Here is a 72089-nt window from a genome sequence, read left to right on the forward strand (position 1 = left end):
ACTATGGACCAAGGACCACCACCTGCTACGACTGAGCGAGAGAAACACTCTCAGAGTATATCAATTTGGATAATTGACTGCTTCATCACGTGTGCTGCCCAAGACATGGGAGGAAAATACAAAGGTGACCTTGGGACCAAACAGTCCCTCCCCAGAGCTCCTTAGGGCGCCTGTCTCTGTATTCTGCAGTGGAGACAGGAGAAGAAGGAGAAACACAGGGGTAAAAGGCAGGCCCAGCGGTTGGCAACATTGTAAGCCTGTCATTGACTCCTGGGGGCCCCCAGAAGGCTCCGTCAGCAAAAGCCATCACCGTGGGAAGCCAGGACGCTGGAAGACAGACCGGCTGGAGACACAGAAGCCCCATAAGCCATGGCCCCAAACAACAAGTTCAGCCCTTGGAAGAGAGACTGCCCCTTAGTCTGAAGGGACCTTGGGTCAGCCACTGACTGAACCCTGGCCTTGAGCTGAAGTGCCCCGGCCAGCTTCCTAATCAAGGACCATCATCATGAGGACAGAGCCCGGAGCAACTTTGGATGTGGTAGGCAGTAAGACTTCAGATGGTCCTCAGTCGAGGGTACTGGCCCCCAAGAGACAACATCTTTCTATGTGCAACCTTGGATCAGCCCCTAGAACTAGTGGGCAGGGACCCAGCAGCCAACGGAGGGGGGACCCTAAATCCCTCTACAATCCTGTCCAGCAGGAAGTAGCCAGATAGAGACAACATTCACCTTCCCAAAGATATTAGGGTCCCAGCTCCCGAGGGGAGATTACTAAGCAGTTAGTCAGACATAAGCGGTCCGCCCTTTCTTGGATGGGGTCATCTTTCCCCCCCCACATGGACACTGGTGATCAGAACACACCCAGAGGCCCCCCTCTTGTGGCCGAGGACCATCACTAAGTCTGCAGCCATAACAGGACCAAGCAAGACAAATTCACCAGGACAGGCTGGTTCAGGTGCATCAAGACCAAGAAGGTGACTCAAACCTGGGGTTCACTCGCCATATTTGTGACAAGTTAGCCTTATGGTTTTTGCCCCCCATCCAACCAGTGGTTTCACTTGGGTGCTTATGGGTAACCACGTGTGTACTAGGAGAAAAGTTATACAGTATAACCTAAAGTCATCAATCAAGTTGTCAGTCAAATGAAACAGGACACAGGAAGGGACTACCACTCTAAAATCCCAGTCCTGCCCCATTGCAAGGCTGCTTCTCATTTCCATACAGCCCGCTCCCATCCTTTCTCGGGAGCATACCTTTGCTTTGCTTAAAACTCTTGCTGTCTAAATTCTTCTATGTCTCTCATCTGAATTCTTTCCCTCAAGAGGAAAAGAACTGAGGAAATCACCATTCTACTGATGACATTGAGTGAACTCCGGGAGTTGGTGATGGACAGGGAGGCCTGGCGTGCTGCGATCCATGGGGTCACAAAGAGTCGGACACGACTGAGCGGCTGACCTGAACTGACATTAGTACAGCTAAATTTAAGCTTATAATGTAAAAAAGAAATACTCGTACTTTCGAATGTAAATATTCAAACCATCATCAAGAATATTTGTATCCAGTAATTTGAGGAGTAAATTGCATTGCAGGGTGATAAAGAAATCACCCCTTCAAGGGCTTAGTTCTACCCCCCAGGGTTTCACTGGTGGCCCAGAGAGGAAAGAATCTGCCTGCAATGCAGGAGACCTGGGTTCAATCCCTGGTTCAGGAAGATCCCCTGGAGAAGGAAATAGAAACCCACTCCAGTATTCTTGCTTGGAGAATTCCCTGGACAGAGGAGCCTCACAAAGAGTTGGACATGACTAAGTGGCTAACACACACACCATGTAATAGCTCCCGCTGTGCTATTATTTCTCTCTCTTTCTTGTATTTGTTTGTGGTTTACACACACAGAGGGGAAAAAAATACTTGAGAATGAGTCAGCTGTTAACAATTTATCAGAATGAATGAACTCTGGTTTATATTCAGCCAGTTGTCCCTATCAAAAAGTGAGAAATTTTATCCTGGCATTAGTGGAGATGGTGAATCAGCCAGTTAACCGGAGCACTGATTAAACAGTGATCTAAAACTTAATGTGTGCATAAACAAACTCTTTAGACTTGAGAACAAGCTTTGTTAAGAAAAACTTTTTATTTTCATTTTCAAAGAAAAGCTGTATTTTTTAAAATTGTAAGAGAAATACATTTAAATCCACAGGTAGTATGAATCATTCAGGCTTTATTTAAAAAATAAGTAAAGTCAATCACCAAAGTTACAGAAATGTTGGTCTTTTTCCTCCTCACAAGAAATCCTTGCTTCAGATATTTTCCAGAACTCAACTCTTGGAGGGAGTTTCAGAGATAAGTGATGAGAGGGTACTAAAAAGAAGAAAATCCTTCCATTGTTTTGAGTCAAAATTCTTTAGTTGGGGAGAGAAACCATTATTTCAGTGAAAAACTGAAATAATATGGGATTCTCCAGGCAAGAATACTGGAGTGGGTTGCCATTTCCTCCTCCAGGGGATCTTCCCGACCCAGGAATCAAACTGTGTCTCTGCATTACAGGTAGATTCTTTACTGCCTGAACCACAAACCATGTAATAATATTACTAGTTATATTTAATGAAATACAGTAAAAGGTAGAGTGGGTAAATTAGCATTCTAATCCTTCTTACAAAATCTATTTGTTACCAACTCTGTTGGTTTGTAATCATGCACTTCCTTCAAATGGAGACCAATTGCTTTTATCTAAGTTTCAGGAGGAAGCTGCAAAGAGAAAAACAAGAATTAGTTAGAATCATGAAATTAAAAGACACTTGTTCCTTGGAAGAAAAGCTATGACAAACCTAGACAGCATATTAAAAAGCAGAGACATCATTTTGCTGACAAAGGTCCATATGGTTAAAGCTATGGTTTCTCTAGTAGACATGTACAGATGTGAGAGTTGGACCACAAACAAGATTGAATGTGAAGGAATTGATGCTTTTGAACTGTGGTGCTGGAGAAGACTCTTGAGAGTCCCTTGGACTGCAAGGAGATCTAACCAGTCCATCCTAAAGGAGATCAGTCCTGAATATTCATTGGAAGGACTGATGCTCGAGGTGAAACTCCAATACTTTGGCCACCTGATGCAAAGAACCTACTCATTTGAAAAGAGCCTGATGCTGAGAGATTGAGGGCAGAAGAAGGGGGAGACAGAGGACGAGATGTTTGGATGGCATCATCGACTCACTGGAGATGAATTTGGAAAAGCTCTGGGAGACAGTGAAGGACAGGAAAGCCTGGAATGTCAGACATGAATGAGCGACTGAACAACAAGAAGTTAGAACCAACTAGGCCCAACGTGGCAGAAGATCTGCCTTCCGTTTGATTGCATCCTCATTACACTCTCATCGTAATAATGTGAACATGCTGAGTGAGGCACCACCAGCGCTGCGGTGCTTGGCAACTGAAGCCACGGCAACCGGAGACTGATGAGCGGCGCTGCTGCAGCTCCAGCCAGACTGCACTTCTGTCCTCAGACAGGCCGTGCATGCCCCCCACTCTTCCCAGTCCCCTCTGCGTTACCTTGACCCTCACATTCCTGCAGCACCTCTATCCCAACTGAACTGAGAAGTTAATTTGCAAACTAAGTTTCTGCTTCAGCATTCTTTCAGCATTGAATAAAACTTGTGCTGTTTCAGTCCCAGCGTTCATTTCGTTACTGGCTGTGTGAATCTGAGCAGAAAAAGAACCTCCGTGGCTGAAACGAGGGGTCTCATCCCTGGTTAGACCCCCAGCACCCCCAGGCAACCAACTCAGTAACATTTCTCGTGTGTTTTTGTTTCTCACTGGGAGGTAAACACGTTTGTTAAATGCTGTCTCTGCAAGATTTTATAATTTTAATTATTAGACTGTAATTACCAATGGAAACAATAACTTGTCTACTCAATGAGAAACTGAACATCTCTTATTCCAAAACTTATACTGTTTGACATTTCTCCCAGGAAGACATACAGATGCCTAACAAACAAATGAAAAGATGCTCAACATCACTCATTATCAGAGAAATGCAAATCAAAGCCAAAATGAGGCACCATCTCACCCCAGTCAGAATGGCTGCTATCCAAAAGTCTACAAGCAATAAATGCTGGAGAGGGTGTGGAGAAAGGGAACCCTCTTACACTGTTGGTGGGAATGCAAAGTAGCACAGCCACTATGGAGAACAGTGTGGAGATTCCTTAAAAAACTGGAAACAGAATTGCCATACGACCCAGCAATCCCACTCCTGGGCATACACACCGAGGAAACCAGAATTGAAAGAGACACGTGTACCCCAGTGTTCATCACAGCACTGTTTATGATAGCCAGGACATGGAAGCAACCTAGATGGCCATAAGCAGACGAATGGATAAGAAAGCCGTGGTACATATACACAATGGAGTATTACTCAGCCATTAAAAAGAACATATTTGAGTCAGTTCTATTGAGGTAGATGAAACTGGAGCCTATTATACAAACTGAAGTAAGTCAGTAAGAAAAACACCAATACAATATATTAACACATACATATGGAATTTAGAAAGATGGTAATGATGACCCTGTATGCAAGACAGCAAAAGAGACACAGATATAAAGAACAGACTTTTGGACTCTGTAGGGTGTCCAAGGTGAGGGTGGGGTAATTTGAGAGAATAGCATTGAAACATGTTTATTACCATATGTGAAATAGACCACCAGCCCAAGCCTGATGCATGAAGCAGGACACTCAAAGCCGGTGCACTGGGACAACCTGACGGATGAGATGGGGAGGGAGGTGGGAGGAGGTTCAGACTGGGGGACACGTGTACACCCACGGCTGATTCATGTCAATGTATGGCAAAACCCACAATGTTGTAAAGCTATTAGCCTCCAATTAAAATAAATTAATTAAAAAGTAAAAAAGAAATGTACTGTTTGTCATCTTGTTTTATGAACTTAATAATGTTGTCCCTCAAAATTCCTTAAATAGAATCACCTATATCAGTTAATTGAAATTACATAGTCATTCCAGCTATAAACTCTGTGCCTTTTTAAAATCATTTCATCTTTATTATATACTACACTTCCAAAGTCCATTAGTTATTCTCTTATCCATATACCCAGTTCCAGGCCCCTTAAAAGTGCTCAAGTGCATCATTAAAATTATCTCATAACTACTCACTCTTGCCAAATTACCCCTATTCAAAAACCTCATGCTGCTTCTAAATTGTCTGACTGTGATGTTCTTGATTAGGACACTCTGACGTGAATTAAAAGGAAAATGAACAAACAACAGCAACAGAAAACAGATGGTTCCTGATGTTACCTACAGAGTAAGAACCAAAAGCTCCTCACTGAGTGGCTGAAAGAAAGAACATTGGTTTTCTATCATCGTTCTAGTATTTATTCTTAACTGATTATTCTTAGAGAAGTTAAACTTTCTGAGACTCAATTTCTTCAAAAAGGCTAGTAACACCTAAAAAAGCTGCTGTGCTGGTAAAGTGAGACTGTTCACACGAGAGACTGTTCAGTAGAGCAGAAAATCCAGAGATCAGGCTTTCTTCTTTCTTTGTCCCAGACTGCTTTTTAGGTTACTTCCTGCCACGCCCACTCCCTTGCAATCTGAACTCGAACATTCCAGTTTCTCACAAACATGGGCACACCTATGTCTCATTTCTTCTTCTTGGTGTTCATCCCACTCGGCCTGCTTCTCGTCTTTCGAGATGCAGTTCAGTGCCACCTCTCCCGCGACAGTTGCCCGAAGACCCCCGAGCTGCGTCCGCAGAAGAGAGAGTCCTGAGTCCTCTGAGCTGACAGCAGCGCAGTTCAGAGTTCGCACATGCGCTGCGTCAAGAACTGTGAATTTTTATCTCCGCTCAAGCTCATAAGCTGGCCTGTCAATTTCATGCTGGCAGAAGCCAAGAGAATCCTGGGTTAGGGACAATGGCTTCATTAGTCACAGCACGGCAAGCAACACAAGATTCACATTCAGCTTCGCTCTCCCTGCGCCTCAGTCCCCTAGAGAGCCCAGGCGGATACGGAGCAGGCAGTGGGATCCTGAGTACAGAGAGTCTCAGTCTACTGACGGCCTCAGAGCAAACCCATCAACCTTAGTCCCCAAGGGAAGCACTGTCTTTATTACACTGGACAGCAGGCAAGCCCGTGCTCCGCTCCGCGTGCAGACGCCTGCACTAGCTTAAGGCTTTCCCTCTGCACAGTCTGGGAGACGACAAATGAGAACGAAAGGGCAGTTAGTTCTGCTGTGAATTTTGCAGAAACCCAAGAGCTCCATGGGGAACTGTCTCCCGACACTTGCGTGGGAGTTTTCCCTCTGTTTCCAAGTTGAGGGGGAAGGACAGACGTTGGGCAGTGTCCCATCGCAGTAGGACCTTAGTGCCAATAAAAGGCACATCTGTTGAAGAGAGGCCGATCCAATCTCGCTTTCAAGATAGAAAGTCTCCAAAGAAGAGCAAATGAAGGTGACAATACAAAGTAGGCAAGGTGAGCCCGGGCTAAGAGAGAGTTCCAAATGTACATATCTTTCATTTTAAACCGGGTTGGCTATAAATTATCTAAGGATATGCTTTTGGCTCTAGTAACATCATAAATCCCTAAATTTCTTTCTTTTGTTTTTTTGTTGGAAAAGTATTGGTTTCATTTTGTGGTTGTTGTTCAGTCACCAAGTCACGTCCAACTCTGAAACCCCAAGCACACCAGGCTTCCTTGTCCCTCACCATCTCCCGGAGTTTGCCCAAGCTCATGGCCGTAGCGTCAGTGATGCCTTCCAGCCGTCTCATCCTCTGGCGTCCCCTTCTCCTTCTGCCTTTAGCCTTCCCCAGCCTCAGGGTCTTTTCCAGTGAGTCAGCTTTCCAAGTCAGGTGGCCAAAGAATCGGAGCTGCAGCTTCAGCATCAGTCCTTCCAAAGAGTATTTAGGGTTGATGTCCTTTAAGATGGACTAATTTGATCTCCTTGCTTTTCAAGGAACTCTCAAGAGTCTTCTCCAGCACCACAGTTTGAAAGCATCAGTTCTTCAGCACTCTCCCTTCTTTACGGTCCAGCTCTCCTATTTGTACATGACTACTGGAAAGACCGTAGCTTTGACTATATGGACCTTTGTCTGCAAAGTGATTTCTTGGACTTTTAACACACTGTCTAGGTTTGTCATCACTTTCCTGCCAAGAAGCAATCGTCTTCTAATCCCATGGCTGCAGTCACCATCCGCAGTGATCTTAGAGCCCAAGAAGAGGACGTCTGTCACTGCTTCCACGTTTTCCGCTTCTATTTGCCATGAACGGATGGGACTGGGTGCCACGATCATAGTTTTTTAAATATTGAGTTTTAAGCCTACTTTTTCACTCTTCTCCTTCACCCTTATCAAGAGGTTTTTTAGTTCCTCTTTGCTTTCTGCCATTAGAGTGGTATCATCCACGTATCTGAGGTTGTTAATATTTCTCCCAGCAATCTTGATTCCAGCTTGTAACTCATCCAGCCCAGCGTTTTGCACGGTGAGGTCTGCCTATAAATTGAATAAACAGTATGATAATAAACAGCCTTGTCCTACTCATTTTCAATCCTGAACCAGTCAGTTGTTCCATACAGAGTTCTAACTGTTGATTCCAGACCTGTATTCAGCTCTCTCGGGAGACAGGTACGGTGGTCTTGTATTCCCATCTCTTTAAGAGTTTTCCACAGTTTGTTGCAATCCACACAGTCAAAGGCTTTAGTGTAGTCAATTAAACAGAGGTAGATGTTTTTCTGGAATTCCCTTGCTTTCTTTATGATCCAGCAAATGTTGGTAATTTGATCTCTGGCTCCTCTGCCTTTTATAAACCCAGCTTGAACATCTGGTAGTTCTTGGTTCACATAATGCTGAAACCTAGCTTGGAGAATTTTGAGCATAACCTTACTAGCAGAGGAGATGAGTGCAATTGTCCAGTGGTTTGAACATTCCTTAGTACCACCTTGCTTGGGAACTGGGTTGAGGATTGACCTTTTCCAGTCCTATGGCCACTGCTGAGTTTTCCAAATTTGCTGACAAATTGAGTGCAGCACTTCGATAGCATCATCTTTGGGGATTTTAAATAGCTCTGCTGGAATTCCATCACCTCCACTAGCTTTGTTGGCAGCAGTGCTTCCTAAGGTCCACCTGACTTCACACTCCAGGATGTCTGGCTCTGGGTGAGAGACTACACCATCCTCGCATCCAGGTCATTAAGATCTTTTTTGTCCAGTTATTCTGTGCATTCTTTTCAAGTCTTCTTAATCTCTTTTGCTTCTATAGGTCTTTACCATTTCTGCCCTTTACTGTGTGCATCTTTGGATGAAATGTTCCTTGATATTTCCATTTTTCTTGAAGAGGTCTCTGTTGTTTTCCTCTGTGTCTTCTCACTGTCCATAGAGGAAGGCCTTCCTGCGTCTGCTCGCTGCTCTCTGGAACTCTGCATTCCGTTTGGTGCACTTCTCCCTCTCTCCCTTTCTTTTCCCTCCTCTTCTTTCCTTGGTTTCATATCTACCCCAAAATTCTGCTCTCAACTGTGAGTAGCAGCTATATCTTAGTGGTACCTACTGTGAGCCTCATCATACATCTGCATCATCTCTAATGCTTATACAACCGCGTGAGGAACTTTCCATGTTCCAAATTTTTGGAATGAGCTCTTGTATTATCCAAAGTGACAGAACTAATAAGGGGAGGACTTGTTTTTCGAACCCAGTCTCTTTCCAAATTCTATGAACTAAACTTCCTCAAGACAATGCTCTTCTGCGATTACCTTCCCTCCATGACCAACAGCTAAGACCAAGGGAAGTGGAGTTAAATCTGGAAGCGGGCCCAGACTCCAGTCCCGGGTGACCACATGGATGGTGCTAAGCAGGGGCTGCCAAGTGTAGAGATGGAGAAGGCCCTGAGTCTCACTTTGCCTTTTGGTTTAACTAAAGCCCGTCTAACTGCAGAAACAGCGACGCGCAGTCTTTCTCTTTTCACTTCATAGGGAGGTTGGGGCAGCCTCTCTTTGGCACAAGAGTGCTTCACAATGCACACCAATTCTATAAAGCTCCCTGTTATCACTTCTAGCTCTCAGATCAGCGTTGTCCATGAAGTCTCGGGTGCTTCCTGCTTCTGCTGCTTAGAAGATAAACTATCTAACCTCTCCAGGCCTCTGTTTCATTGTATGTAAAGTGAAAAAGTAGTCCCCATCTCTATTTATGTGCAAGAATAAGAGCAAAGAAGTCTCTCAGTTGTCTAACAGAGTGCCTGAATTGTGAATGGTGGCTCCTGTCTCTCTCAGACATTACAAGGCTAAGATGATTATGTGCTACTTCTAGAAGACTAACAGATATCATAAAGAACACACTGGCCTCAGAGAACTTAAATATTTACTCTTACATGAAGCTGTCTGCATGCTGGTTATGGATTCCGGACCAGAAATAAAAATCTGATTTCCTGCCCAGCAATTGAATGAACATCAAACCCTTATGTTCAGTGCAGTTTCCCCAGAGGAAATTCAAAGCTTAGCTGAGGGGTTTTAGAAGTTAAACTATCTGTTTGTGGCTGTTGGATAAGCAAGTGGAGCAGGAGGCCATTCTCCCAGCTGGCTAGAACTCAAAATAAGGAAAGCCTGCTGGAATCCTGTAAAGCACAGGTGATTAAAAAACAAAAACAACTGAATTGGTGATTTCAAAAAGTTTGAAGAATATTCTACCAAATCTCCTGAAATCTTATTCTTCTGACTAGTACATGTAACACACAAATGAAAATAACCATGATTTGCTTAAAAAAAATAAAATAAAAAACAAAAACAAACTATGGCTTTTGTTGAGATTGAGAAGAAGGAAGATTTTACTATAACTTTTCTTTGCCAGGAAAAAGCAGCAACCATACATATTCGTGGTGATCTGGAACAGAGAGAGAGCAAACTTGGGGATTTCCATTGCGGAAAGTGCCCAGTTCTTGCAGCTACTACAGCAGCTGCCAAAGGGCTGGATACTGAAAGCGTCTGATCTGTCATCCGTTGTGGTGTCTGTCGCTATGGACGAATGTGTGCGTTGAATGGTGTACTGTCAGCATGGGAACCCTGGCAGAGCTATTTCCTTTTTTGATGCTCAGATAACCACGTGGCACAGCCTCCAAAGAAAGTACTTTCAGAAGCTCATCAGGGTGCTCTGAATGGCTGGAAGAACATGCCTTGAGCACATGTCTTCCTGGCTTCAGTGACATTCCAAGAGGAAATGTGTTTGCTTCCGATGATATGGAAAAGAATTATCAGGGCATGAGCACCCTGAATGCAGCAAGATTTTCTTTTTCACAAAGTCCCAATCCAATCCACGATGAATCATGGGATTAAAGCTAAAACACACAAGTCTGTAGTATAGTTTTGCTGCAAAGAAGGAAACAATCTTAAGTTTCGATCCAAGTGTGAAGTCTGACATGCTGTATTTCCTGTCTTCCTGTTCTTAGTCAGACCCTCAAAAAAAATAAATCTTTACTGACTAATGTGAGATCTAAAAATATTGTAGTTACTGATACAAATGATGTTAACTGGAAAGATTAAAGCACGCATCTCGAAAAAATTTTTTTTGAAAACAGCTTAGTTTCCATAGACTTCCCTGGTGGCTCAGACGGTTAAGCGTCTGCCTACAATGCGGGAGATCCAGGTTTAATCCCTGGGTTGAGAAGATCCCCTGGAGAAGGAAATGGCAACCCACTCCAGTACTCTTGCCTTGGATGGAGGAACCTGGTAGGCCACAGTCCATGGGGTCGCAGAGTCAGACACGACTGAGCGACTTCACTTTCTTTCTTTCTACAGTTTCCATGGGGAGAGAATAGAGAGTAACAAGAAAAGATGACAAAATATTCTTTAGGTCACAGATGGAAAGAAATTTTCGTGCAATAGGAGTATAAAGGTCTTACTTCCAGTCTGTGACACAGAACTCTGTTGATATGAACTTGCCCCTCCTGAATCCATGATAACGAGCTGTGAGGTGTCCTTCCCTTAGCATGAACTCACCCTTTCTGAATCCTTAGGAACGAGCTGTGAGGTGTCCTCCCCTCCGTCTAGTTTACTTGACCCCTCTTGTCCTGTTCACTGACCTCAGCACCATTGCAGAAAGACGGAACGTGGAAACAAGCACAACTCAAGAGAATCAACTTTCTTTGCCCTTTCTAGAAAGAAAGGTATTTATATCAGTTTTCTACCCAAACATCTACCTGTGATTTTGCTTGGCCTATCTGTGGTATTTGTCTAACTTTCCTTAAAGAAAAATTGCACATTGCCTCCCAACTAAGGAATACTAAGATCTCTTAGTAAGCAAAATTGAAGCAATGAATGTTGGCTAGACCACTTAGCCTATCTGCCAAAATGCACCTTGCTTTTCTCACTTAATATGCAGCCTTCCCGTGCTAGTGCGAACCTCATTATTATGAATGACTTTTTGGTATTCTATTGTATGAATGTCCAGTACTTTTTTTAACAACTCACCTGCTGAGGCACATATCTGTTTTAACTTTCTGAGCACTGCTGATGTAGGCATCCTTCACTCCTAATTTTATATTTGTAAGTTTGTGTTTATTTTCTTATGAAGAGTGCCTCTTTCTGAGGCTTGTGTAAATTTCAAGCCTCACAACACCCAGAATTTATTCTTAAATATTTGACAATGTCCCTGTTTCTACTGCTTTCTAAATTTCTGAGTTAATTTATTTGATATTTTAATTGTTGATACATCACATTATCCAAAGAGGATATAATGATCATTATTAATAACAGTTAATACATGCAATTAAGTACTAGGTATTGTTCTACATGCCTTAGTGTATAAATAACTTGGTCCTTATGAAGATCCCATGAGATAGATACTGTTATTTTCTGTATTTTACAAATGAAGGAACTTAAATGTGAAATGATTAAGGCATTTAAAAAAAAGGACCAAGGCATAAGGCCAACAATTTAGTGGCATAGTCATTTTCTTCAGCTTTTGTTTCCCTAAAATCCTGAGTATATCTCTTTGTCCAATGCAATGGAATATTAAAAATGTGTTGACAGATATATAGAACAGATTTGTGGTTTCCAAGGGGGCAGGGGATGGGTTGGGAGTTTGGAATTAGCAGATGCAAGCTATTATATACAGAACAGATATACAACAAGGGCCTGCTGTATAGCACAGGGAACTCTGTTCAATATCCTGTAATAAACCACAATGGAAAACATGAAGTAGAATATATAAACATAGAGCTGAATCAGCAGAAATTTTAAAAAATTAATTTTTGTTGGAGTATATTTGCTTCACAATGTTGTTAGTTTCTACAGTACAGCAGAGTGGGTCAGCCACTCGCACGCATGTATCTCCACCCTTTCAGACTTCCTTCCCATCAGGGCACCACAGGGAGCTGCGTGGAGCTCCCTGGGCTACATAGCATGCTATCACTAGTTACCTCCCTAAAACACAGCGTTAAAAGAGCATATGCGTCACATGTAAAAGGAATTGATGCAATATTGTAGATCACTATGCCTGGGAACACTAGGGTTAGGGTCTTTCCAAGCAGTGTCGCGGCATCAGTCAGGGGCTGCGGCCTCACATGACCTTTTCATTGGGCTTTATGGTCATTTGGAGGCAACAATCCCCAAACCTCAGAGGCTGTTTTAGTTAGGTTGGACTGCAATAACAAAATATCATAGAATGGGTAGTGTAAACAAGGACACGGTTCAGGAGGCTGGAGGTCTATGAGCAGGCTGTCCACATGGTTGGGCTGTAGTCAGAGCTCTCTGGCCAGGGGCCCCTTCTTGGTGTTTAGACAGGCACCTTTGTGTCCAGCTTTGCCTCGTGACTCACACTTAAACCACATCCCAGTTCTTAACCAGATTGCTTATATTCAGATAAAAGTAGAATTGGTAAATTAGTGAATTTGGGGATTGGGCAAAATTATCATAGAATTAAATATCTTCTCCCTCATTCCACTCATTTTCTTTACTGCCTCTAAGCCACCATGAGTAAACTCCAGGATTTGGTGATGGACAGGGAGGCCTGTCATGCTGCGGTCCATGGGGTCGCTGAGAGTCGGACATGGCTGAGCAACTGTACTGAAGCCACCATGGTTTTACATTTGTTGAGGAGGAAAAACAATATTTCCTTTTCAACATAATTATGAAAATAAAATGAGAAAATGGATATAAAGGTACCTTGCTAACTGCAAAGCATTCCACAATGCTTTGTAAACACAGTAAATAAAGTAACGTTCAGTTCAGTTCAGTTCAGTTGCTCAGTCGTGTCCGACTCCTTGTGAACCCATGAATCACAGCTCGCCAGGCCTCCCTGTCCATCACCATCCCCCGGAGTTCACTCAGACTCACTCCGTTGAGTCGGTGATGCCATCCACCATCTCATCCTCTGTTGTCGCTTCTCCTCCTGCCCCCAATCCCTCGCAGCATCAGGGTCTTTTCCAATGAGTCAACTCTTCGCATGAAGTGGCCAAAGTACTGGAGTTTCAGCTTTGGCATCAGTCCTTCCAAAGAACACCCAGGGCTGATCTCCTTTAGAATGGGCTAGTTGGATCTCCTTGGAGTCCAAGGGACTCTCAAGAGTCTTCTCCAACACCACAGCTCAAAAGCATCAATTCTTCAGTGTTCAGCTCTCAACCCACTCCAGTACTCTTGCCTGGAAAATCCCATGGATGGAGGAGCCTGGTAGGCTGCAGTCCATTGGGTCGCACAGAGTTGGATACAACTGAAGCGACTTAGCAGTGGCAGCAGCAGCAGCAGCTTTCTTCACAGTCCAACTCTCGCATCCATACACGACTACTGGAAAAACCATAGCCTTGACTAGATGGACCTTTGTTGGCAAAGTAATGTCTTTGCTTTTGAATATGCTATCTAGGTTGGTCATAACTTTTCTTCCAAGGAGTAAGCATCTTTTAATTTCATGGCTGCAGTCACCATCTGCAGTGATTTTGGAGCCCCCCAAAATAAAGTCTGACACTGTTTCCACTGTTTCCCATCTATTTCCCATGAAGTGATGGGGCCTATATTCTATATGGAGATTATCATACTAAGTGAAGTAAGTCAGACAGAGAAAGGCCAGTATCATATGATATTGCTTATATCTGGAATCTTAAAAAATGGTACAATGAACTTATTTGAAACAGACTCACAGACCTAGAGAAAGAACTAATGATGACCAGAGGGGAAGTAGGGGAAGAGACAGATTGGGAGTTTGGAATTGATGTACATGTTGCTATATTTAAAATAGATAGCCAACAATGATCTACCATATAGCACAGGGAATTCTGCTCAATATTCTATAATAACCTAAATGGGAAAATAATCAGAAAAGAATAGATACATGTATACTGTTAGGGGCCAAACCCTGGCTACGACAAGCTCAGTGAGGTATACTAAGCCTAGGACCTGAGTTATGGTTCTTTAACAGAACATTCCTCGACCAAATTAGGAAGACTTCCCACACACACCAACCAAGGGGAGACAGGACGTGAACTCATCCTGCCTAGCCAATCATGTAACGCCAGCTACCCCTGTAACTGAGACAAAGAGCTGCCTGTATATAAGCCGCCATAATCCTTTGTTCAGGGCTCTTGTCAGATTCCACTGTGCTGGATGAGACTTGGGCCCTAGCGCGCTAGAAATAAACTCCCTTCTTGCCTTTGCATTACTGTGGTGGACTTGTTCTCTCGGTCGGTTCAGAGATACAGGCTAGGTGTATAACATTTGGGGGCTCGTCCGGGATCTCCATCCAACCGGGGAGAACAACTCTCCTGGTAGAAGGGGGCAACCTCGTTAGGAGGTATGAGCTCTGAGCACCGGTGTTAACGCTGTAAAGGCCCAGACTAAGTCCGGGGCCCAGTATCGTACTGGGGAGGCATCTGGGTATAGGTGCAGAGGCAAGTCCAGCGTGAGGCCAAGTCCTCCCCGGTGGCATACCGGGAGGGCAGCTGGCACTGAGGACGTCCTGACGGTAAGACACGTGCAAGTAGAGAAGGGGTTTCTGGCGGTGTAAAGAGGACCAAAGCATGCTGGGATTGGGTACCTGTTTGTTGTGCCATTCCTGTGTCTCTGTGCCAGCTCTGTTGTCGTGAGTCTCATTGTTATTCATGTTCTCTGTACCCATGGGGCAAACTGCTTCTACTCCGCTGTCTCTGATGACTGACCACTTCTCTGATTTCAAGTCTAGAGCTCAGAATCTATCATTATTGGTGAAGAAGAGCCGACTGGTGACTTTCTGTTCCGCTGAGTGGCCTACCTTTGATGTCGGGTGGCCATGAGAGGGAACCTTCAATCCCCAAATTATCCAGGCAGTTAAAGAGAGGGTGCTCACTCCTGGTCCTGCCGGGCACCCAGACCAGACTCCCTATATTCTGGCCTGGCAGGATCTAGTGAGAAACCCGCCGGAATGGCTTAAACCCTTTGTTCTCACTCCTCCTAAACCTCCTAAACCTCCCCATCCCTCTTCCCCAACTCCAACCTCGCCAAGCCCACAGGTGCTAGTCATGAAGTCTTCCGAAGAGAAGGAAAGAAAAAAGGATGAAAATCGACCGAAACCGGTATTCCAGGAATCTTCTCCGTATCCTAATCTGATAGACCTGGAGACCGAATTGTCCCCACCACCATATGCGGACCCACATCCACCCTTGCTTCCACAGGTTCCACAAGTTTCATCAGGAGAAACCAGGAGGGGAACCGAGCCTTCAGCTCCTCCCCGAGAAGGGGGCCCCACCCAGGGAACTCGGGGAAGGACAAGGGGAATGGCCAGCGTAGCGGAAGAAGACCCAGAAGTTCCCTCCTCCACCGTTCACGCTTTTCTGGTCAGGGCGGGGCCAGCCAGGGAGGGTGGAGAGCGGACACATCAGTACTGGCCCTTCTCCACTAGTGATCTTTACAATTGGAAAACCCAGACTCCCTCATTTTCTGAAAAACTGCAGAGTCTTATTGATCTTTTAGAGTCTATCCTTTTCACTCACAATCCCACTTGGGATGATTGTCAGCAACTGTTACAGGTGCTTTTCACTACAGAGGAGTGCGAACAGATCCTGCCAGAAGCTCGGGAAAATGTGCCAGGGGTGGATGGGAGGCCCACGATACAGCCTAACCTTATTGAGGAAGGGTTCCCCTCTGTGCGACCCAGCTGGGACTTCGAACGCGCTGAAGGTAGGGAGCATCTCCGAGTGTACCGCCAGACTCTTATGGCCGGCCTTAGCGCGGCCGCCAGGAAGCCAACAAATTTGGCCAAAATAAATTCAGTGAGGCAGGAGCCAAATGAGAGCCCAGCAGCCTTCCTTGAAAGGATAGTGGAAGCCTTTAGACAGTATACCCCTATGGACCCACAGGCAGATGAGTCACGAGCGGCTGTTATGTTAGCATTTGTAAATCAAGCAGCCCCCGATATTAGAAAAAAGTTACAAAAGATAGAGAGGTTAAGTGAACAATCCCTGCAGGATCTAGTGAGGGCAGCTGAGAGAGTGTTTAATCATAGAGAGACCCCAGAGGAGAGAGAGGACCACATTAGAAGAGAAGAAAGAGAATTTAGAGCTGAAGAAAACTGTAAAAATCAAAAAGAACTGGCCCAGGTATTTTTTGCTGGGATTGAAAACAAAAACAGGTTCCAAAAAGGGAAAAAGATGGACTCAAAAATTGAAGAAAAAACAACAAGGCGTAAGCTTGAGAAAAACCAATGTGCGTTTTGTAAAGAGTTTGGACATTGGCAAGATAAATGCCCCAAGAAAAATCTAAAAGAGAGGCCCAGAACCCCCAAGAATGAGACCCCTTCCCCAGAAAGTCATATCCTCTACACGGGAGAGGATAGCAACTAGGGGGGGTCAGGGCTCAATGCCCCTCCCCGAGTCCTGGGTAACCATAAATGTGGAGGGGAAACCGGTTGGCTTCATGGTGGACACGGGAGCCCAATACTCAGTCTTAAACCAAAAAGATGGACCTATGTCTAAAAAAAGTAGCTGGGTACAGGGAGCAACCGGGACTAAATGATATGGATAGACTACAAAACGGTATGTGAACTTGGGGGCCCACCAGGTAACCCACTCTTTTTTGGTGATACCCTAGTGTCCAGCACCCTTGCTAGGAAGAGATTTACTGTCTAAAGTGAATGCCCAAATTCGTTTCGACCACGGACAAGTGTCGGTCTTAGATGGGACCGGGCATCCTCTCCAGGTTTTGTCTCTGGCATTGAAAGATGAATACAGACTATATTTGCCAGAGGCCCCAGCGTCAATAAACCCCGAAGTACAACCATAGATTCAAAGATACCTTCAGGCCTGGGCTGAAATAGCAGGAATGGGACGAGCCAAACAGAGGCCCCCTATCATTGTGGAACTAAAGGCCAATGCTTCCCCGGTGAGGGTAAGGCAGTATCCCATGAGTCAAGAGGCTCGACAAAAAAATCACACCTCATATACAACGCCTCATAGATGCAGGGGTCCTAAAAAGGTGCCGGTCCCCATGGAACACTCCTCTGTTGCCTGTGAGAAAGCCTGGGGGGACTGATTTTAGACCGGTTCAAGATCTACGAGAAGTCAACAAACGGGTGAATGATATTCATCCTATGGTTCCTAACCCTTATACATTGCTAAGCAACTTGCCTCCAAACTACATTTGGTACACTGTTTTAGATTTAAAAGATGCCTTTTTCAGTTTGCCTCTTGCCCCCTCGAGCCAAGAGATCTTTGCCTTCAAATGGCAGGAAGACGGTGGCCAGACCCCTGTGCAGCTGACATGGACTCGCTTACCACAGGGTTTCAAAAACTCGCCCACGTTATTTAATGAGACCCTGGATGAAGACCTCCGTGAGTATCAGCTTGAACACCCTACCATTGTTTTATTACAATATGTCGATGACCTCATGCTGGCAGCAGTTACAGAAAAAGATTGCCAAGAGGCAACAGGTGACCTCCTCCAAACATTGGAGACTTTAGGTTACAGGGCCAGTGCCAAAAAGGCCCAGATTGCCAAGCAGGAGGTTACATACCTTGGTTATAAGATAAAACAGGGCCAGAGGTGGCTAACACAGGCCATGAAAGAAACCATCCTCCAGATCCCTGAGCCGGCTAACCCTAGGCAAGTGAGAGAATTTCTGGGAACTGTGGGATATTGCTGGTTGTGGGTCTTGGGGTTTGCAGAAAAGGCTAGGCCCCTATATGAAGGGAGCAAGGAAAACAAGGACTGGAAATGGACTGAGCCAATGAAGAACGCCTTCCAAGAGCTCAGGCAAGCCTTGCTGGAAGCTCCTGCCCTTGCCCTCCCTGATCCATCTAAGCCTTTCCAATTATTTGTAGATGAAAAGCAGGGGATAGGAAAAGGGGTACTAACACAGAGATGGGACCATGGAAGCGACCTGTAGCTTACCTTTCCAAGAGGCTGGACCCAGTGGCAGCCGGATGGCCACCTTGCCTCCATATCATCGCGGCCACAGCGCTCTTAGTCCACGATGCTGATAAACTGACTTATGGACAGAGACTCTTGGTCTACACTCCTCATGCCATAGAGAGAGTTTTAAAGCAACCCCCAGGTAAATGGATTTCCAATGCCCGCTTGATGCACTACCAGGCCTTGCTGCTTGACACCCCACGGATACATTTCCAAACGCCCTGCACTCTAAATCCGGCCACTCTTTTGCCCAATCCGGAGGGAGACAGCCCCCTCCATGATTGTGATGAGATACTGGCCAGGGTAACAGCAATACGAAAGGACTTAACTGATACTCCACTGGATAACAGTGAGCTAAGATGGTTCACAGACGGCAGCAGTTATGTAAAAGATGGACAGAGACGGGCGGGAGCCACAGTAGTAGATGACTCTGGACAGACCATATGGGCTGAGGCCCTTCCCCCAGATACCTCCGCACAAAAGGCAGAATTAATTGCCTTGATTCAAGCACTAGAGAGGGCCAAAGGAAGGAGAATAACCATTTTCACTGACAGTCGCTATGCTTTTGGCACGGTACACATCCAGGGCCCAATATATCGGGAACGGGGGTTTTTGACAGCTGAAGGGAAAGAAATTAAAAATTTGCCTGAAATCCGTAGACTTTTGGAGGCTGTACAGATGCCTCGGGCTGTGTCAATAGTACATGTACTTGGACACCAGAAGGGCGACAACCCTATGGCACGAGGGAATCGTGCCGCAGACCTGGCAGCTCTAAAGGTAGCTGATGAAGAGTACATCACCCCTGTGTTGGCGATTGAACTTCCACCTGCAGGTATGGGAACTTTGCCCCCGACCCCTGAGTATTCATCCTCAGACATTGCTTGGATCCAAGAAAACACCAACCTTCAAAAAGGTGAAGATGGATGGTACCAAGACTCAGATGGCTACTTGATACTCCCCACTCAGTTGGGACAGCAACTATGGGAACATTTACACTTGACTACTCATCTGGGGGAAAAAAAGACTGATGCTTTTTCAAACTGCACGCCTGTGATTCCCCCAGCACCAAACAACTGTGAAGAATATAGTACATGCTTGTAAGGCATGTCAACAAATGAGACCAGGGAAAGGACAACACGCAGGACTGAGGTATCAGGGAGAAGGACCAGGGCAACACTGGGAAATAGATTTCACCGAGGTAAGGCCAGGCAAGTATGGTTACCGGTACTTGTTAGTGTTGGTGGATACCTTCTCAGGGTGGTATTTCTACCTACAAAGGGAGAAACCACGATGATAGTGGCGAAAAAGATTTTAGAAGAAATAGTTCCCAGGTTTGGCCTGCCAGTGGCCATCGGCTCTGATAATGGACCTGCTTTTGTGAGTCAAATAGTTCAGAGCCTTGCCCTAGCCCTGGGGACCAAATGGAAATTACATTGTGAATACAGTCCACAGAGCTCAGGGCAAGTTGAAAGAATGAATCGGACCCTAAAAGAAACTTTAACTAAATTGGCTATAGAGACTGGCGGGGACTGGGTGACCCTCCTTCCCTTCGCCCTCTTCCGTGCATGTAATACTCCTTATCAACTTAATCTGACCCCATTCAAAATTCTGTATGAGAGACCTCCCCCTATGTGCCCAATCTTTGAAGGGAGGAATCTACCACCTCCCACGTTGGGGCAACTCCAAGAGGCCTTGATGGCCTTAAGCAAGGTGCACTCTCGTGTCTGGAAACTGCTCTGGGAAATACATGTGGGTCAAAATAAGGGAACTATTCCCTCACATGACATTGGCCCCAGAGACTGGGTGTGGGTCAGAAGGCACCAAACCAAGGCACTAGAACCCAAATGGAAGGGTCCTTATGTCGTTCTTCTTACCACCCCAACTGCCCTAAAGGTCGACGGTATCGGGCCTTGGGTGCATTGCAACCACGTACGCCAAGCCACCTCAGCAGAACAAGAAAATGCCAAGAAAGAATGAGAAGCATCTCTACACCCATCCAACCCCCTGAGGCTGAAGCTCCGTCACCTACAGGACCAAGACAAATCGTCTGGACCGTCTGGTGGATGACCATGTTACTCTGCTCCGAAGCTGCCCACGTAAACCCACATCAACCCATCAGAATCACCTGGAAACTGCAAAATGGACTAACACGTGAGATGCTCAACTCAACCACTGTAATACATCTGCCAAATACGTGGTGGCCAGACTTATACTTTGACCTTAAGCCGGTGGTAAATGTGCCTTGGGCTAGGGGTTTCCTCCAGATACAGGGGTTCTGGGCGTGCCTGGGCCACCAGAAGACCAACTGGAAGACTTGTGGGAGGGCACAAGATTATTTTTGTAAATCATGGGATTGTGTCACTTGTAATGATGGGCCTCGGCGCTGGGAGGTAAGAGATCGGGACCTACTTAACTTCTCGTTTGCAGAGCCCATCCCCAAAGCCCTTGGGGATCCAACTTTTGAATGTGAAGAGAGTTGTAACTATGCACAGGTTAAGATAAGGTTCAATCAGGAAGAAGTGAAAAAAGAGGGGGCTTGGATTTCTGGCCTATCTTGGGGAATACAGACAAGAATGGTGGGAGGCGCATACATTTGTGGGGGAATTTATAGTCACAAGCCAGGTTCTAGAGCCAAAGCAGGTACACAGTATAGGTCCCAACCCAATGGAAAAAATTGCTGTAACTGCCTACCCGACAACCTCCCTACCTATATCACAGAGACCAACAGAAGACCCAAAAGCAGACCCCCTTGTTAAACTCAGACATACAGATCCACTATGGAAATCAGTAAAGGCAGCCTATGCTACCTTAAGTCAGACCCATCCTGAGGCAACTAAATCCTGTTGGTTATGTTACAACTTAATTCCCCCTTACTATGAGGCAATAGGCCTCAACGCCTCTTACGACCTGGCCAAAGGCACCGATCCTCCCCAATGTCGATGGGGAGAACAAAAAGTAGGCCTTACAATGAGAGAGGTATGGGGAAAGGGTTATGTATGGGCAAGATATTATCAGGAAGGTCTCCACTGTGTGCGCATGTCGTTGAACCTACGGACTTGCTCATAGCCAGGTGGCTGATACCACAGATGGGAGGACGGTGGGTCTGTTCACACACGGGGCTGACTCCATGCTTACACAGCTCAATCTTTGACCCCAAAGAAAAATTCTGTGTTATGGTAGCAGTCGTGCCAAAAATTCTGTACTGGCCAGAAGAAACAATATATGATTACTGGGCCCAAAGGCTGACCTTAAGTTCTCAAGAAAGAACTTACAGAGTTAAGAGAGAGCCTATTACTGCCTTAACCATAGCAACTATGTTCGGTCTTGAAATAGCCAGGGTCGGAGCAGGAATAACAGCCTTGTCCCTGCAAAGCCAGGGATTTAACTCCCTGAGAGCAGCCATAGATGAAGACATCACCCATATAGAGCAATCTATTAGTCATTTGGAATCGTCTTTAACTTCCCTATCTGAAGTAGTTCTGCAAAACAGAAGAGGATTAGATCTACTTTTTCTACAACCAGGGGGACTCTGTGCAGCCCTAGGAGAAGAATGTTGTTTCTATGCCGATCACACAGGAATAGTCAGAGAATCTATGGCCAAAGTGAGAGAGGGACTAGCCCAACGCAGACGGGAACGTGGTGAGGCCCAACAAGGGTGGTTCGAGTTCTGGTTTCAGCAGTCCCCTTGGTTGACCACTCTAATCTCCACGTTGCTGGGGCCCCTGCTAGTGCTTCTACTGATACTTACTTTTGGTCCCTGTATTATCAACAGACGTATAGCCTTTGTAAAAGAATGTATAAACACCGTACAGCTATTTGTGCTTCGGCAACAATATCAAACTGTGTCTCAGGACCAAGAGAAAGATTCCCCTATATGATCTAAGGACGGGGGGAATGTTAGGGGCCAAACCCCGGCTACGACAAGCTCAGCGAGGTATACTAAGCCTAGGACCTGAGTTATGTTTCTTTAACAGAACATTCCTTGACCAAATTAGGAAGACTTCCCACACACACCAACCAAGGGGAGACAGGACGTGAACTCATCCTGCCTAGCCAATCATGTAACGCCAGCTACCCCTGTAACTGAGACAAAGAGCTGCCTGTATATAAGCCACCATAATCCTTTGTTCGGGGCTCTTGTCAGATTCCACTGTGCTGGATGAGACTTGGGCCCTAGCGCACTAGAAATAAACTCCCTTCTTGCCTTTGCATTACTGTGGTGGACTTGTTCTCTCGGTCGGTTTGGAGATACGGGCTTGGTGTATAACATATACGTATAACTGAATTAGTTTGCTGTACATCCAAAACTAATACAGCATTGTTAATTAACTACACACCAATATAAAATAAAAATTTAAAAAGGCAAAAATGCATTCAAGGTTATGAAATATTTTGAGATTTTCCTAAGCAAACCACATTTTCTATATGCAGTATACATGTGTAGCTGTCTCACCAATATTTACATAGAAAGGATTCCTGATGTTGCAGGCATGTTTATCTTGGAAAGTTTGTGCCAAGAAAGATTGGCATGGAACACATGTGGAACTACTGTGGCTCCCACACAATGTCAGCCAAATCTGGGGATTAATCACAGCAAGAAACTGTGACTCTTACAAGAAACATTTAAGAAGAAGACAGTAAGGAAAACAAAAACCTGCTGCCTTTGTACATATACATTGTGCCAATGCCGAATCGTTGGTTTTGCCATGGGAACCATGAAAGATGGAACCACTGGGGAGGGCTGGGTCAAGGGTATCTTAGAAACGCCTTCGAACCTATAATTATTTCAAAATAAAAGAGTAAAATAATATTCAGTTATTTGCTACCTCAAAAGGAGAGAAGCTGGATCAGAAGGAGCAAGAATTGGGAAACAAACCATTGATATCAACTAATGTAAAAGTAGAGACAAGGAGTTGGCTTACACTCTGGCTGTTACCTCCTGATGGGACTTGGCTTCCAGTGGGGTAAAACTGGGCCACCTCTCAGGTGCTAAGAGATGATGCCAGCTGTGGTTTGCGAGCTCCACTCACGCGGTGGTTTCTGAGGGGACACTCCCAAAGAAAAGTCATTGCTCTTTGCCCTTTTCCCTCCTTCCATATGGAATGTGGGAAAATGCTATGTAGCAGCTATTCTGAAGTCTTGAGGTAAAAAGTATGTGGGCAAAAGCGACAAATAAGGATAGAACTAGAAAGGCAAGAAAAGCCTGGGTCCCTCAAGGCACTACAGATTTCCTGGCAGTCTTGGACTTTTTACTATCTGATGAAAGCAAATGCTTCAGTGGTTGATTTATTTTTGAACTTTCAGCTTTAATTAAATCCTGATTTTAAATATATAGATATAATGTAGAGTATATCTTAGAATAAAATCTCAAAGGAAGATGTAGATGTGTGTGTAAAACAGACTGGAGGGGTGATCAGCAAACTCGGACGCGTAGTTACCACTTAGGAAAGAAGCTGGACATGAGAGGGGAAGTCCCCATTGTGTTCAGTATGCTTCGGACACTATTCTAATCTTTATTTGAATCTTCTACTGTGAATGTATTTATAATTTTAAATCAAGAAATGAACATTTTCAGTTCCTTTATTTCCATGTGTGTGTGTGACCCTGCATTCTGCTTTTCAAGTTGTCACAGGAAAAGCAGGTGAACGACTTTGAAAATTCAGGCTGTGACCTTCATATGATTTTAAAGGTGAGCACTCAAGCCAAAAACAGTATCTTACTTTTCCTTACCCTCAAGCCATCACTGCTGGAAACTCCACTGAGCAAGCACGCTCTCCCACTGAGCCGCCTGATGAGACCCAGCCGCCCCGGTCTCTGCGGCTGCACCCAGGGCCACCCAGAAATGACTGCAGCGTCTGGGATCAGTCACACGCTGGTCTCCTCTCCAACGCTTCTACTGGGAATAAATAGGTGTAAGTCATTATCAGGAACAGCGTTCAAGGGGAAAGCCAGGGTAAATCACACGGTGTGAAGAATTCTTCACACCGAGAAGAGCACCGAGTTACGGAGCCAAGCCGGCAGCTTGGGAGCTGACTTGGAAAGTCAGAGGGTGCTCGGCACCCTCGCAATCCACGGACAGGCTGCTGCAGCTCTGGGTGAAGCCGCTGACTCTACAGGCTAACAGCACAGCCAGCTCTGGCTTTAAAAGAAAATGCTCTCTTCCCGAATCAGTCTCAAGCCTTCAAGAAACCAACAGACACAAGCTGAATACCTATGATGGCCCAAGCACTGGGCTAGACTTTGTGTTAAGAGCACGGAGTGAAGAGGTGGGGAAATCAGTGTAGTAACCCTCAAGACACATTTCTCCATAGGTCTCGCTAAGCCATGAAAGTGAAGAGTGAAAGTGTTGGTCGTTCAGTCGTGTCCGACTCTCTGCAACCCCATGGACTGCAGCCCACCAGGCTTCCCTGTCCATCGTCAGCTCCTGGAGTTTACTCAAACTCATGTCCATCAAGTTAGTGATGCCATATAAGGAAGAATAGAAAAGCACTCAGAACTTTGGGACCAGATCCTGGAAGGTATTAAATGCCCTTAAGGATGCCTTTTACACAGAGAGCAATGGTGAGGCCTCCAGGAGATTTTTAAACCAGAAAATGAACTACCAGAAAGAAACTGAACTGTGAAGTGACTGTTGGGTGCAGGGTCAGGAAGAAGAAGAAGCTGAGGCACAGGGACTAATCAGGAGGTGGCAGCAGTTCAAGGAAGATACTCAGGGCCTGTGTGAAGGTAGAAACTGAAGGGACAGGGAAAAGGGCTGTTATGGGACATTGGTATAAGTAAGTACAGGCAGGCCAATGATTGGGATGTCTTTCGCTTGCTCCTTGGAAGAAAAGCTATGGCCAACCTAGACAGCATATAAAAAAGCAGAGGCATTATTTGCCAACAAATATCCGTCTAGTCAAGACTATGGTTTTTCCAGGAGTCATGTATAGATGTGAGAGTTGGACAATAAAGAAAGCTGAGCACCAAAGAATTGATATTTTTGAACTGTGGTGTTGGAGAAGACTCTTGAGAGTCCCTTGGACTGCAAGGAGATCCAACCCACCAATCCTAAAGGAGATCAGTCCTGGGTGTTCATTGGAAGGACTGATGTTGAAGCTGAAAGTCCAACACTTTGGCCACCTGACGCGAAGAGCTGACATCTTTGGAAAAGACTCTGACGCTGGGAAAGATTGAAGGCAGGAGGAGAAGGGGACAACAGAGGATGAGATGGTTGGACAGCATCACTGACTCAATGGACACGAGTTTGAGCAAACTCCAAGAATTGGTGATGGACAAGGAGGCCTTGCGTGCTCTGGTTCATGGGGTTGCAGAGAGTTGGACACGACTGAGTGACTGAATTGAACTGAACTGAATTAACTGTTTAGTATTTATATTTACAAGTGGTACACACAGACATCATACTTTTAATACACTATTTTTTAGAACACTTAGAATTACAGAAAAATTACTGTTTTGAACATGGTGCAGATAGATTGCATATAGTCGGCCTCAGTTTCCCTTGCTAACATCTAACGTTAGTATGGCACGTTTGTTACAATTAGTAAACCAATGTTTACATATAACTATTAACAGAAGTCCGTATACACTCCACAGTCTTAGTTTTTATCTGAGGTCCTCTTTTTGTTCTAGGGTCCAGGATACCATATTACATTTAGTCACCATATCTTCTTAGGCTGTGACATTTCTCAGACTTATTTTTAAAGGCCTTGACAAATGTGAGGAGTAATGGTCTCATATTTTGCAGAATGTCCCTCAGTTAGAGTTCGCTGATGTTTTTCTCATGATTAGGCTGGGTTTGGATCCTCAGGAGGAAGGTCATAGGGGTAAAATCCCATTTCTCATCACATCAAGGGCACCTGCTGTCAAGCTGACTTGCTGCCGATGCTGTTAACTTTGGCCTCCTGGCTGAGGAATCTATTTGTCCGATTTCTCCACTGCACATTTACCTTGTTCTCATCCTTCTTGTGATCTTCTCTTTAAAAGGAAGTCACTGTGTAAACACAAACATTGGCAAGAAAAGAAACACTTTCTCCAGTTCAGCTCTAATGGCCACTTAGATACCTCCTTCAGCCACACAAGTCCAGAAGCTATTTAAGTCTACACAACTCAGAAGCCACTTTAGCAAGCATCTGCTGTGACATGAGCTGGCTCATGGGGGGTCTCACTCCTCACCAGGCTATGATCAGTTTCGGCCACATGCCATGTTCTCCCCAAGGTCAGCAGACACAGACACCTTCCCTCTAAAGCTGCCCACCTTTCCAGCCATCCTTCAGTCCCAGTAGCGATGGAGGACCCTTGGAGATGGACTGCTCAAATCACCTGGTCATGGGACCCAAGTGAAGCCTGAATCCTTCCCAGCAGCCCGCCCCACCCCCTGGACACACCACCTCTGCTGTTACATCCCAGAAAATCGCCACCTTCCAGCCTCAGGTCCACATCACAGCTGGAGCGTGTGATCAAGCCCCCACTGCCGCCCTGCCCTGAGACAACCCTATTTTTAGGCCACTGCTGAATCAAGAGAGGAGAGATTCAAATTCCTCTCCCCCATATCCTGGGGATGGCAGGGTTTCTTTTTCCTTGGCACACTTGAAGCAAATTGGGCCTATGTCCATTTTTGCCTTAACGATCATCCAAAATACAAACTCCACTCAAGTTACACTCAAAACAGAAAGTCTTTCTTTCTTGGTTTCAAGATGCCAATTCATGTAAGTGTATGTCATGGATCAAATGCAGGGTGAGACGAATTCCCACATGCAAAGTTTACAAAGGAAATGTGTCAGAACCATTGCATAACTCCAGGAGCCCAAGGCCAGAGTGAGGGCATCAGTAGGCTTGAGCATGGGGAGAGGGGAAGGTGAGCCAAGGGGTATCTTTAGAGACAGCTGCCTTCCTGCTGAGTCCTGACCCCCTACCCCACTCCCACCTGGAGCCTTGTGATGCGGACTTTCATGGGGTCACATGGAGAGTTTTGAAACATGTTCTATGTAGTGGAGCAACGCAGCACACACGAGCTTAAGTCTCGGAAGAGAAAACTAAAAAGTGCTTCAGCAACAAAACGAGAATAGTGCAGGAGTTTGGCCTGTACTCACAGAGCTTGCAAATTGCTGTGGAGGCCAAAGATGAATACAGTTTTTTGTTTTTCCACGGTCCTCCCATGGAGAGAGAGAGAGATAGGCATAGGCCTTCCCTTTGGATCCAGGTAAGCTCTGTGACAATTCTGGGGTCAGCAGGAATGACTCAGTGCCAATTTCTGGTCCATCTTCTCTCTTTTAGAATATTCCTTGGAAATCCTGCCTGTAATAAATTGTCCACCCTGAGACCACCAGCCTAGAGAAGCCCTGGGCAAACACTCTGGATGACAGCCAACTTCCCAGTCAAAGCACCCAACATTTAAGCCTTAGACACAAGACCTGCCCATCCTCCAGTTGCAATGAGTGACTCCTACCAATGCCACATAGAACAGAAGAAGCACCCAATGAGCCACTCCTAAAGCCCTCCTGCAAGAAAAGAAAAAGTAAATTACAATCAAAAAGTTGCTGCTTTAAGCCATTAGATCTGGGGTAAATAGTTATGCAGCAGTAGGTAACCAGAGCAGTGGCAACGGACTGTCTCCAGTGGGTAATTTGGAGGGCTCCTGGAAGAGAGCTGCAGCACAGCACAAAGATAAGGGTTTGAGTTATGCCCAGAGCTGAGCCCTGCCCAGGGGCCTTTCTAGAGATGCTGGTGGACCATCAGGAAGCGAGAGGTGGCACCAGACAACTCAGGGCTACGAAAGAGGTTGAAAATGCCTGCCCAGAGCAGAGATTTGTCTGTGTCAGTCAAGGACACTGGGATGAGTTTAGCAGTGGATTCTGAAACGACCATGAAAGCATTCCACAGAGGAAGCTCTGGCTTCTAGACAGGAGAACGTGGCAGAAACAAGACAGGAAGGCTCAATGGCCTGGAGCGTGCAAAGTGAGCTGATTTGCTAATACGTCTGTGTGGTCTTCATGACAGACCAGAACCTGGGACCAGGAGTTGACGAAAAGAAGGTGAAGAAAAGAAGGACGCGGGGGATCCAAGTCTCTAGTGGAACAAGGGTGCTTTATTCATGGAGGTGTGTGCTTACATATTGTTATACAAGGAAGCTTTAGGCAAAAAATAAAGTTGAGTAAAAAACACTGTAACCAGACACATCACAACAGTAACTAAGGGAATAACAATAGTCATGGGGCCATAACAATAGTTTCTAGGGGAATAACATTCGTCACAAGGCCAGAAGACAATCCAGGTATTGGAAATAGGAACAAGACTAAGTAGTTTTACAGAAAAGTAAAAGGTTACTGAAAGGAATCCAGGCGTGTGTTCTGCCGCATGACCTCAGTCCTGAGAACTGCATGCAGCTCTGCTCGTTTCTATTTTCCAGGAACTGATAAGGAACAGAGGGCCCTTGAGAAACAGAAAACAACATATAGGCTTCCTTAAAATTAAACGTTCCCTGACAATTCCCCCTTTTTCTATTATTTTGAATTTGTTTAGTGGAAACAATTTATGTTGACAGGCATCCTTATACAACAAATACAGTTACCTGCCGGGAGCCAGCATGGGAGATCCCACCCATGACAAGGTCATGCAGAGAGACCTGACAGGCAAGGCGAGTCAGGTCTCAAGGGGTCCTCTGCCTGAGCATCTACTCCCAAAACCAGAGTCTGCCTGCCTTATTGTTCTGTGCTTTCCACACACCACCACCTTTCTCTGGAAAAAGTTAACTCAGAGCTCCAACTGATCTCCTGCATATGAAAGAAATGGCTCAGCTTAAACCCCTCTGACGGCTCTCTAACTTGCCTGACAGCTGGAGACTTTTACAACTTGTAATTGTTTACAGCCCCCCAACCACGAGAGACACGAAGCTTAAAGCATCTTAAAGATATAGAGCCTTTTTAGAGCTAAGAATTAGTTTGGTGAAGGGATTCATTGGTTGAATTAATGTTTGCCACCAGGCCTCCATATCCTTTATCTTTTAGGCACCTGGGAGGATAGTAATCAATGTAATTGGGATGCAGAAATAGGAATATAGTAGTTTTTATGTTAGCAACACTAGACTTTTGAGTTAATGAATTTTCTCTCCGTTATAAATCACTGTACTCCTCTTTCTTTGTTTGTTATAAATTGCTGTGTCCTTGCTGTGTAAGGATGTAACTTTATTTAGTGCTTTCTGAGAGCGGCACCAGACTTTGGGAAGAACAACACAAACAAGCTCTCTGGTTGACAGATCCGTATCCGAAAAGGGCCGTAAAATGTTAACTGGCCCTCTGGCCAGAAGATGATGTAAATCACCTAAGACTTGTGTATACAACTAGGTATGCAGAGAGAAAGCCTGGTCTCGGTAAGAGTCAGGGCTGCTGACACTGCATAATTTTGTATTATCCATTGATCTCTATGTACAATCAAAAGTATAAAAGGCCTTTCTGGACAATGGAGGATGGGCCAGTCATTGGAAAGACTGGTTCCCCTGTGTCTTTTCTTACTCTATTTTCAGGCTGAATTCCCATCTGGGGCGTGGAGGCTCGCCATGTCTACTTACTTGCCCTGGCTTCTAAGACCCACGAGAGAGGGAGCCCAAGGAGGGGCACCCTCCGCTATTCAAACGGGCGCCAGTGGCCTAACGTAGATGGTGCAAATCTCTTGTCCTGAGGTTTTATTAGTTCTCCACGTAAACCAAGTTATTCAGCATCTTTTCTCCACTAAATTTTCCTACTACACTGTTTCTTCCCAATCTCTCTTTATATTTCTAAATAAATAAGTTTTTCCTCGCCATGCCATCCCCACTTTGAATTACCCTGGATCCACATGGGCTGGACCCTGGCAATTACCAGGACAATCACCACTGTTACAGCATCAAACCCAATACTGTGAGTAATGCTTTGGAACTGTCTTCACGGATCTAGCCCAGATAATTGATCAGCTAGCTATTCAGCTAAAGTTTCCAAATTATTGCAAGAGGGCAGACTTTTAGGGAAGGTTTCAAAGATTTTCTTTTGCAATAATTGTACATTTAGGGAAGCATCATCATGTACGTCTTTCAAGTGAAATTTAATTTGTTCCCAGTTGTAAGCACTATAGTTGAACCAAACAAAAGTGATACAAAATTGTGTAGAATTCCAATCGCATTTTAGTATTACTTGTTTTTGTAAATCTATTAATTGATCTCTGACTCATTGGACGTTTTTAGTTCCTGTATTTCTTCTTGAATTTCGTCATCTGAGCCTGAGCAGCCCACATAATATGAGCATCTTTGGTCCAATTTTGAATAAAGTTGTGTGTTTGAATTTAGGTTTGTAAAGCGATGTCTGCAATAGCGGCAGTAATGCAAATAGCTATTAATCCCAAAATGCCAAAAATTAACCATCCAATGAATTGTTTAGATCACCGGAGGAATTTAGTGAGTAGATGGGAGGCAAGTCCTGCCATGTAACCCTCTTTCGAGGGGTTCATTTTTCAAAGAAACAGAGGAATTAAGACAAGTATACATTTTGTAACCTATACAAGTCACAAAGTGTAGAGTCTTGTTAAATTGTAAGGTCTCTATAGCTGTAACAAAAGGAAGGGGAACACAAGCTTGTGCAAAATACGAATGACTGTAATGAAAGGAACAGTCACTATGAGTTGAAGAGCGAGCCCAGCAGAGCTATACCAGCCAAAGTCACGGCCGTCAGGGACCAGCAGTTGAAGCGCTCCTGGCCCTTTTGGCTCTCGGTTGCTGTCTTGTTTTCATAGAATTCCACAGAAGCGTCCCAGCCGCCATTCTCCTGGATCCAAGGCTCTAGGTGGTCATTTAGCTGGCTGGCCATCCAAGTCATGACCTGACTCACCAATACCTGGATCTCCTTGTCTATGCTTTCCATGCATAGTGCCCCCCTGAAGGAGAAAAAGGCCACAGTGTGACCCCAGTTCACCCCGTCCCAGAAGAGCTCATACATTACCTGTTCAAAGCTCTGATATGCTGTCCCTGGGGTGGTGTGGAGCTGGGACGTCAGGTCGCTGACCGTCTGTTGGTGCCTCAGTTCAAACTCGCTGCCTGTCTCCCTTGGGGCTTGCTGTGCTATTGTCACGGGACCACTTTCCGGGCGTCCAGGCTTCTGTGTGGCCAGTGGCTCCATTCACCACAGGGCTATGCACCAGGTGCCAAGATGGGTTGGCATTGATGGCATTGGGGTTTCCATATCTGATTTTGTCCCTTCTGAGGCCTCAGTTCTCCTCCACATCATTAAATTGACTCCATCTGTATCCTTTCTGGGAAAGCTTGTAAGAGAGAAAGTCAACCACCAGCTCTCGGTTGCTCTGAGACATTTTTATAATAAGGATGGGTTTCACCAGTCTATTGCCTAAAATACCTGTAGTAAAAAAGGGGGTTATGTATATAGGTCCAATAAGTATGATTAATTAATTCAGCTTGAGTGGGGGAAGCAAAAGCAAGCAAAGCAAGTATAGCAACAAAAATATTTTCTGGATTCTGAGGCATTCCCTGTTGAGAAGCCAGATTTTTAGCTTGATTGGTAAGGGTTTTTGTTTATCCCTAGGTAAGGAGATCATAAGGTTGATGACGTTGAGGGTGGTGTTTCTTGCAGATTTTTTAGAGTCGCCATGGCTTGTACTGGAATTTTTTTCTTCCCAGGAATTTCGCCCCCCCCTTTTTTTTTTTTTTCCTCTATTTTGAACACTGGATGCTCTCCTGGGGGCAGATCTTTCAAAGAGGAAGCCAGTTGATTTTGTTGGATCTATCTGGAGAAATACAAGCATACCCCTTTCCCTGTAAGATTAATTTCCTAGATTTCCATTGTTTAGTTAGCCTGTCTTGATACCAGCCAGGCAGAGGAAGAGAAGTGTCTTTCAATTCTAAGAAATGTTTTTCTGCTTATGTCAAGATACCAACTTGTGGTAAGTTTTTAAAATTTTAAAACAAATAAAGCTGTATTAACAATAGTTATAGGATTAAAGAATATCTTGCGTTTGGAATCTAGTGGAGTCTGCTCTGGATAGAGAAGACAGAATTGTTCCTGTGTATTCCTCCTTTAAAAATTTTTCTATTTGTAGTTTCAGTGTGTGAAATGGGGGAAGTGTGGTTCCTAAAAATAGATTGTAATTCAAGAAAATGTTGTTGAATAATAGATTGATTAGAACTATACTAGAAGTTTTTATATTTTTTAATACAAAAACTGAATATGAGAAGTCAGAAATTATATTGATAAGGTAAGGATGTAGGTGAATAACCTGAATAAGAGCATATAATTTATTTTGTTGAGCAGAATGAAATTTAGTATAAAAGACTTTATATTTTTTGAGAGACCAAAATGGGGCTTTGGTGTTTTTAGTCTCATCTATATAGAAAACATCAGCTTGAGGTATAGGTTGTGATATAACAATGTGAGAGATAATAAATGTAATATTTTTGAAGAAATTTCAAAGTTTATTAGAGGGATAATGAAATGAAATTTTTTAAAAGTAGTCTGAGAAAGCTATTTGGAAATCGGTAGAAGTTTGTAATGTATTTTTAAGTTGAGCTTTATTAATAGGCAATATAATTTGGTGAGGATAGGAGCTAATTAAAGTCTTAGTTATATTTTTTTGTTGTTGATTATTAGAGTGATAAAATCAAGACAGACAAAATGGGTGTATATCCATTGTCTCTTCAAAATAGGTACTTATCCATTTTATTGGGTATTCTTGTTGGGCAAGAAGTCTTGTGGGAGAATGGAGAGAGAGGAGTATAAACAACTCTAAAGGTAATTCAAGTCTAATATGAGTAAGATATCGTTTTTGTATAATTTATTTTGTATTAAACAGAGTTTGTGTGTGTGTGTGTGTGTGTGTGTGTGTGTGTGTGTCTTGTGAAAGTGAATGAGGGCTATTTAAATCTGGATCTCCTTTTAAAGTATTTGGTGGCTCAGACGGTAAAGCATCTGCTTGAAATGCGGGAAACTCAAGTTCAATCCCTGGGTGGGGAAGATCCCCTGGAGAAGGAAATGGCAACCCACTCCAGTACTCTTTCCTGGAAAATCACATGGATGGAGGAGGCTAATAGGCTACAGCCCATGGGGTCGCAAAGAGTCAGTCATGACTGAGCTACTGCACTTTTAAAGAGGGTCTAATCCAGTTTATATTGTCTTAAAGTTTTTGAAAGTCATTCAAGGTTGATAATTTATCAACATGAATCTGTATTAGTTGGGGAGTAATATGTTGTCTATTAACAATAGATCTTAAGTAAGGTTTGGTCTAGAGGTTTGAATCTTTTTAGGGGCAATGATTAATTTAGAATCTTTTAAGCATTGTTGAGCTATGTCAAACATTTGTTGACTTTTTAAAACAGATGGAGCCAAAAACAATATATCATCTATATAAAGAATAACAAGAAAGTCATGAAATTGTTTTTTCACAGGTTCAGAGGCTTTGACTACATAATATTGACATATGGTGGAAGAATTCATCATTTTTTGAGGCAATACAGTCTATTGATATAATTTATGGGGCCCAATATGATTAGGAAAAGGAAGAGGGAAGGCAAACCTTTCTCGGTCTAGAGGGTGTAAAGGTATAGTAAAAAAGCAATCCTGTACATTTATAATAATAATATTTCAGTTTTGAGGAATAATGGTAGGTGATGGAATTTTTGGTTGCAATGTACCCATAGGTTTTATAGATGCATTAACTTTTTGAAGGTCTCTTAAAAATGTAATTTGTCAGTTTTTTTTTTAATTACAAAAATGGGAGAATTTCCAGGAGAACAAAATTTTTTAATATGTTTTCACTTTAAATGTGTATCAATAAGTTTCTTAGTAGCTTTTAGTTTCTCTTTTGTAAGGGGCCATTGTTTTGTCTAAATAGGCTTGTCACCTTTTCAAGTTATTTTAATAATTGTATTGTTTGTTAAGTGAGCAGTGGCCCCTAGGAAAAATGTGGAATGCATATTTGAGTTTGTCATTGCATAAGTAAATCTCATTTTATTAAATTAAGAAGTGCATCTATCACGTAGGGTCGTAATGTTGTAGGCTGGCTGGCTTGAAGCTCAACATTCAGAAAACGAAGATCATGGCATCCAGTCCCATCACTTCATGGGAAATAGATGGGGAAACAGTGGAAACAGTGTCAGACTTTATTTTTGGGGGTTCCAAAATCACTGCAGATGGTGACTGCAGCCATGAAATTAAAAGATGCTTACTCCTTGGAAGAAAAATTATGACCAACCTAGATAGCATATTCAAAAGCAGAGACATTACTTTGCCGACTAAGGTCCATCTAGTCAAGGCTATGGTTTTTCCAGTAGTCATGTATGGATGTGAGAGTTGGACTGTGAAGAAAGCTGAGCTCTGAAGAAGTGATGCTTTTGAACTGTGGTGTTGGAGAAGACTCTTGAGAGTCCCTTGGACTGCAAAGAGGTCCAACCAGTCCATTCTGAAGGAGAACAGCCCTGGGATTTCTTTGGAAGGAATGATGTTAAAGCTGAAACTCCACTACTTTGACCACCTCATGCGAAGAGTTGACTCATTGGAAAAGACTCTGATGCTGGGAGGGATTGGGAGCAGGAGGAGAAGGGGACGACAGAGGATGAGATGGTTGGATGGCATCACTGACTCGATGGACGTGAGTCTGAGTGGACTCCGGGAGTTGGTGATGGACAGGGAGGCCTGGCGTGCTGTGATTCATGGGGTCGCAAAGAGTTGGACATGACTGAGTGACTGAACTGAACTGATGGATACATTTGGACATTTTGATAAACCTCTTGTATTTTGGTTTGAGAAACTCCTGTAATTTGGCAAGAAATTTTCTGTATAGGCCAAGATTTGGCTCATAAATATTTGGAAATAATAGTAATATCAAGGAGACCAGAAAATTTTTTGCCATTAATTTTGATACTTACATTTGGTTGGGTATATTCAGATACTACTGATGCCCATAAGGATTGTTTTTGATCTGAATTGTCAAATGCATCTGTCTGTACATCATTAGAGGAGTTAATAGAAATGTAAGATAAAAGAAATAATTGAGCAATTTTGTCTCTCATTTTGAATTGTCGTAATATCTGAGAGACATTATAATTTGAATTTCTCCCTTATAATCTGAATCAATTACTCTAGGGTGAACAGTATTGGCCAAATAAAAGACCAAAATTTTGTGGGGGTAGGGGTCCAAAAAGTCCAGTAGATATTTTAGAAGGGACTGCTTGAGGAAAAAGGAGAAAATCATTCAGGGCTGGTATATTGATGGTAGCACTGTCAGATGTCGAGGGTTTGAGGGAAAAAATGGAGTTTGTCCCTGGTTTTTTGTTGATGGGACCCGGGAAGTCCACAGCTTGGAGTTTTCCAAAATAGGCTTCCTTACAATATCACATTTAGATTGGAATTTTCTGGCCCAATGTATCCCCTTAGGGCAATGAGGGCAAATTTCTGGAGGGTTTTTTTTTTTTTTTAATTGTTTTAATTGTTTTGTGTGTGTTTTTTAGGAGAATCCTTTTTAAAATGAGTTTTATCTCCACATGTTAAACATCTTTTATATCTCTTTTTAAAGGTAGCAACCATTGTTTCAGTTAATATTTATATTTTTTGAGTTTCTGATCCTAAATTGTGATAAGCCTTTAAGTAATTAATAATAGTCTCAAACTCATGAATTGGAGCAATAGCTCTTTAACATTTTTGGTTTGCATTTTTATAAGAAAGCAGTTTTTTTAGCTGTATTTTGGTCTCTTTTTCAATAACATTATGGGAAATAGCAACTTTCAATCTCGCTAAAAAATTACCATAGGCTTCATTAGGTCCTTGAAATATTTTTGTGTGGCTATCTTCAGGTTTCATTTACTTTAGCTTTTCAGGGGGGAACACAAGGTTGGGGTTTACCCATATCCATATGTTGGGCTCTAAATCTGGACCATCTTTATTAGGGTCAGGTGGCTCAACTATCTGGAGTTTATATCTGGCAAGGCTTTGTTTGGCTAAGGGCAGGTGTGGCATAGTGAATGCTAGAAAGGATTCGTTTTTCATGTCCCAGTCTAGTAATTCAGAAAGCCTTTGTTGTGAAGGAGAATGAGTAGATAGTGTTTTTTCATAAATATGAGTGTGTGTTAAAGGCTTATCGTTGTCATTAAGGAAAGCATCATTAGCTTTAGTGTCAAAAAGAGCCTCCGAAGAGTCATTGTCAGAGTCCTTTGTCCTTGGGTTGAGATGACTTCCAGTTTGGTGTCTGTTGCAAGGAGGAGGAGCACTTGGGGCAGCTGGAGAAGGGCTGGCGGGATAATTTTGAAACGTTTTATGTTGTTTTAATTGGGCCTTTTGTAAAATTTTATCATCTAATTTATGTTCATGTAACAAATGTGCTGCCTGTTGTCGAATATCAGGGAGGCTAGAATTTTCTTGACATGGCAAAATCATGGCTTTAATGAGGGCCCATAAGGGCTAGAAATCTATTGGAATATTTTTTCCCTGTCTTATGGCTCATTTAACATTCTTTCTAACCTGGTTCCAAATCTTTAAATCAAAATTGCTTTCATTAAGGAACCAGGGATTATGCTCAACTCCTTGAACCTTAAATAAATGATGAAGCAAAGTTAAAAAGTGGTGGGGCTTTCCAGCCGTTTGTCTCCTAACCCCGCACTTACCGACCTCAGTAGGTCCACAGTCACTCCGTCCGCTTGCCAAGGGCGTACTCCAGGGCCCTGTTCGGGTGCCCCCTGTTATGCTCTTCTTGACAGACCAGAGCCTGAGGAAGGAGTCGATGAAAAGAAGGTGAAGGAAAGTAGGACGCGGGGAACCCAAGTCTCCAGTGGAACAGGGTGTTTTATTCATGGCAGTGTGTTTATATATTGTAATACAAGGAAGCTTTAGGCAAAAAATAAAGGAAAAACACCGTAACCAGACACATCACAACAGTAACTAAGGGAATAACAATAGTCATGGGCCCATAACAACATTTACTAGGGGAACAACAGTCGTCACAGGGCCAGAAGGCAACCCATGTATTGGAAATAGGAACATGACTAAGTAGTTTTACAGAAAAGTAAAGGTTACTGAAAGGAACCCAGGTGTGTGTTCTGCCGCATGACCTCAGTCCTGAGAACTGTGTGCAACTCTGTTCATTCCTGTTTTCCAGGAACTGATAAGGAACAGAGGGCCCTTGAGAAACGAAAAACAACATATAGGCTTCCTTAAAATTAAACGTTCCCTGACATAGATCAACTTCAAAACTGCAAAATTACACACACCTGGAAACTCCAATTAATGACTAGAACTACTGTTTGTGATTAAAGTGACTATTATTCAAAAATCAGCACAAGTCTATTCTCTATGTCTGTTTCTTCACTGTTGCCCTGTAAATGGGGAGAGGGGAGGAGAGGGTGAAATGTATGGAAAGAGTAACAGGGAAACTTACATTCAGCTCAGTTCAGTTCAGTTCAGTGGCTCAGTCGTGTCCAACTCTTTGTGACCCCATGAATCACAGCACGCCAGGCCTCCCTGTCCATCACCAACTCCCGGAGTTCACTCAGACTCACGTCCATCGAGTCCATGATGCCAACCAACATCTCATCCTCGGCCATCCCCTTTTCCTCCTGCCCCCAATCCCTCCCAGCATCAGAGTCTTTCCAATGAGTCAACTCTTCACATGAGGTGGCCAAAGTAGTGGAGTTTCAGCTTTAGCATCATTCCTTCCAAAGAAATCCCAGGGCCGATCTTTTAGGATGGACTGGTTGGACCTCGTTGCAGCCCAAGGGACTCTCAAGAGTCTTCTCCAACACCATAGTTCAAAAGCATCAATTCTTCGGCGCTCAGCCTTCTTCACAGTCCAACTCTCACATCCATACATGACCACTGGAAAAACCATAGCCTTGACTAGATGGACCTTAGTCAGCAAAGTAATGTCTCTGCTTTTGAATATGCTGTCTAGGTTGGTCATAACTTTTCTTCCAAGGAGTAAGCATCTTTTAATTTCATGGCTGCAATCACCATCTGCAGTGATTTTGGAGCCCCCCAAAATAAAGTCTGACACTGTTTCCACTGTTTCCCCATCTATTTCCCATGAAGTGATGGGACCAGATGCCATGATCTTCCTTTTCTGAATGTTGAGCTTTAAGCCAACTTTTTCACTCTCCTCTTTCACTTTCATCAAGAGGCTTTTTAGTTCCTCTTCACTTTCTGCCATAAAGGTGGTGTCACCTGCATATCTGAGGTTATTGATATTTCTCCCGGCAATCTTGAGTCCAACTTGTATTTCTTCCAGCCCAGAGTTTCTCATGATGTACTCTGCATATAAGTTAAATAACCAGGGTGACAATATACAGCCTTGATGTACTCCTTTTCCTATTTGGAACCAGTCTGTTCCATGTCCAGTTCTAACTGTTGCTTCCTGACCTGCATACAGATTTCTCAAGAGGCAGGTCAGGTGGTCTGGTATTCCCATTTCTTTCAGAATGTTCCACAGTTTATTGTGATCCACACAGTCAAAGGCTTTGGCATAGTCAATAAAGCAGAAATAGATGTTTTTCTGGAACTGTCTTGCTTTTTTGATGATCCAGCGGATGTTGGCAATTTGATCCTGGTTCCTCTGCCTTTTCTAAAACCAGCTTGAACATCAGGGAGTTCACAGTTCACATATTGCTGAAGCCTGGCTTGGAGAATTTTGAGCATTACTTTACTAGCATGTGAGATGAGTGCAATTGTGTGGTAGTTTGACCATTCTTTAGCATTACCTTTCTTTGTGTGTGGAATGAAAACTGACCTTTTCCAGTCCTGTGGCCACTGCTGAGTTTTCCCTATTTGCTGGCATATTGAGTGAAGCACTTTCACAGCATCATCTTTCAGGATTTGAAATAGCTCAGTAGGAATTCCATCACCTCCACTAGCTTTGTTCATAGTGATGCTTTCTAAGGCCCACTTGGCTTCACATTCCAGGATGTCTGGCTCTAGATGAGTGATCACACCATCGTGATTATCTGGGTCGTGAAGATCTTTTTTGTACCGTTCTTCTGTGTATTTTGCCATAATATAAAACAGTAAACTTACATTACCATATGTAAAATAGATAGCCAATGGGAATTTGCTGTGTGGCTCAGGAAACTCAAATAGGGGCTCTGTATCAACCTCCAACAGTGGGATGAGTTGAATGGGACGGAGGCTCAGAAGGGAGTGGTTGTATGTATACCTATGGCTGACTCATGTTGAAGTTTGGCAGAAAACAGCAAAATTTTGTAAAGCAATTATCCTTCAATAAAAAATAAATTTTAAAAATATCAGCAGAGTTCATGAGACTGTCAGCATTTTCCTTTAGTGTCAAGAGACTTATACTCCTTTCAGTAAAGTTTAAGAATTTGGAGAGAGATAAAATTTGCATTCTGTTTGACTAAATTACCGGTTAAGCTTTGCAGTAACTGAGTTATGGATAATTGTCTCATTTATGTCATGCAATCTCTTTGGCATATATAGTATTTCAGAACTAGATTATTATAGAACATACATTTGTAAGCAGCAGTGTTTTAAAGCTAAGTGTCTTTAGGTGCCTTTTGGTAATATATGGTCTCAATTTGCAGTGTTATAAAGAATAGGATTCAGGGCCCTAAATGTACACATTTACCTCACTTTGTCTAAGGAGAACTTAAGTTTTCCCATAAGTCCTGTGAGTGATGAATCTGATCACATTTCCTTGATTGTGAGGAAGGAGCTAAACTTAGTGCTATACTTCCCCTTAACATACTATATTTTATGGTATTGATTTTGAGTAATACCTTTAGTTTGGATTCCATTTTATCAAAACATGCTTATTTGTGCTTTCTAACATTTTACCTTTCTATCTGTCCTATTTCTTTGAAAGCTTCCATATATACTTACAGCGGAGCTTAAGTGGGCCAAAGAGCCTGCGTTCACACCCAGCTCTGCCTCTTACTGTGTAACTTCTGGACCATAGCCTTCTCGTGTTTGTTTTCTCATTTGTAAAACATAGATTTTAAGAGTATCTTCATAGGATCATTGAAGGCTTAAGTTAAAGTGATGCGTGTAGAACGAGGACTAGCACTTAGTTTTAAGTATTAGCTACTAATCAGACTTTATTTTTGGGGGTTCCAAAATCACTGCAGATGGTGATTGCAGCCATGATATTAAAAGATGCTTACTCCTTGGAAGAAAAGTTATGACCAACCTAGATAGCATATTCAAAAGCAGAGATATTACTTTGCCAACAAAGGTCCATCTAGTCAAGGCTATGGTTTTTCCTGTGGTCATGTATGGATGTGAGAGTTGGACTGTGAAGAAAGCTGAGCACCAAAGAATTGATGCTTTTGAGCTGTGGTGTTGGAGAAGACTCTTGAGAGTCCCTTGGACTGCAAGGAGATCCAACCAGTCCATCCTAAAGGAGGTCAGTCCTGGGTGTTCATTGGAAGGACTGATGCTGAAGCTGAAGCTCCAGTACTTTGGCCACCTCATGCAAAGAGTTGACTCACTGGAAAAGACTCTGATGCTGGGAGGGATTGGGGGCAGGAGGAGAAGAGGATGACAGAGGATGAGATGGCTGGATGGCATCACTGACTCAATGGACGTGAGTCTGAGTGAACTCTGGGAGTTGGTGATAGACAGCAAGGCCTGGCGTGCTGCGATTCATGGGGTCACAAAGAGTCGAACATGACTGAGCAACTGAACTGACTGACTGACTGACTAATAATAATGACAATTTTATCCTTGTGGAATATCAACAATTAAATGAAAAATAGTAAAAACTAAAATAACAAACAAATATACTGAGATATTTGGAAATAAGCAAAACAATAGAATGTTGTTAAATGTTTATGGATGGGTTTTAAGTGTCATGAGATCTGATGCTTATAGAATTTTTATTAAAAAGAAATTACAAATGCAAAATCAGAAATAAAAGTAGGTGCAATTTGCTAACTTGTCTGAAAACTAATGACAGGTGGTTTTTTTTTTTTTTTTTTTTTTTTTTTAACAACAGCAAAATAATACTGTCTCAGCCTTGCTCAGAGATAATATTATCTGGTTGCAGTGATCTACATTATAATTTATTTCAAAGTTTGAAATAAAGAGATTTCAGAGATTTTAAAGTAGCACTAGAACTTACGTTGGTTTGTTCATAAACTTGTAGCTTTTATTTTGATAGGCATAATGACTCCACTCTAGTCAGATCTGTTGGAAAAGGAATGAAAATTGCTGTCCTTTCTTCCTTACCCCTTTCATTTACTTATTTTTTAATGGAGGATAGTTGCTTTACAATGCTGTGTTGGCCTCTGCCTCACAGCAACGCGAATCAGCCATAAGCGTATATATATCCTCTGCCCCACACCTCCCCGACCCTGGCCCGCCCTGCTCCCCGGTCCCTGAGCACAGTGTCGGGCTCCCTGGGTTACCCAGCAGCCCACCCCTGACTGTATCCCTTAAGGTAACGTGTGTTTCAGTGCTACACTGTCGGGTCATCCCGCCCTCTCCTCCACCTCTGCTGTGCCCAAAGTTTGTTCTCTATTCTGCATCTCTATTCCTGCCCTGAAAATAAGTTCATCAGCAGCTTTTCCTAGATTCCACATACATGCGCCAATGTATGTACCGCCGCCCGTTTGCAGAGGCAACTGCGTCCATGTACACCATGGAGAGCTGTGAGAAGGCAGTTAGCAACAAGGACCCGCAGCTGCATCCTCAACCAATGGGCTGTGCCAGACTCTGGCCAGGCCTACTGTACTGGAATCAGTAGATCAAACGGCTCAATAAGAAATAAAACACAAATTCAGTTAATAATCACTACTCTGTGAGAGTTACATAGCTATGCAGTTTTGCCCCCCAACAGACTGTGAACCCAGATTCCAGATGTTGGGGTACATGGCTTAAGTTGAATAAAGTCACACTTTCTATGGTATTGGTACCAATCCTTGAGGACCACATAGCTGTCTCACTATTCCCATCTTACAAACTGTAATAAAAGTGTAAAGGTCAGTGACCCCAAAGTCTTAGGTGCCTCTAAGTGTATCTCTCACTCTAAGAAGACAGAAAAGCCTGCTGAACTTTCAAATGTGCTTCCGTAAGCAATAAAGAACCAGGGAGCTGAACCCGTGCAATCCATCATGTACGCTAGGTCTGGTTGTCTTATTTGCATTGGTTCCTTGCTTGATTCCCTGGAGAAGGAAATGGCAACCCACTCAAGTATTCTTGTGTGGAGAATTCCATGGACAGAGGAGCCTGGTGGGCTTCATGGGGTTACAAAGAGTCAGGCATGACTGAGCAAGTATCACTCACTTGCTTGATTTGGTGGCTGAACAAAGTGAATGCTGTGTTGCTCAAAACCAAGTCATCATCTTCAAGCACAGCAGTGGTGGTCCTGCCTTTCTCACCCCTTCGTGGTAAGGAAGGTGAATTTACATATGATCATATCCAACTCCAGAGCTTAGCACTGGATCTAGCATGTAGGTGACTGAAAAACCGGTCACCGACGCACTGAGAACATGCTCATAAACGCTTGTGTCGAAGCCGAACTCCTCATTGCCCATTCTGGCAACGGATCGGGTTTACGACCAATACAACAAAGCTGATCTGCGTAATACACGTCGCTTTCATCAGTCTTCAGCTGTAACCTCCTCAGTTGCAGTTACTGGGCCAAGCACTTCTCTCTTATTGCCTCCTAGTGTATTACAGCATAGTCGCCAGTTTAATAATGGAAATGGTTGTAGAAATCAGTAACTTCTGTCAGTTACGGACTGAGGTACATCACATGCAGGACTTCTCCTCCATGGCAGGCTGCCCTTCTTAGAGAATGCATTGTTGTGACTACTTGGGAAATTTTTCGACACGTTTCTAGGAAGCGTAGGGGTTTTTCACCTTGATGTAAGAGATGAAGCAAGTATGAAAGACTACCAGGGCAATACAAGGGAGCACCTCCTTCTGCGTCAGGGGACCCTCCTTGGCTCTTTTAATCAGAAAGATTCTATATGCACCATATGGTTGAGAAGTCCCATACAAAGTGATCAAAACCCAGCAAAAGTCGCAATGCAAATTTCTTGTTCTAAGGGCCTTAGCAGTGTTTGGAAGCAGCAACAGGATCTGACTTGCTCAGCGTATTTGTTGCACATTAAGAAAAGCATCTTAGAGGTAAATCCAGCATGTTTCTGGGGATTTTTTTTAATATCATGCAAAATTAATAAGGAAGTGTTAGTAGTTCACATTTAAGGATTTAATCATAAACAAGTTTGGGCTTTATTTTAATGCCAATTATCACACTATTGGTTCTACCCATCCATTTAGTTAGAAATTTTTGGAAACCCTTTGTTCACTGTGAAGCATTCATCAGGTGATATAGTTCCATCCAAAACATCCAACAATAACACCTCTAATTTTTTCAGTAGGGTCTCCATGGCCTTGCAAGCAAAACTTACAAATGTACAAATCTTATAAAACTTATAGACAGAGTTCATAAGTAGGAGAATTAGAAGTATTTATGTGTCTTACTAAATCAATGAGTAGTAATTAACTTTTCTTCTAGATACTTTAGGTTTAAAAACATTTTCCTTGAGGTTTTTATGTCAAAGCCTCGGGTAATGTTTAAATGATTTCTAAAGAATTTCTTGATAAAAGCCTCTTGATTTATTTTAGAAGTCAATGTTATCTTTGCCTTGTCCTTCAGCACTTGGAAATAGACATTATTTTACAGTGAAAGAGAAAGTGGTTTGGGACCAGTCATCTTTAACAAACTTTATTCTGAAATAATTTATATTTGCAGAAGAATCACAAGGACAGCTCCCATATACCCTTCACCCAGTTTCTCCTAAGTTAAACAACCATGACACATTCATCAAAACTAAGAAATTAACTTTATACAAGTCAGGAAGCAACATTTAGAACTGGGCATGGAACAACAGACTGGTTCCAAATAGGAAAAGGAGTACGTCAAGGCTGTATATTGTCACCCTGCTTATTTAACTTCTATGCAGAGTACATCAAGAGAAACACTGGTCTGGAAGAAGCACAAGCTGGAATCAAGATTGCTGGGAGAAATATCAATAACCTCACATATGCAGATGACACCACCTTTATGGCAGAAAGTGAAGAGGAGCTAAAAAGCCTCTTGATGAAAGAGGAGAGCGAAAAAGTTGGCTTAAAGCTCAACATTCAGAAAACGAAGATCATGGCATCCAGTCCCATCACTTCATGAGAGATAGATGGGGAAACAGTGGAAACAGTGTCAGACTTTATTTTGGGGGGCTCCAAAATCACTGCAGATGGTGACTGCAGCCATGAAATTAAAAGACGCTTACTCCTTGGAAAAAAAGTTATGAGCAACCTAGATAGCATATTCAAAAGCAAAGACATTACTTTGCCAACAAAGGTCCATCTAGTCAAGGCTATGGTTTTTCCTGTGGTCATGTATGGATGTGAGAGTTGGACTGTGAAGAAGGCTGAGCGCCGAAGAATTGATGCTTTTGAACTGTGGTGTTGGAGAAGACTCTTGAGAGTCCCTTGGACTGCAAGGAGATCCAACCAGTCCATTCTAAAGGACATCAGCCCTGGGATTTCTTTGGAAGGACTGATGCTAAAGCTGAAACTCCAGTACTTTGGACACCTCATGTGAAGAGTTGACTCATTGGAAAAGACTCTGATGCTGGGAGAGATTGGGGGCAGGAGGAGAAGGGGACGACCGAGGATGAGATGGCTGGATGGCATCTGGGACTCGATGGACGTGAGTCTGAGTGAACTCCGGGAGTTGGTGATGGACAGGGAGGCCTGGCGTGCTGTGATTCATGGGGTCGCAAAGAGTTGGACATGACTGAGTGACTGAACTGAACTGATTTACTAAATTGCAGGCTTTATTCTAATTTTGGTATTTTTTCCCATTAATGTTCTTTTTCTGTCCCAAGATCTGATCCAGGACTGCCCGTTGATTTAGGTGCCACGTCTCCTCCGTCTCCTCCTGTGAGGCAGATTCTCAACCTTTCTTTGTCTTTCATGCCCTGATAGTTCTGAGTGGTTCTCGTCCCGGAGCTTGTAGACCGTCCTTCAGGTTGTGTTCGTCTGACGCTTTCCAATGCCTAAACTCAGGTAATGGATTTGGGGGAAGAACACCATAGGAGTGAAGTGCTTTACCCACTGTACCATTTCAGGGGGTATATGCTATCAATATGACTTATTTCAGGTGACGTTAACTTTGACCACTTGATTAAGTGCCCAGGGCTCTCCACTGTACAGTTATCTTTCTTTTCCCATATTCTCTTCCAAACCACCCTCAAGAGGAAGGGAACCAACTCCATTTCCCAGAGTGAACAATATCAAACAATTTGTGGGCATTAATAAAATAATAAACTAATAAATATTTAGAGGAAATATCTTGAGGCTATGCAAATATTCTCTTTCTTCTTAAAGTTGCATCTACTAATGTTAGCATTTATCAGTGGGTCTTGCCTGCAGCAGATATTACTATGGTGTCTGATGGTGATTTTCTATTTCCTTCATGTCTTCCACATTTATTAATTGGAATTCATCTCTAAGGGTCCAATATTTTGGTCACCTGATGCAAAGAGCTGACTCTGGGAAAGACCCTGATGCTGGGAAAGATTGAGGGCAAAAGGAGAAGGAGGTGGCAGAGGATGAGATAACTGGATGGCATCACCACTCAATGAACATGAATCTGGGTCAACTCCAGGAGACAGTGAAGGACAGGGGAGCCTGGCATGCTGCAGTCTGTGGTGTTGCAAAGCATCAAACATAACTTAGTGACTGAACAAAAACAAAATCTGTAAGGAATATCCCTTCCTCCCCATCTATTTGCTCATTAATCATTCAGTTACTCATTTATTTAAATAGGAACTTAGGCATGTTTATTTCTCTAGGTTATAATGCCATACTATTTGTATTTATTATGCTGCTCAAATTATTCTGCTTTAGCCATTCCATCTATTTTATACTGGTTCCTGTGTGCTTTTGACATACCCCTACCTTCATTTTTTTACTTTTTCTCTTTTTTTGACCTTACTTTCTGGAACTATATAAGATGCTCCAGAATCTTACACTTCATTGCCCCCAGACTGAGAGTCAGCCATTTCTCTAAGGAGACTTGATCCCTTTTACTGAAGAACAGTATATAGATCAAAGATCTGGGAATTAGATATATCTGTTGCAATTGGAGGGTCACTCTTTCTAGGCTCTCTTAGCAGACAGGTCTAAGAAATCTATGTCTGTATACCAGCCCACATACACACATACCTGTACTTATTTCATTGTCTATACTACACAGCATTAAACAAGTGAGCTCATCACGATATTACCAACTCTAATCTAGCACCAGAGGCTTTTCCATGACCTCTCTAATGCCTTTGTAACTTCCTTCTCTGGCAGTGAGAAATCTGGCTCTCATTATCTGCATAGTTCATCCCCAGTATATAAATAGTGTAGTGTCAGAACTGCTGAAATACTGCTGTAAGAAACAAATCTGCCAGAGTACTGCTTGTAAATAGTTCTTTTCTTTTGTCTTTAGAGTTAGATTATCCAACCAAAACACTACTTTCCAACATTCTTAGGGTCAGCTCCTATTATCCATAACCCCTTCAGTGTAGTTAAGTCACACACTTGTTATACAGTTAAATTAATTTGTCAGTTTTGGGTTCTCCCAATATCTTGGGTCCTCCTAACACAAAATTCTAGTTGGTTTTTTAAAAATTTACATAGGGTAAATTTCACTCTTTACAGTGTACAGTTCAATGGGTCTTGACAAATGTATAAAGTAATCTACCTAACACCACAGTACATACAGATCAAATTCATCATCTTAAAAATCACCCTTTGTCAGAGCCAACCAATTAAAAAATCCCTCTAATAGCTTCAGTCTTTTACTTGGACATACCTCACAGAGTTCTAGAGTAGCAAGCAAACATCCCAAGGATAAAGTAAAAAATAAATTAAAAATTTTAAAAACCATAAAAATATTTTATAGGAATAATGGGCCACATTTGCTCAAAAATGAACTTTAGAATATCATATTAGTATTGTTCTTATTTATTTGCAGAGCAGAGAATGCAAACTGCTTAACAGAACTTTGTTTGCTATGTGCCACCAGAAATAATGTCAGGAAGGAAAATTTTCTGTTCCTTCCTTCTAGGTCCTTTGACTGGTCTAACAGTTAAAATGACAAAGACAGATTAACAGCAGAAAAGCAAATTTAATTTTCTATGTATGGGATCTCCTAAAAATAGGAGACTCAAAGAAGTGACCAAAACAGGCAAATTTTATACCGTTTAAACAAGGAAACAATACATTTGTGAAGAACTGACAAGCAAAAGGGGTTTGGGCTTGGGGTAGCAAATGAACGGTTTGCTTACAGACCAAAACGTGGTTTGTTTCCACACCCTGTCAGCCCTAAATTCTGTCTCCAGCGGTACGCATCTCTGTCTACTTCCTGGTACAGAAAAGGACCTTTAACAAGGGAGATTTAGCTCTTGTTTCTAGAGGGGCAAAGGAAGACAGCTGTGTGCTTCTTACACCAGCTGTTCCGTAAGCAACTTAATTCAGAATAGTCACCATGCCAAAGTGGCATCCTCTGGGATGGCCGCTCTGCTTCCTTTCAGTAATATTTAGATCACTATCAGCCTTACCTGTTAGTATCTGTCTGAGCTCTAGGGCAGCGACTTACAAAATCAAACTCTTTGATTTTCCTATTTTCCCATTTTTATTGGTTTGATTCAACTCCTTATCATCTCTCATCTAAATTATTAAAAAAAAATTTTCCTACCTGGTTTCCCTCAGGCAAGTGTCTCCTAACTGAAAAACCCCTGCCCACAAACTCTCTGAACATATCCTCTTTAAATCCAAATCTGATTACGTTTTTCCCTCAATTAAAAACCCATGCCAATATACCTGGACAAAACTAATTCAAAAAGATACCTTCACCCCTATGTTTATAGCAGCACTATTCACAACAGCCAAGACACGGAGACAACCCAATGTCCATCAACAGACGAAGGGACAAAGCAGACGTGATGCGTACATACAATGGAATATTGCTCAGCCGTAAAAAGAATGAAATGGAGCCATTTGCAGAAGCTTATCATACCGAGTGAGGTAAGTCGGAAGCTGAAGGACAAATGCCACACACTCTCACTTATGCGTGGGCTCTAAAACGCGGCACAAATGGGCCCATCTGCAAAACAGGTTGGGACTCGCAGAGGGAGAGGATAGACTTGCGGTTGCAGAGGGTGGGGAGGAGGCGCAGGGAGGGGGATGGTCTGGGGTCGGGGTTGGCACACGCCAACTATCGCATTTGGAGAGAAGAAACAAGGTCCTACTGTATAGCGAAGGGAGCCATATTCAGCCTCCTGGGATAAACCATAATGGAAAAGAATATACGAAAAGAACGTGTGTGTGCGCGGAACCGTGTCACTTTGCAGGACAGGAGAGGCTAGCGCAGCACTGTGAATCAGTTACACTGCAAGGTTTTTAATCTGTTTAAAAAAAAACAAACTCATTCCAGTTGCCAACAGGAAGATCCCCAGCTCCTTAACGTGACAGCTGTGTGACTCACTGATCTTTCAGCCAAACCACGGCCTCTCACACACACCTCTCTGACTACGGGAAGCGCCCCAAGTTTCCTGCACAGACTCCCCAGCTTCCCCTCCGCCTGTCCACACTGCTCTCTCTTTGCGAACGCGAACCCATCCTTCAAAACCCAATTAGATTTTACCTCCTCTGGAATCTTGCACCATTTCTCAAAGTGAATTAACTTTTCTTTCTTTTTTTTTTTCCTGCTTTTTGTGTTCCCATGGCCCTTTCACAGAATATTGTTCTGCTGCTGCTGCTAAGTCGCTTCAGTCGTGTCTGACTCTGTGAGACCCCATAGACGGCAGCTCACCAGGCTCCCCTGTCTCTGGGTTTCTCCAGGCAAGAACACTGGAGTGGGCTGCCATTTCCTTCTCCAATGCATGAAAGGGAAAAGTGAAAGTGAAGTCGCTCAGTCATGTCTGACTCTTAGCGACCCCATGGACTGCAGCCCACCAGGCTCCTCCCTCCATGGGATTTTCCAGGCAAGAGTACTGCAGTGGGTTGCCATTGCCTTTTCCAGAATATTGTGCTGGGTGGTACTTATCAATAGTTCTCTTTTTTGTAAAGTCTGAGCTCCTTAAAGAAAGGATACAGCCTTTCACCTCTGATAACATCCCTGAGACTTAAAACGCCACGCTTGTATGAATTCAGATAATGTGAATGTGAATTTAGACAATCACACCAAAAATAAAATGGCAGAACTCTCTGGAAGGCTCTCCTTACCTGTCAGTCCCCTCTCCCCTCAGATTGCTTGCTGACTCACGTGAGAACCGTGAGAACCGGATGATTGGGGATAGAACAGCAAGGCATCCGGGCGCACTGGGCTCCACTCCCAAGGCACACTCCCTCACTGTCTGCGCAACCCGTCCAACAGGAAGCCGGAAGCATGCACGCCCCTCACTCAGAGGGCTCTCCCATGTGCGGTCGTGGAGCTGTCTTCTGTCAGATCTACGGCTCAGCTAGCTGTGATCATTATTTTAAAGGCTTTTTTGGCAATATTTACTTTTTCTTTCTGATTAGATGTAAGACACACCTTAGCAGCATCGGCCACATACTAAAACCATCTCTTAGAACAGGCTACTTTCAGGAAAGTTTCAGCAATGACTCATTTTGCATGTTTCATATTGATCCATGCTTGTTTAAACAGAAAATTGTATTTTCCAATCTTATCTCTCAGTTATATGAATACAACTGTATTAGGGTTTCCCAGAGAAGTGGAATCAATAGGATCAATATCTAACTATACACATATACCTAGAGAGAGAGGGAAATAGATTTACCATAAAGAATTGGCTTATGTAATTATGGAGACCGAAAACCACCAAGATATATACTCTGAAGAACAGAGAATCAGACCAGTGGGATAATTTCCAGTCTGAGTCTAAAGGCCTGCCAACCAGGAGACTCAATGGTTTCAGCTCTCAGAGCTCCTAATGTAAGAGAATGAGAAGTTAAGTTCTAAAGGAGAGGCTTGTTGGACCGCAGACGGCAAAGAGAACAGACCGCTAGCACAGGAGGAAAATGAATGCCGTGATGCAGCCAGAGACTGCTGCACTGAGAAATGATATGCGTGACTTCAGAGGCTTCTAAAGCGGTTGGGGTTACTGCGAAATCACCAGGGCCTCTGCTGAAGACGGCTATACACCAGCAGTGCTTTAAGCGAGGGTGTGGCACTATCTGAGACCTGAGTTACAACACAAACTTTATGATACATGCTTCCTTGGTGGCTCAGACGGTAAAGAATCCCCCTGCTGGGCGGCAGACCTGGGTTCGATCCCTGAGTCGGGAAGATCTCCTGGAGAAAGGAAAGGCTGTCCCCTCCAGCATTCTTTCCTGAACTGCATGGACAGAGGACTCTGGTGGGCTGCAGTCCATGGGGTCACAAAGAGCGGGACACGACCGAGTGACTAAGCACAGTACAGACAGTACTGCTTATGTCATAGACCCTCTTTTTCAGGTTTTGAAGACAGTTGAAGGCAAGCAACTCACCCTGGTGTTTTCTACCTTGTCTCCGTTCTTTCTCATCTGTAGTTACTTAAGAACACTGCTATGTTCAAAATTGCTATCAGTTGTTAACAAACAATATGCCCAAACCATTTTCCACCATTTAATGTTAGAATCACCAATATCATTGGTTTATAATACCTCTTACATTATTGTTGGGTAGAATTTAAACATAAATGTATATTAACTTTCCCTGTAGAAAAAATTGGGTTGCAAATTATTTGAATAAAACACAATATAGTGTTATACTCATTTTGTAGCCGCAACAATCAAAATGGCATCTAGCAGAGCAATAAAATAGAGCAGTTTGACAAGGATTTTTGGAGGGATGAACCAGGTAGGTAATTAATATGATCCGGTTTTGTCTGGAATTGTTTCCAGTCTCTCATGCCTTGTGCATTCACTTTGGGACAAATAAGAGGATACAGGAAAAAGCCCGTCATATTTATCATCTTCACACTGGGAGTGCCCTCTCTTCTTCACTAATCCCTTCCTGACAACACAGATTTCTATGGGGTCACAGTGTTCAGGATGAGTAGAGTGATCCTTAAGGAAGCTCTGAATGGACATCAAGATTTGACTGTATCTTTCGCCCATTTAATCCTGGATCTTCAGATGAATCTGCATATCAGATAATCAGTTCAGTCGCTCAGTCGTGTCTGACTCTTTGCGACCCCATGGGCTGCAGCACGCCAGGCCTCCCTGTCCATCACCAACTCCAGGAGTTTACCCAAACTCATGTCCATCGAGTTGGTGATGCCATCCAACCAACTCATCCTCTGGCATCCCCTTCTCCTCCCACCTTCAGTCTTTCCCAGCATCAGGGTCTTTTCCAATGAGTCCAGTTTTTCTCATCAGGTGGCCAAAGTATTGGAGTTTCAGCTTCAGCATCAGTCCTTCCAATGAACACCCAGGACTGATCTCCTTTAGGATGGATCTCCTCCCAGTCCAAGGGACTCTCAACAGTTTTCTCCAACACCACAGTTCAAAAGCATCAATTCTTCAGTGCTCAGCTTTCTTTATAGTCCAACTCTCACATCCATACATGATTACTGGAAAAACCATAGCGTTGACTAGACAGACCTTTGTTGGCAAAGTAATGTCTCTGCTTTTTAATATGCTGTCTAGGTTGGTTGTAGCTTTTCTTCCAAGGAGCAAGCATCTTTTAATTCCATGGCTGCAGTCACCATCTGCAGGATTTTTGAGCCCAAAATAATAAAGTCTGTCACTATTTCCATTGTTTCTCCATCTATTTGCCATGAGGTGATGGGGCCAAATGCCATGATCTTAGTTTTCTGAATGTCGAGTTTTGAGCCAATTTTTTCACTTTATTTTTTCACTTTCATCAAGAGGCACTTTACTTCTTCACTTTTTATCATAAGGGTGGTGTCATCTGCATATCTGAGGTGATTGATATTTCTTCCAGCAATCTTGATTCCAGCTTGTGCTTCATCCAGCCCCACATTTCACATGATGTACTCTGTGTATAAGTTAAATAAGCAAGGTGACGATATACAACCTTGACATACTCCTTTCCCAACTTGGAACCAGTCTGTTGTTCCAGTCTGGGTTTCCCTTGTGGCTCAGCTGGTAAAAAATCCACCTGCAATGAAGGAGACCTGGGTTCAGTCCCTGGGTTGTGAAGATCCCCTGGAGAAGGGAAAGGCTCTCCACTCTAGTATTCTAGCCTGGAGAATTCTTGACCTGCACAGATTTCTCAGGAGGCAGGAAAGGTGGTCTGGTATTCCCATCTCTTTAAGAATTTTCCACAGTTTGTATTGACCCACACAGTCAAAGGCTCTGGTATAGTCAATAAAGCAGAAGTAGATGGGAGGAATATACATAATGTTAAAGGAGGGTGATAAGAAACTCCTCAAATTAACAAAAATCTACTCTGGGCAAGCCACTTCCTACGGGGGGTGAAATATGTGTCTGCTGGTTTGTGAGTCTCTGTGGGGCAAGGAGTACATGGAAGTCTTCCGTGTACCTGGTACCCTGTACCCGGTGCCCTGTACCCGGTGCCCTGTACCCACGGTGCTGCCATGTTGTCTTAGCTCTTCCACAGTGTTCTCGAAGGCCGGCACATTCGCTGAGTGTCGTCTGTTGTGTACAAACGTGTAACGGAGACGCGACGGAGAGGAAAACGTGGGCAGAGCAGCCTCTCGCGGGTGGGCCTGCTCCGTCTGCAATCTCCTGCCCTTCTCCTCAGGGGGGTCCCTCTCTCTGATGCTCTGGGGCCTTTTGGGAAAGTACAACAGTCAACTATTTTTCTTTAAGATGCATCTGATTTTCCCCTGCAATATATTCCTGCAGGTTTGAGTTATTCAGTCTGAAATAACAACCCAAGGGGTCTAGCCTTCTCTGAAACAGTAGCCATCACAGAACTTGTCTCATTATTCTTCCAATTTCTAACAGGAAGAGGTAGAAACACACACACATACCCCTCCAAAATAAAAATAGCAATTCTTAGAAAACAGCATAATCTCAACCTGTTATGCCCAGAGTCCGAGTCCCCAAAACTGAGAGAATAAGACGTCCACAGCAATGCAAAAGCATAAAGGGGTTTATTACCAGCTCGAGCCAGGACCCATGCTTCATCCAGCACAGGGGAATCAGACAAAGGCCCTGAGCTCTGAATCACATCTACTTTTATACAGACGGTTCTTTGTTTCTGTAACAGCATAGCTGATTGGTTAAACCGTATGCATGCGTGGGACTTTTAAACCTCACATCCCTATCCGGATTGGCTCAGGTCTGGTGCGGGCGGGGGGCGGGGGGCGGGGGGGCGCTACAGGGATTTTTTCTGATTGGTCGAGCTACACTGCCTGCGGGAATTCCCAGAGCCTCAGCTTTTCTCAGGCCTAGCCTGCCCCTTAGAGCCTGTCCTGGCTTCAGTTTGGTCCTAACATTCCCGCCTGTCTTTTTATCCTTGAGAGGAATCTTCCTCTCCATTCTGAGACACTGCCTAATATTGTTGCCTCAGACCATTACCTGAACGGTACTGATTTGGTTTTTTTTACAAAGGTTATCAATTTATTTAAAATACATGGGCCAAAAGGTAGAATGAGAAGGAGTATAATGAGCGGTCCGAGTAGGGTAGAAATTAGTGTTGTTAGCCACAGGGACTGTTGGAACCAGGACTCAAATTAATTTTGAGACATTTTTTTCTCTCTCTTTTTTTTTTTTTTTTGACTTAGCCCCTTTTTTTATCTTGGCCAGGGACTCCCTGATTACCCCTGAGTGATTTCTATAAAATCAACGTTTTTCTCCTAACACAGCACATAGGCCCCCTGAGAGACTTCATACTCAAGATACTTCTTGGGAATGGGGCGGAGGTCTCTTTCTTCTCTAACTTCTTCCTGCTGTGCACGGGCACAGGCCTGCCTAGCAGAGCAGAAGTCTCTCCACCTGATCTAAGTTGGGGTGTTCCACATCTGAAACCAGCTTCCACCCTTGTAGTTGCAGCAAGTTAGTTGGCCCCTCTCAGAGATGAAGTAGACAAGGGCCAAACAGGAGACCTAACCGGATGGTTATCTCTGGTCCCCGGAAACAGAAGGCAGCATTTGGGGGTGAGGGTTGCAGGCTTTGTGACCCCTTCTGATTGGTTGGTGGTGAAGCAACAGAGCAGTGCTCCAAGAATCTTGTGTTCAGTCCGACGTTACCATCTTTTACCTGGGTGGGGGCTCAAAGACATTGCTATGCATATTTCTTTGAGTAGGAACCAGGACTCTGTCTGGAGGCTGTACCAACCTTTGATAGTTTTTGTTTTTGTATCCCCTCCCTTCCCTGATTAACAATTATTTGAATCTATGCTTCGAAATTCAGGGAAGGCCAAGGAGGCTGAACAAAGTCTATATCTTATGGATAAGAAAAGGAGAACGCAGAGCAGATCTGTACTCCAGAGCCCCAGAGTCTCGCTCAGTTTTAATTTAAGGGAACTAGGCAACAATGACTATGATAATTTCCTGTCAAAATGGGGCACAGGACTGCCCCAGCTTGGAACACTACAAGCTCTAATCTGAAAGTACACCCATAGCATCACCTAGTTATTTTCCAGGATATCTAAACTGTAGCTACTCTATTTTGACTCTTAATTGTAAACTATTTTTTAATAGCCAAAGCAGATTTTACCGTTAATGACAGTGTTTTTCTAGATATGAGAAGATGCAAGAATTGGGACTCATAAAATCTTTTCCTGAAAAGATCTAACTATCTGATGGCCTGTTTTGCCAGTTTTTTGCCAGAGCACAGAGTGCCTCATTTCTGATTTTTACCCTGAACTCCTTTCAGGGGTGTTGAAAGTCAGCAGTTGCAGCGGCCATGATTTAATCTTTGTGGATGCAGATGGCGAGTGTCAGTCTTCAGTTGGCAGAGCCCCTTTTGCTCATAAACTTGACCATGATCATGAGGGGGGCACTTCATGACCATTTTATCCCAGGGTGCTGAGAGTGTCCATTTTCAGGTAAACAGGCCACTCAATGTGCTGTTACTGGACTAGGCCATGAAACAGTATCTAAAATTCTCTGGACCAACTGTCCTACTAGCTTTCTGGTCCAGGAGAATATTCTCTCTTGTTGCTTCTTGCCATATCTAGAGTTACACTGTTACCATCATTGATCTCATACGGGACTATATATTATTCTATTAGAGGCCTCACACACATACAGTGTAAGAAACAGCAATTTTGTAAAACAGGTGAAATACAAATAACATAGCCAGCAGTATTAGTAAAGCCACAAGTAAGACTTATGTTAAGAACTTCCATTAGATGTAGCCCAGTATATCTTCAGGTCATCTGACTTAGTCTGCCCTGTAGAATCTTTATCTTCCAGGGAAATTATATATTGGCACCATCTATAAGGAACATAGCCCAGTTTTTTTTAGTGTCACTAGACTGGTTATCTTTAGTATGATTTAATTTTTTAAGTAACTTTTCTCAGGGCCAACCAGTTAAAGTCTGGTAATAGAGAAATTTACCAAGATAACCCAGAACTAGACACAGGTTATTGGCCACAAATCCAACAATTGGATTGATTTTGAAACTAGCATTGGATCAGGCCTATGATAGAAAAGCATTTGACTTATAAGCAAAGGTCTAAGAAGTCAAGGAAACGTAAATGATCATACGAATCAGTCCAGCATCTTGGGGAAGCCGTCTCCCTCCGATGTCGTCGTCTTCTCATCCTGGTGTAGTGTAGTTTCTCCTGATAAAAGAGTCCTTCCATCCATGTTGGAGACAGTCCCTTAAATTATGTCTTTTTCCAGTCTTGGTTGCAGGTCATGAGGCATCTGATCTTCATCCAAAGATAGATTACTGAGATAAGCTTCAGAAACAAACTTAGGGTGTTCTTCAAGAATTCAATTAAATTTTACGTTAATATCACATAACAGCAAAGAACTATCTAAGAGATGAGTCTTACTAGATGCAGACCTCCATTAACAAACCGGGATTTAACATTTTGAAATATCTTTTTTCTTCCTTAAAGTTACTCTTATTTTTATTAAATATAATCAAATTAAGGCTAGTTTGTTTGCAAAATAGGTCTGTTCTCACTCATTTTGGTCTGATGATTTTTATAACCATAATTGATTATAGGCTTTTTATTTTGCTGAAACATTTATAGTCTCAGACTGAACTTTTAAAATAAAACAGGGCTGGGAAACTCACACCAAAGGCTTATTACAGATTTTGCCTAACAAATCTCGGTGAATTTTTTCCTTTTTAAGGTCTCAAAAATTTTTTGAGATTTTTTTTCTCCGTGAGATAAACTTCCTAACTCATTTGATAAACTTACTGGGAACCTAAGAACTTCCAATTTTCGGAGGAGTCAGATAGAAAATATAATTGTTTTGTTTATAACGTTTAATTTTACCAAAGTATTGTCATAATTAGTTTGAGAGGAAGATTTTCCCTACTCCCTGAAAACATAAGATTTAACCCCATAATTTTTCAGATAGAAACCATAAAAGTTATAAGCATATTCACTGGTTCATTCAGTCCTTTTGCTAACTTTTGTGAAGTCATCAGGTTTTTCATTAAAATACCAGGACATATCAGAATGTTAAAAACTCCATATAATTTTTAGGATATCTGTATTAGTAATTTTACCCTACATTATAATATGAGCAGATGTATTACTCATTTGATAATCTTTTTAATGTAATTTAACCAACTGAATAAACACAGTTTAATATCTCTCTTTGGGATGCTTCTGGGGCCCTCCAAAGCACCCCAAAGTTAGCTAGAAGCCAAAAGTGCTTCATAGAATGATTTAGGATGTTTTGTCAACAAATATCAGAAAAGTTTCGAGCACTCAGTCAGATGGGACTATAGGTCACTGTGAAACAATTGCTATTCACTCAGCCAAAGTAACAATATGGGATTTCAGAGGGGAATACAGAACAGACCATTTAAGAAGCAAATGAACTTAAATCTATTGTCAAATGCAGTTCAACATCTGAAGAAATTGTGTCCTTTTAACAGAGAGAAAAGCCAAATTCAAGTTTTTGCGCCAGCTTATTTTTAGTCATTAACGGTCCCAAATTTCTTTAGCTTCTTTGTAAGAGGAAACTAATGTTCAGTAATAAATGTTTCAAAATTTTACTCTATTTGGAAATGAGCTAGCTAGTCAGTGAACTTCCATCACTTAGTTTAGCACAACCCAATTCAAGTTACCCCAATTTGGACAGACTATTTCAGCCAGGCATTCCTAAAGCATAACTATTCTTAATAAAATCTATCTAAAAGCTCATATCTCATTAACATTTTTTTGAAGTTTTTTTTTACTTGAGGTAATTTTTTTGTTGACAAACTTGTAACAGATATAATATTTAACATATTAAACCTAAGTACAATGAAAATATATTTTAATGTTAAGTACTCTAAGACATGTCTATATTAAATAGGTCAACAAACAAACATTAATATCAGGTATTTAACATTGAATATTTCCCAGTTTACATGAACCTGGAATTTATTGTTTAATTTAGAATTACTTGATTTGTAAGCACTTACCTTTTTTAAGCCAAATAAACAGATCTCATATACAAATTAACCTCAAAAATATTATCCAGAGACAGAGACATACCAAGACATATTTAGACAGATACAGTGCAAGATTTAGCTTTAAGTCCTTTTTTCCTTCTCAGTGTCAGGAGTTAGAGATAGTCTAGATAACTGTTCTTAAGAGCCCTGGTCTCAAGGCACAGGGAAAGAAAATCAAGGTCTAACAAATGGCGGCAGGTCTAAACCACATGGTGGCCAGACAAAGCAAAACGGCCATCAAAAACCTTCAGGTCACAGAGTTAAAATACACACATATAAACCCGGCAGTCTTCATCAGAGTGAAGGTGAAGTCGCTCAGTCGTATCAAACTGTTTGTGACCTGTGGACTGTAGCTCACCAAGCCTTTCCATAACATCAAAGATTTTAAGGGAGGAAAGGAAGCCAGGTTGAAAGAAGAAGGGGGAGGAGGCGGGAGAGGGGGCAAAAGGGGTGGCCTTACAGACGTCTCCTGCCACCTACAGACACCCAGGCCTTACGGGACTTTTCCCTGGGCTTCCAGAGAAGGGAGGACTGGAACTCGGCCCTACCAGAAATCAGAACCAGAATTCGAGTTTCCTGCCAAGAGGAGGTGATCAGTCTCCAATCCTCAGCTCAGGCTGAGGGCCCTTCGACCAGATTTCTGCGTCTAAGACCAGGGGACTGGAAAAACAGGGAAGGATAGGAAGGGTTAAGGAGAGGAAACAGAGAGGGAAGGGGAGAGAGATCAATAAAGTCTCTTGTTCCTTACCGGTCGGGGCACTCTGGCCAGTTGTCCGTGTCAGGAGGAGACCAGGGACAAAAGGGTCCCCGTTGCGGCCGCTGGGTCTGGTCCATTGGCAGGCAAGCTGGCCCCTGAGTACCCCGAGTGGTCAGGATGTCAGTCTTGGCGAAGAAGAATCCCACTAGAGTCACCATTTGTTGCAGGAAGAGGGACCCCTTCCAGGGCCCGAAACTGGGCTCTTGCCTAACACTCGAAAATGAATTGTCCGAGGAGACGTATGTGCTGACAAAGCAAGAGATTTTATTGGGAAAGGGCACCCAGGTGGAGAGCAGCAGGGTAAGGAAACCCAGGAGAACTGCTCTGCTGAGTGGCTCACAATGTACAGGTGGTGTCTCCTTTAAACCTTTCCCGAAATTGGTGGAGGCTTATTAGTTCCGTATTCCTAATCAGGATCCCCTGTCATAAAGCAACACATGTAAGTGGTTACTATGGTGCCTGGCCAGGGTGGGGCAGTTTCAATCAGTGTGCCTCCCCTAACAATTCCCCCTGCAAGATGGGGCATATAGCGGCGCCGTTGGTTCAGGCTCCTTGAGATTCTTTGGGTTCTTTCTTGTCACCAACACCTGAGGGGTAGAAAATCCCTGTTGAGGCAAAAAAGGTTTTACCCAAGGAGGGGGCTTGGTCAGGGTGTCGGATCCGCGGTCGGAAGACGATATCTCGGACTTGGTGTACAGTTCCCAAGTCAAAGGTGCCTTCTGAGGACCAGCCTACATGGAAAGTTGGCCATTCTGCGCTGCAAAAAGTTATTAATTTGTTCTTCTTCACCAGCACTGATAGATTCTGTGCTCTAGACTTAAAATCAGAAAAATGGTCAGTCCTAAGGGACAACGGAGTAGAAGTCTCTTGCCCCATGATTACAGGATAGAACACAGGAGACAAGACGAACACACAGAGAGCAGTGACAGTGCCAGCACACACAAAGATGCGACGAACAGAGGAGACAAACCTCGGCCGAGAACACAGTGCTAGGTCTTCCTGGGCCCCCTGAACCCTCCCATCCCTCTAGGTTATCTTACCAACAAGGCGTTCACAGCGCCAGCCGCCTTCCCAGCACGATGCCCGGCCTCGGCCTTACGCCGGCTAAGACGACTAATTCGCCCCTGATTAAGCCTGACAAGAGCTCTCTCCTCACCAGAGCCAGCTGCCTTCCAGCGCGTAAGCTGGGCCTCGGTCTTATACTGGCTAACCAAACTTAACACCAGTGTTCAGATAGCTTTCCTCCAAGTGAGGAAACCCCCTCTACCGGGGGAGTGTTATTCTTCCCAGTTAAAGGGATCCTGGACAAGCCCCCAAATGTTGTGCCCGAAGTCCGAGTCCCCAAAGCTGAGAGAATAAGATGTCCGCAGCAATGCAAAAGCATAAAGGGGTTTATTACCAGCTCGAGCCAGGACCCATGTTTCATCCAGCACAGGGGAATCAGACAAAGGCCCCGAGCTCTGAATCACATCTACTTTTATACAGAAGGTTCTTTGTTTCTGTAACAGCACAGCTGATTGGTTAAACCGTAGGCACGCGCGGGACTTTTAAACCTCGCATCCCTATCCGGATTGGCCCAGGTCTGGTGCGGGCGGGGGGCTACGGGGGTTTTTTCTGATTGGTCGAGCTACACTGCCTGTGGGAATTCCCAGAGCCTCAGCTTTTCTCAGGCCTAGCCTGCCCCTTAGAGCCTGTCCTGGCTTCAGTTTGGTCCTAACAAACCTACAAGGTAGAAGATAAATATATTTCTTACCAGCCACAGACATAGCAATATCATAATAAAATATTTAACATCTTTATTTTGCAAATCAGTTCTAATTCCTTTCTTTCATCTCCAACTCTCTTTACCCAGCCAACCTGCTGGGACTGAAAAATAAACTCCTTGTCAAAATTAGTAGGTGCTTGTTAGTAGCTGCTTGCATTTCTATAAAAAGCCCCAATAGAAACTGCAAAACTTGTTTCTGTAAGGTCTCAAGTTATTTGGTCAAGAGATAGTCTGCTCACATTGTCTTTTTTCCCTTCACTTTCTTGGTGGGGTGGGGGATGGGGGAGGGCGGTACACAGTTTCTTTCTTCCAATTATAAAAGCATGTTTAAGTTTCAGTAAGTGGTCATGTTCTCTACCTCATGGAGAAAGCAAGTCTGTAGACAGAGGAAATTAGAGGACAAAGGGAAAGAGTCTTGTGGGCGTTGCTAAGCCTGGGGCTTGCTGCTCCCAAGGTCCTGCTGAGCGTCTGTCCTTCTTAAACATAACCCAGTTGTTCTCCTCTTTTTATCTCACCAGATAGCATCTTATTTCTCTTTCTTGTTCTCAGTCGCTCAGTTGTGTCCAATTCTTTGCGACCCCATGGACTGCAGTCTGCCAGTTTCCTCCATTCCTGGGATTCTCCAGGCAAGGACACTGGACTGGGTTGCCATTTCCTTCTCCAGGGGATCTTCCTACCCAGGGATCGGATCTGTGTTTCCTGTGCCTCCTGCATTAACTGGCCCATTCTTTACCACTGAGCCACCTGGGAAGCCCCAATTTCTTGCTAAACAAGACTTAATTCAAATTTTCTTTATATCACTTAAAAGCAAAGGAAATCTCACTAGTAGACCAAACTAACGAAAACAAACAGAGAAAAATCTTGTTCCAGATCACCGGGTCCTGTTTAAGAAAAAAACAGACATTAACTCCATCTTTATCATCCGCAGAAGTGCTACAGAATGTTAACTCAAAACATTCATTTGGTTGCTTTCTACGCATGCCCCTCTCCCTTTTTGTTCACTCTTGTTCCTCCTCCAGGATAGCAGAACAGAAGCAGACAAACCTCAGAGGAGGCTTCTGAGATCTGAACTTGCGGCTCCAGCTTCCTTGCACAGAAGAGAGACGCCGGGGAGAGGCAGGCCAGCCAGCCCAGAGCAGGCCCGAGACGCAGCGAGGACAGTGGGGAAAGGAGAAAAAGCAGCCTCACAAAGGGAAGAAGAGCACCTTTCGTCGGCTTTTCCCCTGGTCCCTGTGGGTGAAGGGATTCCAGCTACCCCCTGTTTGGTGTTGCCTGATTCACACTGATTTTTGTTCAAATAAACTCTGAAAAAAAAAATTTTTTTTTTAATCCACACACACACACAAAATAGAAACACCTTTTGTCTTAAATGCCAGAAAGTAGAATAGAAGGGATGACGGTGACCAAATGGACTCAAGAGTTAGCATCACTCCTTGTCATCACCTAAGGACAACCTGCAATTCAAAACCTGGAAATCTCCTAGCCCCTCGACGGGAGGAGCGCTGCCTGGCCATCTTGGGTGGGAATGGAGGAGTGAAGGGCGCGCCTTGCCCCTGACGAGTGGCGAAAGAACAGAACCAACCGGAGATGCCTCTGGGTGACACACGGTGAGCACAAAGACCCTGGTCCCGGGGAAAGGCAGTGCTCCGGGCAAAGGAGGGACCCAAAATTTCAACCACAGCTCTGCGAGACTAAAACCACCTCCAAGTGAGACGTTTGTTCAACCACAGCTCTGCAAAACTAAACCCTCCTCCGCGTGAGATGTCTGGGCTTGCCCATGAAAGTGAGAGGGTAACAGGCAGGAAGGCCAGGGATCTCCAAACAGAGGAAACAGGCTGCAAATGTCAGACATTTTTCTCTCTCTTAAGTGGCAGGAGGAAACAGACTAGCGATATTTTTTCCTTCTCTATACAATTTTAAAAGGAGTTTTCTCTTAAAATAGTGTGTTGCCATGACGACACCTGGTTTCACCTGAAGTTAACTATTCTCAAACCATGAGTTAACCAATGCCTTTTTCTTATGGAAATGTTTGTCTTAAGCTATGCTAACGTACTATGCATTTACCCCAGGCTCTGTCTTCAAGTTGGTTCCGCCTCATGGCTCAGAACCTACTTGACAAACAAAATACTCAGATATTGTTGCCCTGATCTCTGTAAACGAAACTATTTGTGTGGTAATCTGTCCTTCTACAAGATTCAAATTAATCATTTTATGGCCCAGGATGAACCATTTGGTGCCAAGATTATCCCACAACGCATCTTATGGGTGAGGGGCCTGGTGCTTTTCTGAGTTTTAAGACATTCCTTTCTTTCATTAACAGACTGCTAGTGACTATATAACATCCAGCTGAAGACTAGCAGGGGCGTACTTTCTGCCCCTTCTGATGCCTATGCCAGAAGCTTTCTCTATCTCCTTTATACCTTAATAAAACTTTATTACACAAAAGCTCTGAGCGATCAAGCCTCGTCTGCGGCCCTGGATTGAATTCTTCTCCTCCAGAGGCCAAGAATCCAGGTGTCTTTTCATTCAGCAATAGCCTTTCAAAAGGTTATAACTCATCCCAGAAGGAGGAGATAAAGACCCAAACAGGAGTTGGTTTCAAAATAGTAAGCTGTAAGGAAAAGCTGGTTTCTGCTTTCCATTTCTCTGCTTTCCCAGCTGTCTTCACCAGCCACCATTCTGTGAGAATTAGCTCTGATCTCAGTTTGCCAGTCCTAAGTCAAGTGCTGTTTCCTTCCCCCGTTCTGCCTTTTCTGGGATTTCCCAAGGGCACTTTCTTCTCCGTTTGTCATATCAAGGATCATGAGTACAAACGCAAGGTTTTGTGAGAACATTCCAATGCTCTCCTCAGGTTCACACCCCAAGAGCAGCAAAACCACATGGAATCTCCCCATTTAAAAATACGAACTTGCACTTACCCATGATCTGTGTAATATGTATGTTCAGTAAACAGGACCTGTGACAGCAGAGGCCAACCTTGCAGCGTTACAGAGAGGCTCCTGTTTCAACATCCTCATTCATCAGTGGCAAGTTCCTCGCAGCTCCAGGTTTTATGCTGGACACCCCCTCCTGTTTTCCAAAGAAGACTTCTAACCTTTGTTTACCTCTCTTTTCTTGCCGTGTATTTTTCTTGACCACCTCTCCTCTTAGTTTCCTGGAACCCATCATTCCATATCAGCAACGTGCAGACCATGTTTCATTTCTTTCCCCAGATTTTTGGGGTGTTGGCAAGACAACTGAAAAGAATGGGCCAGCTGACTTGATTTTTGTATGAGAAAATATGAGAAGAGGTGGCAACAAATGGCGTTATTCCCCTGTTGTTAAGTGGGGCCTGTGGGAAAGCATCCTCCTCCCTGAGCTAGGAGGTGTGGGTTCTCTTCCTAAGTCTGCTACTGCCAGCTGTGTGGCCTCCAGGAAAGGATGCACGATCCCTAACTACTCACAGAATCATATACAGTTTGAGCTAGAGTAACAACCCATCTCTCATTTCATAAGAGACTCAGAAGTCTGAAGTGACTTACCGGCACTAGACAAAGGGAGGGTGAATTCAGCAGAAACGCTGAAGGACGTAGAGGGAAGAAAGAGAGTAACTCATCTGAAAAACAAAATTGGAACCCTTCGGGAAACAGTCCGCCACCTGAAGTTAGACAGGATATGAAAGCTGTAAGAAACGCCGCGGGAAGAAAGAGCCACCTCTATGGACCGTTGGTGAAGGCCTTTATTGGGCGGTCGCTCTCGGGCAGAACTCCCGGGGGCGGGTGAGCAAGGAGACAAAGGGAGTCTGCGAGGTAGGAGGGGTGAGGAAAGGTTTTATAGCTAGGGCCGGCTTCCCATATAAGGAAGAAAGCGCGGGTTTCAGCGGTGTCTAAGGGCTCCTGTCGGCTTCCTGATTGGATGGCTTGGTTGTCGGCCCGCCTCCTGGGCTTGTCTGCGGCTCTCTGCCGGGACATGTCCCGACATGTCCGACCTTGCCCTTACCTTTCAAAAGCCAGTCCTCCTGTGTATCAAAATGGGGATGACTGCGTTCCTGCACGCGGTGACAGAAACGAGGAGCCTAATTCCCTGAGACACTTAATTTCAGGTAGGAGATTGAGATTCAGGTCAGCTCTGAAGGCAGTGAGTAACCCTAGGTTCTAAGTGCTCATGAGAAAACTCAAAAGCCAATGTAAATATCCCAGGTTTAATAATTAGAATAAAATAGCAAACTGAGCCTTTAAAGAAAAGAGGTGAACAAGTCCAAGGTTATACTGAACTTTGATAGGTAGAAGCAGAAGCTGTCAGGAAAACTAGAAGCAGTCATCACGGAAGTAACAGAAAGGCCATAACTGGAAGCTCACAGATCTGAGAGAGAGGCGGCGTCGCCGTTTGCTGAGCTGTCTAGCGCTATGCTCTGCATTTTGCCATCTTTCCTCATTTAATTTTCAGAGCAGCCTAGAAGTACGTATTGTTCTTCTCATTTTACAAAGGAGAGATCTATAGTTCAGAGAGGTTAAATGATCTGACTACCATCAGGGCTATTTCCAATCAGTAGAGCTTGCTCCAATTCAGATTAATCCAGTTGATCCAAAAAAAAAAAAAAAAAAAAAAAACGGGCGGCGTTTGCTTAACTCTCTCTCCCCTTCCACTTAGCTGTGACATGGTTTAGAGACAGAAAGACTTCCCTGGTGGGCTAGCGTTGAGGACCTGCCTGCCACTGCAGGAGACGTGGGTTTGCTCCCTGCTCCACGAAGGTGCCACGTGCCGCAGGGGAACCAAGCCCGGCGCCACAGCTACTGAGCCCAGGCTCCCGAGCCCCCGCCAGGGCTACTGAAGCCCCTCGAGCTGCAGCCCGCGCTCCGCAGCAAGAGGCGCCCCTGCAGGGAGACTCCTGCGCGCCCCCAGCGGAGAGCAGCCCCTCACGCTGCAACTGGAGAGCCCAGGCGCAGCTCCGAGGACCAGCACAGCTGCAAACCAGGAAATGAATAATAAAATAAAGGCACAAAGCCAGAAGGAGCAGGCCTGGGAGCAACAAAATGCTGATTTAGTTCTTTGTATTTCCTGCTGATATCCTGAGAATAGAAATGTCATACAGCTCATTTTTTCCCCAGAAATATGTTTCTATATTTATACAAGCTTGCTTCTTTTCCTCATCTGTTCTCCATCTCCCTAGAACTCACCTGCACATCCCCAGCTTTCCTTCTGATTTCTCAACATCTTCCTCTGCAAACTGTTCCTTCTCTCTCCCTCGGTACATTCAAGGGTCCGTAGCCAGGGCCTCATCCTGAGTGGAGAGGGACAGAAAGGACTTAAGGGAAGGAGAGGCTCTAATCAAGGTGACATTTTAGAAAGACCCATAAAGAGAGCTATAAAGAGGCGCTTCTCCCTGGGCTCGACCTGAATGTGCCCCTCCCAGAATGACTGAGCTCTGTGTTCACTGGGGTAATTCCTGCCCACGGGAGAGTCAGAAATGTCCACAGACCCCCAGTCTGGTCTTTGCTCTTGTCTGCGCCGTCACTGCCAATCGGGTCCTCTGTCACCTGTGTTCTCTGCCCAGCCTCCCTGTCCGTCACCAGCTCCCGGAGCTTGCTCAAACTCATGCTCACGAGTCAGCGATGCCACGCAGCCCTCTCATCCTCTGTCATGCCTTCCCTCTTTATCTGATTGCTTTCTACTGTAAAAACTCCCACTGCTAAGCTAACCCCGCAGATCCTCCTTTGGGATCTCCCATTCCAAGACTGTATCTTCATATGCTGCACTCAGAGTTTTTAAAATACTTCTCATTTACTGAAATTGCACTCTCCCCAGGGGAAATGGATTTTCTGAACTTACTCAATCGTGTTTCTATGTTTCAATTACATCAAGATGCCAGGATGACGATGATTTCCACCGTCACTTCTGGACAATGACGCTTCTTGTTCTCATGTTAAACCCTGCCGCCTACCCTTCTCTTCACTGTCACGTCCAAAAGCCATTCTCACTTCCTTTAACTCAAAACTTCTAGCTTGTATCTCATCCCTAATTCCTGTCATCACCCTGAGTGAAACAAAGCTAATTTATCTCAAATTTTTGCCCATTAGATTTCATCACCTCCTTTTCCCTACAGACCTCTCCTCAACTTTTAGGTCATGCACTCATGTCCATGGCCTTGCACGTGTCCTGGGGCCTTGTTTCCAAATGCAGTTACTTCCTGCCTGAAATGATAAATGCAACTCCTTTAAAACTACGCCTTCTTGCTTTTCCAGTTTGCTTTGTCCATTACATTCAACCCAGTAGATCTTGCCCATCATCAAGATCTTGAGTTGATGAATTCCTGTAATTGTTTATCAACCATTCTTCTCTTCCCTCACCATTCTCCTTAGATTGAGAGAGTTATGCTGACCAAAAGAAAGGAAAAAATATGTAAATTCAAAATGAATTTGTTTCACTGGGCGATTACAAGTAATTTGGCAGCAAGCCCTTTTGTTTATCTCACCAAATGCTTAAAGCCGTGAGCCGTGAACTCTGTGAGCTGCTCTCTCCTGCACCGTGTAAGTGCTGCACAGCTCCGTCCCTTCTGACCGTTCCAAGGGCTCAGTGCCTATAATTACCTTTTTTCACTTTTGCGTCATCAATGTCTGCCTCTTCACTAGATCAGTCCCCACTACAACACCCATGATCTTCAGTTGTTCACCTTCAAAACTTTCATTAACATGTAACGCAGTTGACTTCCTTTATCTTCAGACAATTTCTGCTCAAGGCTTATGTGACTGTGTTAGGTGTCCAGTCATGTCTGACTTTTAATGATCCCATGGACTGTAGCCTGCCAGGTCCTCTGTTCATGGGATTTCCCAGGCAAGAACCCTGGAGTGGGTAATCATTCCTTCCTCCAGGGGATCTTCCAGACCAAGGGACTGAAGCTTGGTCTCCTGCATTGCAGGCAGATTCTTTACCATCTGAACTACCCAGGGAAGCCCAGTGTAATCTAATTTCTTTTCTATCCTCTTTGCTGGCACATTCTCCTGCTGTAAATGTTTCAAATACTGGAGAGCCCTGTGTCTGTCCTTGGCTCTCTTCTCCTTTTAACCTGTGGCCTCTCATTGGATACTCTCTTCCAGCCTCATGATTACTAAAAACTCCTACAGTCATACCTCTAGCCTCTGACATTTCCTTTTGAACATCAAAGAAGCATCTCAAACTTCAAGTTGCCAAATCAGAACTTTAGTCTTCTCCCTTCCCCCAAGTTAACAGTAAAAGGTTAACTCAGCAGGCCTGAACTGCCTAAACCTGCATATTCTAAAGGTCTTTAGAATTGTCCCTTTATTGCTCTTGGTAAGACAGTTCATGGGGCTTCCCAGGTGGCTCAGTGGTAAAGAATCCACTTGTTAATACAGGAGACATGGGTTTGATCCCTGGGTCAGGAAGATCCCCTGGAGAAGGAAATGGCAACCCATTCCAGTATTTTTGCCTGGCAAATCCCATGGACAGAGGAGCCTGGTGGGCAACAGTCCGTGGAGTCACAAAGATTTGGACACCACCTAGGAACTAACCAGCAATAACAACTAAGACTATACAGAGGTCAGTATTCCATGGCACAGGACAGGCAGAAAAGGGAAGACAATGGAGGGAGGAATCAGAACCTTTCATGGCCCTGCCTCACCTCTGTATCCTCACCATTACGGTCTCATCAGTTGCTACGTGTAACTGATCTTCCTTTTTAAATACCCTCTTTAAAAATAAATCCAGTCCTTTCTTTGCAATTTTACTGCCAATAGTCTTGTATAAGCCCAGATTAATAAACTTCTAAACTATCGCCTCTATTCTTTCCCTGAAAAAATCTTTACCATTATCAGATTAATCTCCTTACAACTTCTCTTCATGCCTGACATTCCCTCTCTCAAACACTTTTACTGGTTTCCTCTGCCCTGTCTTCCTGTAACTTGCCATCTCATGTTAGTGTCTTTTTCTAGCCTAAAGTCCCACTAGTAATCTACATGAGGGCTTCCCAAGTGGCTCAGTGGTAAAGAATCTGCCTGCCAATTCAGGAGATGTGGGTTTGATCCCTGGGGAGGAAGATCCCCTGAAGAAGGAAATGGAAACCCGCTCCAGTATTCTTGCCTGGAGAATCCCATGGACAGAGGAGTCTGGTGGGCTACAGCCCATGGGGTCACAAAGAGTCGGACGCGGCTGAGCAACTGAGAATCTAAACAAACAACAACATATACTAATTAATCACAGTGTCCCAAACACTGCTCTGGGCACTGGAATGCAAAGTATCCTGCTTCCATGGAAGTTTTGTCAAGTAGGAAGAGAAAGACAATAACCAAACACACAAAAATCAGTAAATTATATAGCATATTGGAAAGTATTCAGTGCATGGGAGGGTTAGGGAAAAAAGGATGGGGTGTGTCAAAGAAGTCTCTAATTACAAATGAGTGATCAGGGCAGGTCTCATCAAGCACACAACATCTGAGGAAAGACGTGGCAAGGATGTTGGAGTACGGTCTAGGAGAATCCACAGCGTAAATAACCATGAGAAAAGGATTTGCAACATCAGGAACAGCAACTACAAAGGTCTTTAGGATGAGGAAAAGATAAATGTGGCTGCCATGGAACGAATGAGTTGGGGATGAGAGGAAATGAGGTCAGAGAGAGAATGGAAGGCAGACGACAGGGTCTTCCAGGCCATTATAAAGAGCCCTCAACTCCAACCAAACTGGCCACCACTTACATTTCCTACATGTACATAACCATTCTTATTGCCACAGGTTTGTCTCTCTTGCCTAGGAGGATTTCCCTGCTTATCCAAAGCCTACCAGGCCCAGATTATCTCTCCCTCCCTTTATAACACCTTCCAGAACTCTGGCAGCCTGCAGTGACTTTTCACATTTTATCACGCAGTCGATACTGGACGTATTTGTCTTTTTTCCTGTCTCCCTAACTTTTCAATGTCTTTGTAATAATATCTTATCTTGAGGATGATGACAATAATTATGTTAATTTGAAATGATGATCATGACTCTACTTACAGATTTGATTGACAATAATGTTTTCTGTTTCTCTGCCCCACCAATGAAAGAAGAAGCTATCCATACAATTGGAGTTAATATATGGAAAGCATCTAACATCTAAAAGACACTCAATAAAGAGCACATTTTATTATTCATATCCTAAAATTAATTATTCCCATCAATGTTGTATCTAACTGGCAAGTGAAGGAGGCCAATGATTTCATCATCAAAAGGCTCTACTAAACATGAGTGATTACTGACCAGCTCGTGGTGATCACTTTCTCCTGCTCCCTGTGTGCCTGAACCATTTAAGCCTCTCACACACAAGCTCCTCTGTTAGGCAGCAGCCATCTCAGCACGCTCTCGAGCCTGGTAGGACTCAGGCACGGACTTGGCTTCAGCGCTCTGATCCCTGGTGATGTCAGTCTTTCTGCTTAAGCCAAAGCTGGCTTCCCGCCAGGCAGATCTCTGCAAGAACAGGCAGGTCTCTGCAAGAACAGGCAGGTTCATGACCTTTTCTTGAAGCACAGTCTTGTCCTGCCTTAAGCTAGCTCGTGGAAAGAAGAACAATTCCTCATTTCTGCAGATCTTTTGGAAGGTGGGGCAAGCAAGTGCCAAGATTTTTCGAAACAACAAGAACAAATATCCAGCTTCCCAATGAACCAAGAAGGAGAATTTCGTTATCTCAGACCCTTAGCACAATCTTGCTAAAAACATACTATAGAGACGGTTGTTTCTATAGTAGAGAAAACTAAGGCAGAGAGAAGTGAGAAGCTCGTCAGTGGGGCTTCCCTGGTGCCTCAGGAACCCGCCTGCCAATGCAGGAGACACAGGTTCGATCCCGGTTCGGGAAGATCTCACATGCCGTGGAGCCACTAAGCCTGTGCCCGCGACAGTGGAGCCTGTGCTCTAGGACCCTGGAGTCACAACTACTCATCTCCGAGATGAGAGAGGGGCCCACGCTCCTTGCAACTAGAGAAAAGCCTGAGCAACTGCGAAGACCCAGCACGGCCAAAAGCAATGGATTCTGAGTTTCTTTAAGGAAGCTTATCAAGAGCATCCTGCGAGGAGGCCGCAGGCAGATGGCCACCGCGGGCCCCTGCTCAGCGTTTCTCCTGCGCTTCCTCAGTGTCCAGGGTCAGATGGAAAGTCCGCACACGAACTACACGCCAGGCGGGTTCAAAAAGCACCTTTTGCTGAAATGAGGCACATTCCACCACCTGAAATCGCAGAAACTTGCAGTTTATGATAAGAATGATTTCCAATGATTTTATTAATTTCCTTAAATTAATACACACCTTCAAATCTCTAGCTAATCAATGTATAGAATTCAGTTATTAAAGAAAATTAGGAGAGAAGACAACTTTCTTTTCAGACATCTTGGCCTTTGATGGTTTTCAAGTTAGTAAATTAGCTGGTAGCTAATTTGTATTACTCTATACTTTTTCTCTGCTAGCCTCTTTGTCTGTCTTAAGCATTCTCCAAAAGGCTAACAAAGACCAATCATTCGTGGGATTTACAAGAGGCTGGTGAGTATATTGTGTTATTAGTCCTCAGATGATAGCATCACTCTCCTTATTTGGGGACACTTCTCTTAGTTCAGTTATTCCAGTGAGAAGCTTTTATCCCCCAGCCCTACCAACTGTGTGAGATAAGCTGATTTCATCAGAGTCCCATGACTATTGGCCCCAGTTTCAGACCACAGGATAGAAGCTGTCCCAGACAACTCTGAGAAACAGGAACAGATGAGGGCAGCTTTTGGGCTCCAAGACAATGACTGTCCTTGGCATTGTTCATGTAGATCAGCCAGCAAATCGCCGTTTTTTTTGCTCTAAGGTAGTTTCAGTTGTGTGTTGTTGAGCTGAGTGTGTGCTAAGCCAAGTCAGACTCTTTGAGACCCCATGCGCTGTAGCCCACCAGGCTCCTCCATCCATGGGGTTTTCCAAGAAAGAATCCTGGAGTGGGTTGTCATTTCCTACTCCAGAGGATCTTCCCGGCCCAGGAGGATCGAGCCTGTGTTTCCTGCGCCTTCTACATTTGCAGGTGGATTCTTCACCACTGAGCCATCTGGGAAACCCTGGCAAATAAAAGAATGGAAACTTTTTACCAAACAATGCCTTAAACCATAATTACAATATCCTTGAAGACTTGAGCTGAATCTTCTGTATATTTTCATTATTTTGTATTGGGGTACAGCCTGTCATGATAGTTCACGTGAACAGCAAAGGGACTCTGCCATACATAGACAAGTATCCATTCTCCCTGACACTTCACCCCCATCCAGGCTGCCGTGTAATACTGAGCAGAGTTCCATGCACCATACAGTAGGCCCTTGCTGGTTATCCATTCTAAATATAGCAGTCTGTCCATGTCCATCCCAAACTCCCCAACTTTCCCTCCTCCCATCCTTCCCCCCAGCAACCATAAGTTCCTTTTCTAAGTCTGTGTGTCTGTTTCTGTTTTATGAGCTCACTTGTATCGTTTCTTTTTAGATCCCCCGTGTAAAGAATGCCACGCTATAGCTCTCCTCTGCCTGCCTTACTTCACTCCTGATGGCGGTCCCTAGGGCCATCCATGTTGCTGTAACATGGCATTATTTCATTTTTTTTAATGGCTGAGTAAAGTAATTGCTTTTTTAAGAGTGATTGTTGGTTTTCAGGGTTT

At 43.8% G+C, this 72089-nt stretch overlaps 1 pseudogene; it reads right to left on the minus strand.

Annotated features, from left to right (window-relative positions):
• Positions 1-28422: 28422 nt before the first annotated feature.
• LOC105615337 (bcl-2-like protein 1) lies at positions 28423-37864 on the minus strand (annotated as a pseudogene).
• Between the last annotated feature and the right edge of the window lie 34225 nt (positions 37865-72089).

Source organism: Ovis aries, chromosome 5 (genome assembly GCF_016772045.2).
Source record: "Ovis aries strain OAR_USU_Benz2616 breed Rambouillet chromosome 5, ARS-UI_Ramb_v3.0, whole genome shotgun sequence".
NCBI lineage: Eukaryota > Metazoa > Chordata > Mammalia > Artiodactyla > Bovidae > Ovis > Ovis aries.